The sequence below is a fragment of the Poecilia formosa genome, unplaced genomic scaffold (genome assembly GCF_000485575.1).
Source record: "Poecilia formosa unplaced genomic scaffold, Poecilia_formosa-5.1.2 Scaffold256, whole genome shotgun sequence".
Classification (NCBI taxonomy): Eukaryota; Metazoa; Chordata; class Actinopteri; order Cyprinodontiformes; family Poeciliidae; genus Poecilia; species Poecilia formosa.
This window is the reverse complement of record NW_006800195.1, coordinates 28,943-98,869: the sequence shown is the minus strand read 5'-3', so window position 1 is coordinate 98,869 and position 69,927 is coordinate 28,943. Positions and strand designations below refer to the sequence as shown.

Below are 69,927 nucleotides of genomic sequence, written 5' to 3'. Positions count from 1 at the left end.
TTTACAAGCTGGCATTCCTACTTCAGTGGACTTTGTTAATTCTGACTGGGAATATAAATAACTATCTTGAGTACAAACAAAACATAGCAGCAATCGTTGTGATGCTAACCACCATTAAAATACACACCTTCTAACATCTTTAACAACGTTGATGCTTTCCTCAATAATCTACTGTATCAAGTTAAAAATTCGTCTGTACATTAATAAAATAAAAAGTGGTCTCAATTGAGATTTTGTGAATTTCTTGATTTAGTTTGTACTTTAAATACTAAAATAAACAATTACATTTTTATTTTTTTATTTATATTTTGACAAGAATGACTTTTAAATGTCTGTTAGCTGTTTTTGTATATAATTTATCGATGTGGCTGCGTCGAAACCCCGTGGACACCATGTTTTGTTTATGACGTTAAAGAGCCGTGAGGTGCCCTTACTCTTACTGTAGGGAGTCCCAGCAGTTCCGTGTAGGAGGAGACTGTCACCGGCCAACAGGGCGTCGTGAGAAGCCTCCACATCAGGTGAGCTGCTGGGGCAAAAATGGGGACATGGGTCGGGTAAACTCTGTAAGTTGACGAGCGGCGTCCTTCGTGAGTCGGGGCGAAATGTAAACGTTTACAATGTACTGTTGCTAGCTGATGTTAGCCGTGCGGCTAATAAAACGTCTGGAGGTGATGTCCGCTGTATGACATAACTTTCCGTCCGTGTGAAACACTTGGACATGTTCGGACATTTCGGCTTACGGTTTTAGGAGTTTATCTGTATTCATTTAAACCGGCTAATTCAGCCTGTACTGCCAAAGTTTATGAACCTTTAACCGGCTCTTGTAACCTCAAACAATAGCTTAAAGTGGAATTGTTCCAATTAATTCTCTCATCATTTACACACGGCAAACAAGGGAAATAATGAAGAAAAGAAAAAAACCCAAAAACGATTGACAGTTGAAATAGTCTAACATAGTTCGCAGCACAGCTGATTTGCGACATTAACTGCTGTGAACGCTTAGATGTGATTTTCTGCTGCGTTACGTAACGTAACGTCCCACTGCGTAAAGGAGTAAAAACGGCAGTTGACACTACTTACGCCACACTTGAATATGAACGATATTTACTTACATACCTGTGTGTAAGTAGTTAACAAAATATTCAAGAGAATATTTAAGTGTCATACACTTAAATAGTGTATGACACTTAAATAGTCATACACTATTTAAGTGTTAAATAGTTAAATAGTCTCTTCTTTTTAAAAAATGCATTTTTTTATTTGTATCATCTTCAGTCTTTCACAGAACTTTTACCGTTCAAAATGCAATGATAAAACCAAACAAAGAATAAAATATACATTATTATTCTTTGTTTATAGTACATAAATATTGGAAAGCAAATGCGTCCAATATAAAGAAATAGAAACAACAAGGAAATATAAACATCAAACAGAAAAGCAGTTTACAGAAAATGCAAGATTTTGCAGTTTTGTTGTCTTGAAATACTGCTATTTCAATCACTTTCCTTTCTGTGGTGTTGTTGGGGTTTGCCATGTTGTATTTACTTCCTGAGAAAGAGTCTGCTTTTATTTTTCATGTCCCTAAAAAATAAATTTGAGAGGATTTAAAGTGCAACTTTTACTGCATTTTGTGAGAAAAATTAATTTCACATCAATTTTTTTTAACTTTTGCATCAAATTCGTCTTTAAGCTGTATGCTGTAGACTTTCTCTTATTTTTTGGCAGATTTCTCTTATTAACACTACAAATACAGTTCACAATTTATCACTAGAAATCCAAGTTAGTTTTGGCTGTGAAACTTGAGATGGTCTACAAGATGGTAAAGGAAGAGACCTGCTGAAATCAATTATTCATGCGAGTACGAGGGCTGAACGAGCGAGTTTCTCTGAGGGATGTGTGCGGAGCAGAACGACGTGATAGTAGCAGCCTATTCAGGGGAGAGGAGAAGGAGGAAGGGTGAATAGTTTAATTCTTTATACGCCATACAGCAATGTCATGTGTTGGTCTGTGGTGCAGGGAGGTGGAAAATATCGGTTATGTATTCAGCAACGACAAAAAGCTCTTTTGTTATTATTTTATTTTTTTGTTCTGTCAAGCCTTGCGTGTTCAGTTTAAAGAGTCGACAAGCGTGAACACGTTCAGAGAGAAGCAGCGGATGCACCGGGGGAATTATGTGATGTAAGATTATCTGTTCCACCCAGATGACTTCTTGGCAAATATTCATGTGAACCCTTTTTTTTTTTAATCTTGTAGAATTTAGTCAGTAAATAAATATAAGTATAAAATTGTTTTAAGATTAATATTCTACTTAGAGTGCAGATATTTAAATAGTCAAATCTTGTTTAAAAAATTCAAAATGGCTGGGTAAAGATTTGCTCTGTTTGTCGCTGTTTGGAGTAACGTGAAGGGTCACCTTGGCCCAGAACAATAACAGATCTCTTATTTCAGCAGGTACCACGTCTCTTTATCTATTTATCTAAATTTCTGACGGAGGTGAAACAGTCTGTTGAAAATAAAAGTCTGCTAAACTTTGTAAGTTGTCTTAAAGTACTTCACAGGAGAAACAATAAAGTTAAATCAGAGAGTCAAGGAGATGGAATTCTGTACAACAGATCAGTGTGAAAAAACATAAAATGGATAAAAACATGGGTATAATCTTGACAGCAGTTCAACATGTTGAGAAATTACGGCAGACAGCAGGGTGAGGGTGTGCTGGTTCTCTTCCTGGTGGTTCGGTATGTTCGTGGAGCTCTGTTCCTATTCGGTATACGGTCTGCTCAGCCCAACAAAGCCCCGTTGTGAATAAGGAACAATAGGAACAAGAGCCCGTTTTAGCAGCTTGCCCTCCTACCAGTGCCTATTCTTCTCCAGCTGCTATGAAAGTAGACACATACTTCAAAAACCTCAAACTTTTCAACTAGGTTTTACATTTTGTGCAACCCTGCTGATGTTCCTCCTTGTTCTTCTTCTCCAGGCGGTGGAAGTTTTCATCTCCAACCCACAGCTGGCTCCAGGGATGAACCCGACACTTCCATGAACTCCTTCGGTTTTGCGGTTCGAGGCCTCCCCCTGGCCTTGGCGTCCATGACGCAGGCCACTGCCTCCGACCTGCGCTTCCATCCCAGATGGAGAGCAATAATCGTGACCGTCCTGCTGGCCATAGTGCTCATGCTGTACCTGCACCGGACCGTAGGGAGCACAGACACACCGACCAGAGGTAGTTTTCAAACTCGCAGAGAGGAGGATGTGAGATCACAAAGACTCTCTTGGTGTCTAAAGAGGAAAAAGCCCTACAATGACACATACCCGTTGAGTCCACCAGAGAGGACGCCGCACGGCGTTCGCTACCGTATAGGAGCGATTGCCGACCTGGACACGGCGTCCCAAAGCTCCAAAGGTCAGACGTGGTTCAGCTACATGAAAAGAGGCTACGTGACCGTTTCGGAGAGTGGGGACAGACTGGAGGTGGAGTGGGATGCAGACACAGTCACCTTGGAGAGCAGTCTGGCTGAGAAAGGACGAGGTACGTGGCTAAAAATCCTGTTTCTGCATACGGTTGTGCATGTTCATATTAATATGTGGTGCAACGCCGTGCCTGCAGGTATGGAGCTGTCAGAGCTGGTGGCCTTCAACGGTCACCTTTACAGTGTGGATGACCGCACAGGTGTGGTGTACAGGATTGAGGGGAGCAGAGCCGTTCCCTGGGTGATACTTCCTGATGGCGACGGCTCCGTGTCTAAAGGTCAGTGCCAAGGCTGATGAACCCCAAAGATTGACAGCAAATCCTTTTAAGAAAAACAAAAACCGAACGTTTAGTCGAGAACTTTAATACCTTCCAACTGTATTCATACCTCCTGAACTTCTTATGGACTGTTGTACACATGAATATGCCTCAATCTAAACCGTCCCACATTTTAGGGTTGTTGTCCTGTTGGAAGGCAAATCTCTGATCTATTCTTAAGTCTTGTTTTAGATCTTCTAACAGATTTTTTTCCAGGATTGTCATGCATTTAGCTCCATCCTTCTTCCCTTTAACTCTGAGCTCTGCCTGATCTCTGTCAAAGAAAAGTACCCTCACATTATTATGTGTTATTTTTTCTGTTTGTAAATGATGGTATGTAAGGTAGAAACATTTGATTAGGGTCAGCCAGATGTTGGTGGTCAAAAGAGTTGTTTGTGATCGCTGTGCTGTTGCGACTCAGGTTTGATAATGTTGAATATTAAGACGGCCTGTGGAACAGCAAATGCAGTCAGAGGTGAGAAATACATTTTTAAGCTTACAAGACAAACACCGCTGATGTTATTGGACTTTCATAAGTTTTCATTCATAACAGTGGCATTGGGTCAACTCCCCCCGTTGCCCACCTCAGTTGCTTCAAGCTCCCACACAGGGTGATGTATTGGTTTCCGTACACATAGAGCCATTTGGATGTTTTATTTAGAGGCACCAGAGTACAGAAAGCTGACTACAAATCCACAAAACATCACAGATTATTGTCTGTTTAAAACTTGAAAATCTCGGATTGTCCTCCTTCGCTTTTGACTTTGGCTCTCTAGTTTGGGTTGGTCTGTCACACAAAGCCCCAAAGCAGCATATTCAAGTCTGCTCTTGAAGCGATGAGTTGAAGAGCGAGGAGTACTTTCCCGAGGAATTGTTTGTGATTGTAGTTAATGCTTTCGTTTTCTGTGCAGGATTCAAGGCGGAGTGGCTGGCAGTGAAGGATGAGCACCTGTACGTCGGAGGTCTGGGGAAAGAGTGGACGACGACATCCGGGGAATTCGTCAACAACAACCCCGAGTGGGTGAAAGTGATCGACTACAAGGGCGGCGTGGAGCATGAAAACTGGGTGCCTTACTACGCCGCCCTGCGGAGAGCTGCAGGGATCAAACCACCAGGTGCACGTCTGCCGTCGATACCATCCGATGGTTGCGCGCAAAGACTAACCCTGAGCTTTGTGGAGCACCAGTTTAAATCATATCGCTTTGATGAAGTATTACCTACATTTACGAACAGAAGTTCTTGTTGGAATTCATGTTTTTCTCCTTAAGTCGTGTTTTATGTTTTACTACTTTAATACGGCATTTTGATATAAATAGGTCAGTTCCTCCTCGTCGTGCTTGGTAGAAGCTTAACAATGGTCCATTCATTGGATTTAGGTGTGCCGCAGCAGGAAAACATTTGAAGCATGCTGGGCAGGGGGTCACCAGGATCAAAGCTGTAAAACATTAGGAACAACTTTCTGATCAAAGCTGCTAGACCACAAGCCAGTTTATGTGTAAATTAAACATTTTATTAAAAATGTTCATTGTAGGAAACAGAAAGTATAAAGTTTTTTTTTTTTTGGACACTTCCATTGACTTTATCTGACACAAAATGAAAACATGTATTCAATAAGTCAACATAATGACTGAAATGTTGCTGTCTTAAGGATCTGAATCAAGTTACCGTATTTTCCGGACTATAGAGCCCACCTCACTATAAGCAGCACCTACAATAAAAAAAATTTAAAAAAAGCTTGGAAACCGGGCTGTAAGCCGCTGGTATCTCCGCCGCTCTCGGTTTTCCAATAAATCTGCTGGATTTATTAAGGACTCAGCCCTCCGTCTCCAACGCCGAACCGTGGTTTCGTTCACGCCGAGTTTACGTGCAGCGGCTCTATTTCCCTCCTGTACTGCCAGATCGATAACCTTCAACTTAAGAGCTGCATCATATGAGTTTGAAGTGATTTCTCTGTCGTGCCTGCTACTAGCATGTGTTTGTTCTAAATGAAAATTAGCACTTTCTTTCCAATGATTCACTTCCTGCTAAAGAACCCCCCCTGGTGGTTGAACAAAAATCCACAGAAAAGCCCCACCGGAGTATGGGGCCGCATGGTTCAAAGCGTGGGGCAAAGAGTATCGGCTTATAGTCCTAAAGATACGGTAATTCAGTTTTGTGACTGGAAACGATCGTCCCGCTCAACATATAACGTGGACAGGCGGCAAAGTTCGGTCAGCACCTGCAGTGGGGTGAAGTGTAAATGAAATCCTCTTGCTCTTCGCAGGTTACCTCATCCATGAATCGGCAGCTTGGAGCGAGCGCCTCCAGCGGTGGTTCTTCCTACCTCGCCGTGCCAGCCACGAGCACTACGAGGAGGCGGCCGACGAGCGTCGAGCCACCAACCTCCTCCTGTCCTGCCCCGCGGACTTCAGACACGTGACCACGCAGCGCGTCGGACCTTTTAACCCCACCCACGGCTTCTCCTCGTTCAAATTCGTTCCCGACACCGACGACCAGGTCGTCCTGGCTCTGAAGTCGGAGGAGGACGCAGGCAGGATCGCCACATACATCATTGCTTTCACACTGGACGGGCGGCTGCTGATGCCCGAGACCAAGATGGGAGATGTGAAGTACGAAGGGCTGGAGTTCATTTGAAACGTGGCGGGGTGAAAGTTTCATATCGCATTATGCTAGAGAGCATCGGGATAACAAGGGTAAAACTTTTTTCTGAAAGCACAGGTGAAAGGTCAACAGGACAACTGTGAAAAACGTACATCTGCTGCTGTCTCCCGTCAGCAAACACTATAGAGTCAAACCTACATCACATCAGTGCTGCTAGACGTTTTGTCTTTGTTTTTTCTTTATTTAATTTTGAGAAGAGACCCGATTGGAGTTGAATCTATAATAAAAAGGAAGAAAGTAAAATGCTTTTAAAGCAGTAATTAGGACTTAGACCAAACATTAAAGCAAAAATATTAAATTGGTTTTTGGAGATGTGTATATATATTTATATATAAACAGGTTGCAGTTGGTGACATGGGCAATTTTCTAGTATTATTTAAACCACGGGAAATGGTCGGCCTGTAAGGCAAAATGTGTTTTTCCCTTTTTATCAGGTGCTAAATATTTTCTGATGGTGGCATTCTTCATTACTGATCATGACAAGCACAACAGTCCTCTTCACCGTGGACGATTTAATGTTTTAAAAAAGAAAATCTAACTTATTACCACAGGTGATAGGTATTTTTCTGAACCTACATAAATCTCTAACAGGCGTTTCTGCTTCATATCAGTGCACATTTAAAGAGACGGCTGTCGGCGTTTCTTTATTTTTGCTTGTTTTATAACATCTTTGGCTTTCATCATCGAACTGGATTTATACCGAGAAGGCTTCAGGAAATGTTTTTGATCTCATGTAGGGTTTTCAAGTTTAAATATTTAACTTAAATACACTAGATAAAAAAAATTTAACCCCATGAGCGGAGATTTGTTCTTTCGAAAGGTTTGATATTCACCAGAGTCGTGACACTCCCCACACAAAGTAAGGCTTAGTCGTATCATTCCACTGTCAGTCATTTCGCAAATGTATCTTTTCATTACTTTTTATGGCCACATGTAGTTCTTATCAGAAGTTTACATACACTTATCTTGAGCAGAAATGTCATAAAATGGGGGCATTTTATACTGGATGTGAACTTTAGTTCATTCAAATTGTTTGATTTATTTGCACTGATTGTAGACTTGATTGGGTCGAGGTCAGAACCGTTCCAGAAGTTCGTCTCCTTTCGCTCTAAATCCTGTTCTGATGTGTGCGTGGATTCGTCTCCTGTTCGAACCCAAATGTGTCCAAGTTTCAACCGTTGTAGATTTGAGGTCAAGATAAAGAATTAGGTGGCAGTCTTCTGTTATTGTGTGCAGTGCAACAGAATGGCCACACAGCACACTGCTGCCACCACCATGCTTGACTGTTGCTATGGTGTTCTTTGGTTTGCACAAAGCCTCGTCCAGAACCTGTTTGAGCCTGTATGACCATCCTGTGTGGATTAAAGGTAATCCAGTGTAATTTTAGACGTTCACACCCATTAAAAAAAAATAAAAAATCAAATATGTTTGTATAATCGCTCCACACTGAACAAACAGCTCAACTGAATAATTTGTTGGTGCGGCATTCCTACTTAGAACGACTATACAAGCTTTTGACAGGAATTTTATTTTTTTACATTCCATTTTCAGTGTTTGATATGTATAAATTTGCCTTTAAATCACACATTATGAGCATATTACACTTGTTTCACTCAAAATATCTACAGCAGTGTAGCTTCTTTTTTTTTTTTTAAACGGGGTTTTCATGTTCAGACGCAGTAGACGCACGTCTCTGTGCGGCGTCTCTCAGCTGGTCACTCAGGGTTCAACCAAAGAAGAAAAGTGTCCTTAACCTTAAATCCAGTCCCGTTTGTGTTTTACTGCTGAGAAACGCTGAGCTTCGTCATGTTGTCATGTGTAGAGCAGACGTTTTTGGCTCCATGAAGCACGGTTACTTTGAGGCAGGACGTTTGTCGCTGCTGATCTTTGTTCATCTTTATTTTCTTGTCCAAAGTTAAACTTTTTTTTTTATGCTTCTAAAGCGAGAGAACAAATAATAATAAAGCTATTTAATCAAAGATTAATTCTTAATACATTAAGAGTAATTGTATTGTCTAAATGACAAATAAAATGCATTCTTTGTTTAATTGTCTTGGTGTGTGTGTGTCTCAATGTGTCGCCTTGATGAATTTCCCTCTAAACTTAGAAACGCTAACGATTCACTGTGGATGTTTCCAATTTATTGAAAAAATATCCTCACAGAGATAACATTGACAAAATGTTAAAAGACAAGGCCAAAGACTTGATTCAAACCGATGAGCGTCGTTTACCGACATCCTAAATGCTTTGGCGTTACTGGAACTTTGTTGCCATGATGACGGCATCCTGAGCCAGACTCCCGTCCACGGGAACGTGTTCGAAGGAGCCGAGTTTAGAGTAAAAGTCGAGCATCCTCCGGTCGCTCTGCCTCAGCTCGCAGAAAACTCCTCTGGAGCCTGAAGGTCAAACAGAACAATCTTTGATCAAATACACCGGGAGTAAATTAAAAAATAATTTAATTTCAAGAGTGGACGTTCCAATTAAGGTGAAGACGATCAGAGGCAGTAGCAGAACGACAACATGCTTTTACTGAAGTAAAAGTAAAAAGCAGCCATCCAAGAAATTACTCAAGAGTAAAACAGTATTTGGTAAAAAAAAAAAAAAAAAAAAAAAAAGACTATTCAAGTACTGTGTAACTGATTAAAACATCAATCATTTAATATCAAAAAATGACCTAAAATGAACCAAAATATAATGGTATGTTGAAATTCTAGTGTTTTAAAGGACCAAAATGAAAATCTAAAGCAAATGTACAAAAAAACAAAATAATTTTTTTTTCCCAAAACGATCTAATTCAATATAAAAGTTTAACAAAAAACTGCAGGTGTATGTCTGCTGACTTTTAAAGTTAAAACAAGCCAATTCTCCATTCAGCGAAGTTACCCGCAGTGAGACAGGAAGGAGAAGCGATTCTTCATACTGAAATTACTCAAGTAAAAAGTACAGCGTAATAATACTCCGACAAGTACATTTTTTTCCAGAAAGTTACTCCAGCGAACGCAACTAGTTACTACCCAACTCTGATCATGACTGATGTAAAGTAAAGCTGCAGGAACGGAGCTGGGCAGTTCCCCCCTGGGGTAAACCTTTTGTTTGAGTCTTACTGATCAGAGCTTTGAGTCGGGGCCACTTACCGCTGCTCCTGATGGAGGACAGCAGCTGAGCGACCATACGCCTGGCCGGGGATGGATCAGTGACCCGAGGCAGCACTTGGACCACAACCAGGGAGGGGTAATCCTTTAACAAGGTGTCGCTTCCTGGCCTCTGGAACCACAAGGCAACAGTCGGTCAAGACACACTTTGTTTATTTCCAAACAACTGTTGCAGAAACTAAAACAGGGATCTTAAGTTTTGACCACCTGCTCTGTGGCTGCAGCTTGTTTGGCATCGGTGAGTCCCAGGGCATATCCACAGACCCCGATGTCGTCCTCCACAACAAGAGCGCACTGCGGAGAGGGGGCGACGTCCCCCGAGGACAGGCTGTGGACGGCCAGCAGAGCACGTTAAGACACAGGTCGCAGGACAAGAGACATCTACAGCACAAACACTCATCACTGACGGCTAGTTGGCAACTCCACGCTGCTTTGTTTGTGGATATTTTATGATTTCAGACCTGGGGATGAATGGCTATCAAAATATCAGCCTGAAATGAAAAGCTAACAAAGAAAAAAAACAAAAAAACAATAAAACTGGGTAAAATGAAGAATGGAAGTATCCTTATGCAGAGAAGTACAAAGAAAAGGAGTGTTATTAATTCATCTATCTTCTCAAACATGAGCACTTCTTCATAAAAGGGAGAGAAAAGATTTTGTCCTAAATTCACATCTTTCAAAGTAAAGCTGGTACAGATTTAGGAAAACAAAATATAAAACTCCAATAAAAACAAAAATATCTGGGTTGGCTATTTTTTTTTTCCTAGTTTTTTTTAAAATGATCAAATCTTAAACTGAACTATATTTTATATCTAGTTTGAGAATATTTAGTCCTATTTCCCCCAAACCCTTCTCATTGATCTTACCAACCTTTTTACCCACAGGAAGTTTCCAACAGAGGAAACAAAAACACATATTTTTATTTGTTTTTGGTCTTTTTCTTACCTGTCACTGATGAGTTTAGGGCTTTGTTCCTCTCTTCTCTGCAACTCCTTAAAGATCTTCTGCACCTCAGCCTAACACAGAACAGTTTCCATGTTGGGTCACATTTTAAACAAAACCCAATCGGTGCCTCAGTGACGGACCTCACCTTGTCGCCGCTGCAGTAAGGACGCACGCAGTAGACTGCGGTCATGGGAGGCCGTTTAAACAGATCCCTGTTTCCATGTCCTGGGAGCATCCTCTGCAAATTCAAACTCGAACATTTTTACTTTGACTTTCTCCAACTTCAGTTCCCCTCATTTCCTGCAGGTGTTGAGTCATTACCAAATATTATTCTGGAAGAAGTCGCTACCCTGGTTTGGTTACCTGGAACTCTCCAGAGAGGCCTCCTCTGAAGCCCCACGGCTCCGGATCGTCGGTCAGCGTCTGAGCGGAGGGCTGATCCTGACCTCCTGTGGAAATAAACACACAATATGAACAACACGCTTCTCTTTAACAAACAGCAACTCGCCAGCTAACGTACGTTATTTTTATTTATTTATTTTTTATAATTTTGGTTAATTTTGATGACAGTGACTCACAGTTATTGAAAATAAAACAGCTTCCTTAAAACAGGTTTTATGCTATAGCCTATAATTATCATGGGGGAACTTGCAGAGTGAGCCATAAACAGCCACTGCTAAAACAGGCTGCCATTTCACAGTTTGGTGTCCAAGCAAAGTAATGAAATAAAGTTAAGTGAAAGGAAAACATTTGGTAACAAACACCCAGTACCTGCATTTAATCATATTTTCAAATTTACTGACACTCTTATTGAACAAATAGAGGATCAAATAGTGAAGCTAACAATCCAGTTTTGGGCGGTTTTAAGCATAATTGGATAAATCTAAATTCTCATCGTGATTTATCACAATAAATGATAAACGATACGATAAATGCCCAGCCCAATTTAAGCAGTATAAATATAAACATTTTAATCAACACAAATAAAAACTTGAATTATAATAATGTAATAAAAAAATATATGAAATATACGAGTGAGGTTTTTTAAAAAAAACAATAAAATAAACTTCTAATGACGTGAAACTTTTATAAATTTTGATCATTCTCATTATGCATCCTCGAACAGATAAAAGTTTTCCCACCGAGAGTCTTGACGTAGGCTCGAGCCAGTCCGACGCCGCTCTTGATGTCGCAGATGTAGTTGTAGAGGTCGTACAAAACACTGCGGTTCGGGGCGTTGGACAGACGGTTGAACATCTGCACCACCGCGTCGCACATGCTGTCGAACTTTCCTGCTCGGCCGCGCCACTGAAATCAAAAAGCAGTGATTTCATGAAGAGAACTAGGATGATCCAGGAAGTGTTTAATAGAAAACAACAACAACAAAAAAAAACCCTACCCTACCTCTTCCGTCTGCGCTGCGGCAGCCTCGCGGTGGGTCCTGAGCCAGTCCAGCTCCTCCAGCATGGTCCTGGCCGTGGCCCCGTGCTCGTACGGCAGGTAGAAGAGGTCCGACAGCAGGTTCAGGTCGTCCAGAGTCAGCGGCTCGGCCGTGTACAGCGGGTTCTCTCCCGGCCCGGGAACGTAGAGGCTCTCGGCCGCGTCCGTCTGCATGGGCTCCTCGTCCGGCTGAGGCGCTTTCCTGAGGCGAGCCGACCGACAAGCACCTGCAGGCATGAGTGGATCGGATTCCCGCCTCGTTGGTTTTTCTGAATTTTGAGTTAACGGAGGCCAACTCCGGCTGTGCTCTACCTCCCGGCTGATTGGCGCTCATCAACTCCTGCAGCCAGTCTGAGAGGGCCAGAGTCAGGGCTCCCTGAGGGCTGTAGCCTGGAGGCAGAAACAGACAAGGTCGCTCTCAGGGTCAAACCACGCTCCGTTATTTAACTGACGCACAGATGAAGCTCATTCAGATGATTAGATTAGAGACCAATCCAGACTTTTGTGGGGGTTTTTTTTCCACATTTATAACTTTCTTAAAAAGTTATGGATCTTAAAAGTGTCACTCTGAGCACAGTCACTCTACTTCCTCTTCTTCTGCAGACATTGCATGTACTAAAGAAGCCCCACAGGACCATAGTACCACTACCATGTTTTAATAAAGCATAAACCATAACTGCTGCCTGTTCTCCAAGGACAGTTTGTATCTCTATGTTTTTTGTGTGCAAATAGAAAAAGGGGGAGAGGGGGAAGCGCTTAGCTGCTCTGCTTGGAACGCCCTGAGAGCTGAACTAAAAATGTCAAAACGTGTTTCACTGAACGCTTTCCACGAAATTTTAAAACACCAACAGCAGTGACCGGTGTGTTTCAAATCTTGAATTGCCTCTACTTTTAAATTATTGTTGTCACAACTACTGCGCTTTATTGTGAAATTGTTCACTTTTATGTATTTTTAATGTCTATGTTTGACTACTTGTCTTGTCCACCATAACATTTGTTGGCAGATCATTCTTGCAAAAGAGGTTTGGAGCTCAATTGGCTTTTATCTGGTTAAATAAATGTTTTTTTTTTTTAAAAAAAGAGCAGTTTTAAAGTTAGACATTTAGCCCAGACAGCAAGACTCTCTCCGTTTCTGTACTCTTATTGGGCTGCAGGAGAATCTAATGAAAGCCTGAAGCTTCCTTCTCCCAAAAAAAAACAAAAAAACAAAAAACACATTTTATGAATACCTCAGTATTCAATCTTCCTTAAAAGAAAGGTGGTTCAGTCAAACCTCAACACTCGTCTCTAGTTTAGTATTTGGACACTACAACGAATAGTGCAAAATGTTAAGTTTTTTCCCTATAATTTTTCTACTCCTTAGTGGTTTTAATGAAGAAAAAGCTGATTATTTTTAAGGGTAACCAGAAACATCCCCCTCCTTTCGACACCGTAAACCAGGAGTATCCAGTTTTACCTTTAGATGCGACCCCCGTGCCCCTGCGTCTCACCCAAATACGAGACAAACAGCAGAACTCACCCATCTCCACATCACTTCCTCCTCCGGTAGCTGAAGATCTGCACCATGTTGCCAAAGTGTGGATGGCCACGAAGTTTAGGTAAAACTCACAGTTGGGGTTTGTGAGCACGCCTCTCAGTTTAGGAATCAGCTCAGTGGGTCGATCCTTCATGAAGACGGAGTAAAGCCCATCGTTAGCGAGCTCATACATTTACAGCAGAGCTGATTCTGCTGATGAACACCTTATATGGTCCCAGGAAGAGCCGCTGAGGATCATAGTCATTGGCGTGAATGTTGTCCCAGATGACCGGTGGCCTCTTCAGGACCGCCGTCACCTCCTCTATGGATTCAACTGAGATCTTGTTGGACACCACTTTCGGACCTGAGAAACGGCAACAAAACAAAAACTGAATAGATGGACCTGATCTCTGAAAACACGGAAGCAAACTGACTAGAGCCTCACCAGTCCACAGTATGTCGATCCCCGGCAGGAGTTTTTCCCCCACGGTCTGCAGATATGAGGACTGAGGCACGTTGGGGTTGCAGAAAGCAGCGCAGTAGTCTGGAGAGCCACAGCGAGTCAGGAGCAGGGGATAAAAACATCACATTTAAGCCTCGCTTGCTGCTTCAGAGCAACCTGACCTGTTGGGCAGAAGAGGAAGGTCTTGGCGTCTCTCAAGTGCTGGTACACCTCGTTGGTGACGGCCACCTGGGCGTGGGCGAAGGAGCTGAAGGCCTGCTTGTCCGCCGGACACATCTCGGTCTCGATGTCGTCAAAGAGCAAAGAGAAGGACCTGCAGCCGAACGCCTTCACCTGGAACGCAACATGATGGTTTAAACACGACCAGCAGGATGACCTCACCAAATCTGAACGACTTGTTGCCAATCACAAAAACAGGAGCTGCTGCACTGTGAATTTACCGACTGCACTTGTTTACAGTCTGATTAAATAAAAACTCGTTTTTTGCTTTTAAGCAGACGGTTGCAGAAATATATGTTGTTGATCTGCATACGGCCAGAGGATTGTGAACATAATTAGCTATTTAGTCTGCAAATTTGTAAAACTAAACAACTTCAACCAAGTAGATCAGGGGTGTCCAAATTTTTTTTGTCACACGGGCCAAAACTGTAGAGTCAAAAGTAGCTGTGGGCCGATAAGAAAAAAACATAAATAAATAAAAACCACAAACTGAAATCAAGGAATAAAAGTAGTTTTGTTTCCCTACAAAATGATTATTCATTGTAAATCCACTACAGCACCTTTTAAAAGTATTCACACCCCTTCATTGTCAAATTTTCTATTCCACCGTCAATATATTGTAGGTCTGCCTTTGGCCTCAGCTCCAGTGTATTTTTAAGGTTTGTCTTTGGAAGCTTTGCACATCTAGGGATTGAGGTTTTTGCTTGCTTTTCATTACAAATACCTTGAGCTGTGCAGACTGCCTGCAACCATTGTTTTTTTTTGTTGTTTTTTTCTCAAGCGTTACACCTTGAGATATTGGGACATTTTAACACAAATATGCTTCGATCTGAACCAGCTCAGTTCTCTGCCTTCAGGGTTGTCGACCTGCTGGAGGCGAAGCTAAAAACTCCAACTGGGTTTTCTTCCGTTGCCGACATGTTTTCAGCTCCGTCCTCCATGTTTGTGGTTGCAATATGAGAAACAAAAAAAACAAACTTTGAGCTGGAAGGACGTTTTAGGCACTGCGACTCAAAAGGCATAACGGCTGAAGGTTTTTACACCCACTCGTAAAGTAAATCCTCCGGGAACCATAAAGCTCGATACAGTCAGCAGTTTCATCTAGCCTGCTCCGCCATGCTGCGCCTCGGCTGTCAAAGTCCTACCTGGTCCAGCTTCCTCTTCAGAGCTGCCACCTCCCCGGGGTTGGAGAAGGTGATGTCCAGACCCGGAGAGATGGCGTAGATGAACTCAACCCGATTCTTTTCGGCTGCTGAAATCAGGGCCACCAGTTGCTCTAGGAGAAAGGGAAAAGGTGGAGGCGGGGTCGCTGATTTGTCTCGACAGTTTCCAACACAGATTGACTTTAACACACTTCCTGATAATGTCCAAAGGCGACAAGAGGCGTTTTTGTAAGAATAACGAGGCAGTAAAAACCTGAAGGATTATCCTGAGATTAGACGATAGATTCAGAGGGTTAAACATCAAACTTTAGTCTGAAACATCCTTGATAACAAGCAGCGATGCGCCAAGTTTAGCGTTTAAACATCGTCTCCACAGAGATAAAGGGACTTTGAATCAGGCCTGCAGCTGACCCTTGAAGATGGCTGCTTTCTATGTCTGGTAAATAATTTTTGTGTTGATGTGGCCATACATTTAGGGTCACTATCCTGCTGAAAGATCAAGTTGGTGCTCCATTTACAGCTAACTATCAGTAAAAGAGAAATAGGCCCGCAGCATCACAGGTCCTCCGCTGTACATTACACTGGGCATGAGGTGTTTTTCACAACCTCATTCTTGAAGATCAAAGCTGAGCTTTCAGGCAGCTGCAGCCCACCTGAAGTATTCATTGTGAGAAAGTTTAATCTGATCCTCTTGGTGTAAAGATTTAAAACTTTAAATAAAATAAAAGTTAAGCAAGCAGCCATTTTCTTGTAAAGACCAACACACTAATGAACCTTTTTCTTGTCTTGTCTTTCCCATTTTGAAGAGAAATTATGCATCTTCTGTAAGAGAAAGATGTGGATTTATAATTTAGAGTTTCTTGATATAAAAGCCTGCGATAAAGATGCTAAGTGTAGCATGAGTGAATTGAGAAATTTATAGAAAAACAAAAAATGTGTCAAGATGGGATTTTTCAGAATCGTCAGTTATTCTACTGCAATAGCAGCTTTGTTTAGGGGTTTTCACACACTTTTACCAGTTTCTCTAAATTGCCCTTAGTTATGAGGGCGTGTATCTGTGTCATACTAGTGACCAGTCCAGGGTGCACACCACCAGACCTCAATGGTAAGTGGGTACAGACAGTGGATGAATGCATGAGACTGACCTGCCTCCTCAGGAGAGTATAGTTCTCTCCAGTACATCCGGTGTTTGTAGTCGTCCTTGGGAGCGTACAGGTAGGTGTTCAGACCCCACTGGTGCTCCCTTTGGAAAACAAACATGATTAAATTACAGATTGCTCCGCAGATATGATGAGGTATGCATGGCTGACTCAGTGACACAAAATAATTACATCTTGCATTAAATGCAGTTTTAAATTTAATTATATGATAGAACAATGCATCATTATCCCTCAGCTGGGTCAGACATTAGAAAAGGGCTTATAGGGGCAATAGCCCAGGGCCACAATATCTAAGGAGACAACAAAGATGACTTTTTTAATTTAATTTGAAAATCATAAAAGTACAGTCAAATTTCTTTGGAAACAACATAAAGTTATTGGCTGGACTTGTACAGTACTAGCTCTTAATGTACTGTAATTTAATCTGGAAAATAAGTTTTCCTTAGTGAATCGGGGACCAAACAGCTCCAGCCCAGGGCCCACATCCTTGTAAATCCCGGCCCTGTCCCTCAGGATGAAAACTCTCCCTCCCCCAGCAGTGCTGTTTTAGTACACTCACCTTTTAAAGAGCTCTGTTCTCTGCTCCATAGTCCATGGCCGCCCATAAAACCCTGCATACAGCAAATCTAAGCTTTAATTCACCAGGATCAGGTGACCAGGAGGTAAATCTATGTTGACTTATTAGTCCGATAAATCTACGAGAGGAGTCTAATAAATACCAGGCTTGATCAATTATCTCACCTTCCACCACCCCACTGATGAAGGGTCTCTCGTCCCTGCCAGGTGTGGACATGTCCTCGGTGTAACACACAGCCGTCTCGCCTCTTGTTCAGATGGAGCTTAAGACGAAAATGGCATAGCTCTGCTCCCTAACCTTTGCTTTTATACACTGATTTATGACACCGTCTTATCGCAGCATGAATTAACAGACCTGCTTCACCCAGCTGTACGGTTGCTGTGCAACTTCACACTCTAAAGTCTAAACCCGTCAACATCCGGTCTGAACGATAAACTCTCCTCTGCTCTTCCTTCTGCTCTTCCTTGACTCATAGCGACAGGTAACACTATGGCAAGCCGTTTTAACATAAATTCGGTTTCGTCTGACTATCCGAAATTACATTCCAGATATCTAGAAATGCATTTTGACTATACAAAACTACATTTTGACTATCCGGAATGGTAATTTAAGATATTTGTATTTACATTCTGACTAGCAAAAATAATAATTCAAGATATCTTCAATTACATTTTGACTAGTCAAAATTCCTTTCAAGATATCTCAAATGACGTCACTGGATCTGTCATTTGACGGGAGACATATGCGTAATTACGATTTAAGATATCTTCTACACAATTATGACTAGTCAAAATTACAATTTTAGATATCTGAATTAAGAATGACGTGGAAGCCCCTTTGTGGTGTCCAAACAGTTGCCTGCAGAATTTTACGTTTCCTGCACAAAATTGTCAGTAAATGCCACAAATTAGAAAGAGCTCGACAATGTTGGAAATGCGGACATAGTAAAACTTAATAAACTATAAGACTCCTTCTGATATCTGCAAAGAATTTCCTGTTTATTCATTTCCGACGCACTTAAAAACTGCTTTCAAAAGCTAAATGTTTTGCTTTCATTTTTATTTGATAGTACATAGCACTACATTGAGTAACTTTACTCCACATAATCTGCACCCCATTATTAATATATGGCTAAATATGAGGATTTTTAAAAACAGAAACAACAAAAAACAGGTACTCATAATGTTCCTGTTGCCTAGAATATATTGAAAATGATTTACAGATACTTTCTGCTTAGAAATCAGGCTATATATTTAATTAGGATTTAGTTTGCTATTACAATAGAATTGCTTTTGCATTTTTTCATGACAAAAGAAATACAATTTTTATGACCCAAAAATACTTGCCTTCAGTTTGGACACCCTTGGGCTGCAGTGTGAAGGAGCGTATTATATGTCTGAAGGGAACGATTGAAGCTGTAACAGTCTTACTGTGGCAAATAGACTGGATCATTCTGTCCTAGAAATCAGAAAGGAATTCAGATTTGGAGAGATGTCAACAACAATTATTAAACTGCTGTAAACACCCATACATCCAGATGTTGAAATGTCCCAGCTGTGGACGATTCCAGGAAACTTTGATAGTTTCCTGATAGAATCTATCAGGAGACTGATAGAATTTCAGCCAAAGACGAGCCAAGAGATCTGTGTCAACCAAAGAAGGAACTGGACTGGTTGAGAATCCCACATACACATACATGGACACATTTTAGTAGAAATACACCCTGCTCTCAGAGAGAGTTGGGGGTTTCTGTGAGAATGTTGAGAATATGATTTGTGTAATGCAGGAGAACCCAAAACCCTCCAACTCTGGCCCAAATAAAGCAGACATAAACAGAGTCCAGTGTGATGATTTGTTTTGTTAATAGCCACTTTTAACTCTCCAATATATTTCAAATATATGGAGGACTCATCAAGCCAAAATTGGATATAACTATAGAAAACATAACAGATTGATAAAGTAATTAATGTCCCAAATATTGCATCCAAAAGATTAAGAAGTTTCTCACATTATTTTATTTTACAGTGTGAAAAACGTTTATACATTTTTAATCATGTCCAACACCAATGATTAAACATTACCACTATTGTGTATTTTTCCATTTAACTTCCAATCTCATTGTTTTATTTTCATTTTTTATTTCCCCTTCAGAGCATTAACTTTTTCAGGAAAGCCAAAAACCGTCTCAAGTGAGTGTCAATTTTTTCTTCTGAAATAGAGAAAGTTATTTCCATCATCCATTTCTGATTCTTCAAAATGTGGCCAAAAGCACATTTCTGCACACAGATATCCCCACAGATGTCACCTGTCATTGATTGCATGACTTAGTACGATAGTATAATTTAAGTAATTGTATTTTATAATGTATTATTTCATATCTTCATTTAAATTTAAAATATCTTTGATATTTTTAGATACAGTCAAATATAACATGATGGTGAATGAGGATAAAAGAAGACTGGGAATTTTTTGTTTTGTTTTGTTTGACAAATTTTTTATTTTAAAAGACTATGTTTTTCCAACATTTATTTGTATTTGTTGGTACAACTTCTCCAGCTGTAGAAAACAGCCGGTCACATGGTACAGATGATGCTGGAGTGCAAAGAAATTGTAAGGAAAGGTGGAAGAGTTTTGATAGATGGTCATTTGGTTGTTCCAGTATCTCAGAGGATCCTGGAATCTGGCAGTATTGCCTTCCAGCAGCCAGGTATCTCTGCACCTCCTGGACGTCATCAAATGTGACTCTTTTCCAGATAGCATGCAATGGTAATTCAATGTTGAATTATACTCAGAATGGTTGATTTTTGGTTGAGGTTGACAACTGACGGTGGATCAACCATCAAACAATCATCCAATTCTAGCCAATTAACCAATGTTGAAGAGATGTCATTGAATCAATGTTGTTTTGTGGTTGAAATCTACTGAATAAAACGCCTATGTCTGATCAACATCTGATCAATGTTGAATCAGTGTATGCTGTTTTGTCACACCCATTTTAATCTTCTCCTCCTCCTCTTCTGAGCTCTGGGTGAGAGCATTTTATTATTGAATGGGGGGGTAATAACATTTTAAAATAAGTACTTGCATGAGTGGGATGTCCCAACCTCACAGCCACTTGCTGTTGGCTTGTTTGCAAAAGATGTTAATTCAATGTTGAATTATGATCACAAAGGTTGAATTTATGGTTAAGGTTGGTGACAGATGGTGGATAAACCATCCAATTCTAGCCCATTAACTAATGATGAAAATATGTCATTGAACCAATTTTGTTTTGTTGTTGAAATCTAAGAAATGCCAACATCTAATCCAGTGTTTTTCAGCACTGGTCCTCCAGTGCTGAAAGTTTTCCCCACAAGTTTTATGTATCCCCCTAATTCAGCACATATGATTTTAATTGGTGGCTGACTAACAGGGTTTGTCAGCCAAACACTAACTGTATTTGGATATAATACAGAATATATCCATGCAGTTATCTGCACAGAATTATGCTTTAGTTTTGAATGTCAATAAATGAATACATAGTCTTTAAATGCTCAGACATGCACATTGAAAACAATGTTAAGCTCTCTTACACATTATTATTTCTCTGGCCTGGAGTACATTTTTTGTCAACAGTGTAAAGTCTATTTAATTCTATTTTTATATATTTATGTTTATGGGAATTTGCTGTAATTCATCTACTGCTGCACAGAAGTTTCCCAATAGTTTCTCCAGTGTTGGATGACGTTTCTTTGTTATATTTCATGTTATTTTGTGTGAGCCCATTTACTGTTATATTCTGTCATTTTGAGATTGTTAAACAATAAATGATTTTTGTATTAAACTTTTGTATTAAATGACATTTGGATGGTCATTTTTCCTAACCATCCAAATTAGAGCAGTGGTTCTGGAAATAAAACAACATAAAAGGTTGTAATTATATTGAAAACTGCAATATGGAAAACTAACACCTTTTGTTTCACATCTTGTATTTTTTCTCATGTAAAATCTAAAAATTAATGTTCATGTTCAATATATAAATTATTCCGTTTGTAAAGACTAAACTGGAAGTGAAATTGCAGTTCTTACTTTGTTCAGTCACCACAAAGTTGCGCTATATCCTAACCAGTAAATTTCTTGTTGCATTAATGATGTGCAAACAAAAGACAGCATGAAGAGGATTAAATTAAAAAAACTTTAAATAAAAACCTACAATAGAAACAATAAAGCATCTTTATTTTGATATAGAAAACTTTAAACATGTAACTTTGTGTGTTGGAATGTGACAAACATGCAATAAAACATATTCACTGTCAGAGCGCTACATAATGATGCTGTTCAACATTCCACCTGAAAAACTGTACAGTCAGTGCTGTACTGTCACGTACAAATCAATAAATGCAAACGTGTTCAGCTTATTCATTCAAACCTGAAAACACCCAAAATAAAAGTAATAAAACAAACAAAAAAAGACTTTGCTACATTATTGTGAGATTGATGCTCTGGGCTCCAGAAAGTCTCTGGATGATCTTCGTCCTGGTGCTGCACTCGGCTCTGCTACCTCTTCAGTCCTCTCTGGGCCTGTTTCAGCAGCGAGTCAAAGTCCAAATCTTCAAACCGACTCCTGGGGGGCGGCGGCTCTGCCTCTCTGTTAGCGTCTGAACAACAAGGTCAATTCAGGTTAAATTCATTTAAAATTACCATTTGATCCCAAATGTACAAAAGATGTTTGTTTTGCCTTTTAAGCTGCAGTATGTAACTTAAAAAAGTGTATATGTATTTTCACATATTTGTTGAAATTGTCAGCATGTTGTGAAGCAGTCAGAACGAGGCGGAGGGTCTTGGAGATGTCAATCAGGCTTGTGCATGTGCTGCTCACCGATCCCCTATTTTCTCTGCTACAGCCACTGATAACAGTGGATAAACAGTTTTCCTGTAATGCTAAGTTGTCCCTCCTTTAACACATTGAGTAGAGTGTACATGAGGTTGATAGACAGCACTAAGACCCTCCCCCTGGCTCCGATTGGTTCTGAGTGGAGCATTTCTTCAGACGGTAATAGCAGCTCAGGTGGAGGAGCTCGATTTCTTCAGATTATCTGTCTCATACTACACTGTCACAACATAACGTTTTAACGAAAATGTAAAAAAATATATATATATTTTTAAAATTACATATCCCAGCTTTAATGCTGGGAATTAAGCTAAAAGAAATGACAGTGAGGGTTTTTTTCCAGAAGGAAACATTTCTCACCCAGATCAGCGTAGACAGAATTACAAAACTGCCTCCGACCACCGAAGCAGAGGTCAAAGGGCAGCTCATTGGGTTGTCTCAGCTTCCCGCCGTTATCGATGGCTGCGAACGCGTCCTCTGTGTTGTAGAACGTCACGAAGCCGTAGTGGTCGCTGTGGGGACCAACAACGGTTTCACATTAATGTGGTTCAACGGGTGAAAGAAACGAGGCAGAGTGACTCTGAGAACCGACCTGCCGTCTCTGAAGTGAAGCGACACGCACTCGACCTCTCCGAACTGAGAGAAGCGCTCCCTCAGCTCGTCATGAGTCATCGTTCTGCGGATCCGGCCGACGTACACCACCCTGCGCTCGTCCTGGGTCACACAAGTTAACATACATTCAGCCCGCTGCACAAAAACATAACGGTATGATATGGAAGAAAATGTACCCACTATGGCTTTGAGTTTCTGAATCCTCATCTCCCGCTCTCTGCTGCGCCGCCTGGACTCCCTGCTGCTGCAGCGAGAACAAAACAAAACTTCAAACATGAAGCCCACTGTGATTGTTAACATACATTTAGAACGACATAAAGGTTTTCAACCACACACTGTTTAACACCTCACTTCAAAGCAGCCATGCTTCCTTGAACCTATTAAAATAGGAGATCACTAAAATAAAACTTGGAGAATTTTTTACATCAAGTCTGCCTGCACTGAGGACGACCCAAGACTTTTACACATTACTGTGTGACGAGGACTCATCAAAAAAAGTAACTCACGCAGACACATCCCTCCAGCGCCTGTGGTATATTTGAGGAGAAGACGATCGGGATCTGGACCGAGACCAGGACCTGGATTTGGACCTTGATCGGGCCGCGCAGTGACGCTGAGGAGGCGAGGCGCAGGAGGAAGGGGAAGACGAGCAGGAGCTGCTCTCTGAACACCGGCGCCGGATCCTGTGAGGAGCAACAACGTGAGGTCAGAGAAGGTGGCAGTGCTTACACCTGAGGACGACGAGAGACGAGGAGCACCTGGGTCGTTTTGGCGAGCAGGAGCAGGACGAGGAGGTGGAGCCGGAGTCTGAGCGAGGAGATCTTACCCGGTACCTCCTCCTGCTCCGTCCTCTCCCAGGAGGAGTGGGTGGAGGCGTAGGGAGGCCGCACAGCGCCGCCCTGCTGTCGTCTCGGCCGCCCCTGTCTGCAGCCTTTCTGGGTGAAAACCGCAGAGCCTCGTCTGTACTCGTGTCCGTCTCCGAACCCGTCCTGGTTTGAGCCGATCGAGGGTTCCCTGAAACGTGATCTGCCGTCCGCTCCGGTTCTGTGGCGGCTTCAGCCGGCTGCTGGGCTTGTGGAGGACATCGCTCAGCAGAACCGCAGTAATCATGATCGCAGCACAAGTACGCGTAGATCTGAGCCGAACTGTGAGCCGCAGGCGGCTCTGATTGGCTCGGCCGAACCTTCCTGGTCGGAAGCGGGCGCGGTTCGATGATCTGAACGAGCTTCAGAGACAGACTTCTGCATCTAGTGGGCGGGTTCCTCTGGGTGCTCAGGACGACCTCGGTGTGCAGAGCCTCAGGGACGTCCAACAACCGGACGTCTTTCAGACCGTCTTCAGGGCTCGGTGGTCCCAGCGGCCCCACAGGGGGCTTCAGTGGTGATGCAGAGGTCAGCTCTGGTCCTGCAGGCTCAGGTCTGTCCAGGCCCACCTGACACTTCGTTTCGATGGACAAGGACGAAGCAGCAGGAACTGGTTTGGGCCCGTTGCTACAAATGCCGTCGTCTATAGCTGAAAGGAAAAAAAAAACAAAAAAAAAAAAAGAAAAATGAAAAAATGAGAAGATGGTTTAACACTAACAAAGCAAACAGAAATACTCAAATTCTTGAAGAATCTTGAAGAATTTGAGTTACCACAACATTTCCCTTTGGGATCAATAAAGTATTTTTTTTATTGCATTTTAACATAAAACACAAGACAACATTTAATGGAAAACACTATAAACACTAAATAGAGAGTTATAATGCTGTACAATTAATCTAATTGGTTTGAGCATCTAACTGGTAAGGATTTATAGCAGGATTGAGTTATAAAAACAATGTCAGTAGCTCTGTGAGAAGCAGCCATGAGTCCAAATGAGTTGCTCTGAGGGAGCAACAGAGATCAACAGCTCAGGTGGAAGAGTCTCCTGGCAGAAAAACACTCGGTGACTCTCTTACAGGAAAAGGCCATAGAAGTCACGTTTACATTTGACATAAGAGTTAAAATCTTAAGGAAAAGCAAAAGCTTGTTACCTTTTAAACCAGTAAGTATTTCAGTACGCTGGGACTTCGCCACACAGGAGATCAAAACTGTCACATTTCTGGCAACAGAAGTCAGCCAATGGAAAAAACGAACGACATCCAGCCAACTAAAATGAATGTCCTCCAGCCTACTGGCGATTATTTTTCACTAACCTATGATAAGCGGGGGAAAAAAACTAGCTAGCTAGCAAGCAGGGGTATATTAGCAGCTAGTTAGCGGTAGCCTGCCTGAAGTCTCAGGACACAATGGAGACGTCTGCCCACTACTCAAACAGAAAAGTCTCAAGAAAAAAAACTACATACAATATACAAGATTAAATAGTCCTGCCACAACAAAATTTAAGATCCGTGATTAACATATTTAAGGACAACTTCCATTTGTAAATAAATTGAAGACATTTTAAAGCCGTAACACTGTAACTACATTCTCAGCCCACCTTGTGTTTCCTCAAACTGCTCCAGCAGGCTGGTCAAGTCAGCAGCTTCAATACCTGGAAGAACAAACCGAGACGAAAGGATTTATTTTGTCCTGTTCTTGAAAACATCATTACATTTAGTTTAAGATGAAATTTCCCTTGATTAGCTTCAGAGAAGCTGTCAGTGAGGAAAACTGTTCCCTTGTGAGAAGTCTATAAAATAAAATCTTTTGTTTAAATTAAATCAATCCAGAAACTCGACCTACTCTTGTTTTCTCTGTCTCAGATGAAGCGACCCGTCCTCAAGAGGCTTTACCTGATTGATCAGCAGCACTGTTCTCTCTGCAGTCGTTCTGAGGCGGTTCTGGTTCCGTAGTGTCTGTAAACTCCTCCTGTGGCATCATGTGACCCTCTGTGGGAGGCCGATGGAGGCGTGGTGCGATGGCAGTAAACCCAACGTCTGGACTCGACGGCCGCTCTGCTCGGCCCAGATCCTGAGGAGATTCAGGGTCAACACGTGGCGGCATCTCGGTCAGCTTGGTACTGAGCTTTGGTTCTGAAGATCTCTCATAAAGTGCTGGGGATTCATTCTGGATCTGCTGTGGATGCTTGTTGCTGTGCAGTCTAACGAGGACTGGGTTTGGAGGGTCGCTACTGACGAGCTTTGGCTTCTTCGCTGGACTTCTCCTGTTGTCTGGTTTCCTGCCGCTGGGTGTGGCTGAGTGGTCAGACTGTGGGTTGGCAGAGGAGGTTCTGGGTTCAGGTTTTGAGCTCTTTAGCCTCTTGTGATGTAGATGGTTGTGAAGTTTAGCCTCCTTTAACTTAACATGTTGGGTGAAAGTGCTGAACTCAGCTGCTGTGTTTGGTCTACGCAGGGGCAGGATGGGGGGCAGCTCTTTGGGCAGCTCAGACACAGAAGGCCACCCGGTGTTGTAGTTCCTATGTTCCTCCACCGGGGGTCGTCTATTCAGCCGGAGCTGCCTGTACTCTTGCAGGCTCAGTGGTTTGGTTCTTGTCTCGCCTTTCTTCTTCTCTTGTTCTCCGTTGTTTCCTTCTGGGGGCTGGTCCGAAGGTTGAAGTGCTGAACCCGATGGCTCTTCGAGCGTTTCCCTGCTTTTCTCCTCAATTTCTTCCTCCTCCGATTCATCAAACGACGCCACGTGAACGGGACCAAAGCTCACACTCTTCTTTTCTCTGGAGGTCTTTCCATTTAGCAGTACACTCTTCAGGAGTGGGCCATCCCCTCTATTTCCACCCTCTTCCTCCTCCTCTGTCTGTTTTGAAGGTGCCTCATCTTCAGACACGACGTTTATCTCTTCGTCGCTGTCTTCGGAGGGCCGTTCGTACCGCAACACCTCTTCCTGAGAAAACAGGGACTTGTTTTTCCTCGGATCGTCCTCCTTCTCCACATGCAGCTTCAAGCAATAGGAGTGCATGAGTTTCACCAAACTGACGAGGGACGTTGAGGTGAAAACCTCCACTTCCGCCTTCGCCCTCCTGTTTTTGGAAGAGAACAGCCTCTGGTTTTGTTTCTTTAACATCTGGGAGCGACCGGTCCTCTCTACTTTCTGCTCTCCGTCTGAACGGGTTCTCGAGGTTTCGTTTGGTGGCTTGGGTCTCGGTCGAAGTCTGAAAGAAGGCGAGGGTTCCTGAAGAGCAGGAAGACAGAGGTTGAGGGTCAGAAATAGTTTCTCGGACAAGAAAAAAAAAAGATTATAGAGAAACAACACCCCATCAACAGCAGAATGTCAAAGAAATGTGCATTTATGCCAGCTTTTTTAGTCTGCTTTCATCAAAGTCTGATCCATTTGCCTAGAAAGTCTGGTTCGTTTGGGGAGGTAAGAACGCGCAATCAAACTCTGATGCAGACCAAATAAGGGAGCTATGGTCCGCCTCAAAACCTAGGTATTGGTTTGTTTGAAGTGAACTCTGGTGCATTTTAAAAGTCCAGCTAACCCAAGACTGCTCCAAAAGCAGGAAGTGAACTACGGTGCATGGCATTCTGGGTAAATATGAATAAAAAAAAAAATAAAAAAAAAACATTTTTATGATGTAAAGCACTTTGAACTGCCTTGGTGCTGAAATGTGCTAAACGGGCAAAGAAAGGAAACGAGCGTGTCCAGCACTAGAGAGAGGAACGGATGGTGGCCTTTTACCAAAGACAAAACAGAAATCATACAACTGGTAAAATCTGACAGCACTCCTTTTTGTTTACATTCTGTGAAGAAGGAGGTTGGACTTATGTCTTCTTTGGAGGTTTTAGTGTCTTTTCCTTCAGTGATTCTTAGTGCAGCGCCACCACAGGCGAGGGCGTGAACAAGTTTTTCAAATAGTTTGGATAATTTGACACAATGCAGTGTGAAAGTCAACCGGACCAGCTGAAAATGTTACAATTGTTGCAATCTTGGTCCCCAATCAGAGTCTACCAGACAATCAGATATGAAACACGTCCTTAGACACAGAATTGCTTGTCTAAAAATGGCGGGTTTCCAGGGACAGATTTAGCTTTTCAGCTGAGAGGGTGTTTTGATATTTTCCTCTCAACTTCCTATTTTACATCAGCCCTTTCCTGAGTGAATTTCCACAGTGGAACATTGATGTTTCTGCATGTTACATCTACAGACGATAAGCATCTGCTTCCTCCTGCTGCAGGAATGTCGACTTCAGTCTTGTTCGGCTGATTTGTGACATAAACTTCATCATGCCGTCACAGCAGTAACCCTTTATCACCTACATAAAGTCACTACAAAGTCCACGGGAAGATGCCAGTGTAAAAACTTTAAAGTCTCTGCACTCTGCTCCGGTCCGGATTGAAATCTCGTGTTCCACAGCAAGAAATGTGCAACCTTGTGAAACTGAACTATGATCACTTCAAAGTCTGTTAAAATTTCCAGAGCACTTATGACTGTTTTTTTTTTTTTTTTGTTGCCTCGGGACGATTACGTTGAGAAACAATTTACTTTAAATGGGTTGCTAAAAATAACTTTGAGAAGAAACTTATAATTTAACACACTTCAATAATTCATTGAAGCCGTTTGTTGTGTCAATGTTTCACCTCAGATAAAGAAATGTCGATATTAGTTATTAAAAGCCCAAACTGAATATGACATCGATGCCCATGGTTACTCCAGCTGTCATTCAGCTTCTCCCCACCTGAAGGCGCGGCTCGTCTGTGCGCTGCTGCGCTCGGTGCAGCAGCTCAGTGTTTGGCAGGACGTCAAAGGGTGAGAAGATCCCATTGTCGTCATCGTCCTGCCCCACTCGGTCCAGCATCTCAGTCAGGGCGCACAGCAGGCTCTCATTTGCTTCCTCTGCACCGTTATGACTCTGAAAGAAAAAAAACAACATTTACCCGTCTAGTCATGTTGGTGTGATGGGGAGAACAACTTGGTAGGATAATAAACATCAAGGATCGTGAGTGCAGATTCTGCATGCCGACGTAAAGTTTCACCTCATGAAAAATGGCAGAAACATCTGAGCCAATTGTAATATTACTATAAGATAATAACACATTACTTGTTTTGCTGATTGCCTGCTGTCCATCATTAAAAAGATCCATAAAAATAAGTTATGAAGGAAAGACATTCTGGGTTACATTATTGACATGGATCTCTTCAGACATGGCAAACTTTTATGAATTACTTTAATTCCTTGAGGAAAATTACATCAGACTACATAAGTATTGTCATTTCTTTTTGTTTGTTTTGTCCCATCCTTATTTGGGTAGGGATTAGTTATAAGCTGTTTCAAATGGATTGCTTGAATTGGACTGACTTGCATATTTATTTATTTTTTTATACCATTTGTATCTGTTGAACCATATGTCAAACTGCAGGTCAAAATTAATAAATAAAGATGAAAAGAAGAAATTAAAACAGCAAAAAATGGAAATTGTAAAAAAAAAATAAAATAAAATAAAAAAGAATTTCACTGAAAATTCACAAAATTAGCAGCGGGTCAAATACTTTCAACAAGCTTCAACACTGACCTCTGGTGAAGCAGCTGAGTCTTCAAAGATGGCTAAAATGGAGTGGTCCACATCTTGACTTCTGCTCAGGACCAGCTGGAGGCACAGGAAGGGAAGAAGGGCTCCACAATTACACAGCCAGCAGACAACACACTCCTTTCCTTCAGGTGTTGAGGGAAGCCCTAACAGTAAAAACTGCCTCTTCTCAGGAAGTTTTAAGACAAAACTTCCTGATGTGGCTACATTTTCAGGGTGTTTTTCACCTGTAGTCAGAAATTTGTGTTGCAGTAAACAGTTACTTACTGAAAGCTTCTGTTCAATAGACTATTTTCTAAGAAATACATTCATAATGATAGAGAGGACCCCCTAATGAAGCAGAGGAGGAGGAGGAGGAGTCAGCTGTAAATGAAGGAGCTCAGTAGTACTGCAATTACACAAATACAAGATAATAGGCATTTCTGGACACTGTTTAAATTTGTAAATAAACATAGGAAGAGTTTATTTCCCTTTGTAGTAGAAAAATCTGCACATTCTTTTTGTGGCGTTTGTGAACCGTCAGTACGACTATCGACCGGAAAGACATTTAAAACCACACCGACTGCTCCAGAGAAGAGTTCAGCCTGTCCTCAGGAACATCCTGTCCTCCTGACGTACAAACGTGTCTCCCACTTTTAATACTCACTCAGTCAAAAACACAAAGGTGCCATGGGGCCAAATAAATGTCGGCAGAGTTAAATAAACTACTATTTGGGTGTTAAAGCCAGGTTACCTGATCCACTTTAGCCATCTTCCTGAGCTCTACCTCAGTAGTACTACAGCCACGTGTCGCTATGCGCGCATGTGGCCTCGCGAACCGGCGGAAACCGCCTCACGACAGCGACAAAAAACGCCCTTGTGCCACTAATTTGATGCCGGGTTATGTGCGGCGGGGGAACAGGTACCTCATTAAGGGTGTTGCGGGACGGAAATTCGCTGTTGCCGGTAGTTAAATCGCTCTCTTCGCCCCTCTTCCGCGCCGCCATGTTGCTCCGCCACATGGTCCGCTGGCAGGCCGGACGGAGAGACACGAGGTCCCCACTGGCGGGAAGCGAGCAGCCAGAGCTGATCTCAGATCAGGTTGTAACCACCGCGTTCATTGTGAAGAGCGAGGCGGCGTGTCGGAGTCTGACTCTGGGTCAGCTGTTCGGCTTCTTCCGCACTGCTTCGGTTTTATCTGCTAAAGTTGAAACACATTTCCCCCCACCTACACAAGACGAAAGACCGAACATCTGATCATTAAAGAGGTCATTAAAAACAACCAAAAGTCATCAAAGTCAGGGGTGAATGTATTTAAGAGTTTTATAAAAAAAAAAAAAAAAGAAAGAAAGAAATACAAGAAAGACATGATAGCATTGTTTTGCCTGTTTTTTGATACAAATTGCGACCTCTGGTGTCAAAATCGTCATGACAATTCTTTTAACACTACATTTGATCATTCAATTTTAATTTTATCTTAATACATGACGCATTATTTATATTTTTTGCCCTGTTTTAGCATTTTTTTTCTTGTGTTTTAAACGGGGCCTTATTCAAATGTTCATTATTTATTGTCTACAAAAGGGCAAGTATTTCAAGTACACAAGAATTTACACACTTAGAGTAAAGACAATGAACTCCACCATCCTGTTCAATGGATAAATGGATTAATTGAAGGAATAATACAATGAAACATGCCAAGTATACAGCTCACACAAAAAGGGACAAAGAACATTACCAGTTACACTTCATACATATAAAATGTTATAATCCTTTCAGAAATCTTGCAAGAAAAATGTAAATGAAAATCAAAGATAATTTAGTTCCAAAGTTTATCTGGAGGGAAAGCTTAGATACTGACCCCGTATGTGTCAACTATCATGTACATACAATGTCTACACGGTTAAAAGACGGGTCTTTATTTTTCAGGATTAACCACCTGCGATAATCAAAAATGTTTATAAACCTAATTCGGACATGTCTTTTGTAAAAATACTATGTATTCTAGAAAGCTTTTTATTATTATTATTTTTTATTTCCCCTATGTTATGTTTTAAGTGTTTACACATTGATAGCAAAGTCAAATTCCTTGTTTGTGAGCTCAAATCTGACCAAAACAGATTCTGACGAGTTGCTCAGGTTCTGCTTTAGGTTTCTTTTCATATTAACAGGATTAGTTTGTTTTCGAAAGAACATTTCTTCTGAATCGGTGGTACAGCTCAGCTGCTTAGTTGAATGGGAATTGAAGTGAATTGAATAGAAAATCGCAACAAACTTGTGAAACAGCTTGCTGTTCACTTTCACCACTAGATGGCGGCATTGCACAACAATGTTGCATGTTTTCCGTTGACCACACAAGTTGTACATAACTTTATATCACGAAACCGTGATTGATACGTCCCTCCTGACGCTACACAGCTCCACCTGATGAAGGTCAGTTTTTAAATCAAACGCATGTTCACACCGTTTGTGTCAGCTGGTGATTTTTTTTTTCCTGCCTCAGCTGGGAGCTGTGATTGTGTCCAACCTGTTGTCTTCTTGAGCATACTCTGAAGAGCTGACCTTTTTTGCTAAGAGCCATGGTGGGGTCAATGGCTGCATTAGACTAGCAGGGAAGAAAATATGAGCCACAGGCTCATATTTCAAGAGGTCAAAAGGTGCCTTTTTATTTTGAGCCGCTGCGTTTTGAGGTGTTTCGAGCATTCCCACTCCATGATATGTTAGTCTGTGTGAGTTTTCTTCCCACATCAGTCTTCATCCCACAAACCACCTCCTGTCTTTTGGCGCACATTACTGTCTGAAACAGGGCCAAAACATCCTTCAGCGGGTGAGGTGCTGTGGTGTGTTCAGGAGTGAGCATCTGAGTGTGTACATAAACCTGGGGGTGGTGTGTATACGTGTATGTGTGTGTGTGTGTGTGTGTGGGGGGGGGGATCAGTGTAAGTAGGTTACCTTACTGCAGCATCCAGCACTCAACCACCATGTCAGTACATGGCCCCCTGCATGCACAAAATGCATTTAACTGACTCTGCAGTCACTGTCCCATTTTTCCACTGTGTTTTTTTTTTCCACAGGAAATGTAAAAATTCACCCACTCAGTGCCATTAGGCTCCAGAAAGCAGAGTGCCATCTTGGTCTGTGGTGAGGGAGGAGGAGGAGGAGGAAGCTTAAAACAAAGCTAAATCATTCCTCTCCTTTCTCCTGTGTGGCTCATCCCTTTTTCTCCCTCTTGACCCGTGGAAGGACTCCTACGGCNAGCAGAGTGCCATAGGAGGAGGAGGAGGAGGAGGAGGAGGAGAAGGAAGCTTAAAACAAAGCTAAATCATTCCTCTCCTTTCTCCTGTGTGGCTCATCCCTTTTTCTCCCTCTTGACCCGTGGAAGGACTCCTACGGCGCTCTTTTGGCACGTCTGAATTTTTTAAGAACCCTTGAGCTCCGAGGGGTGAGGTTTATGTTTTCATCTCCCAGTCTCACTCACACTTGGCTGCATTTGTGAGTTTTTTTGTGTGTTTTTTTTTTTCCCTTTTCTCCGTGCCTTCTAGTCATCTTGGCTGCTCAGTCATGCAATGTTTTGTGCGTGCACTTATGTGACCTTTCTAATATTGTGGGAGCCATGTGTTTAATAAAAAAATAAAAAAGGCAAAAGCACTCTGATCTTTAACTCCACACCAGGGGAAATAAACCCACAACTCGTGGGGCTTATACTACTTCAAGTCATCTAAGTGAGCTGCCTTAGTGGATGTTTGATTTTTCTTTACTTCAAGTGGCCTGTCTGCTTCTTCTGTGGCAAAGAGGAGGAATATCCTCCCAGAAGGCTGAGAGGACAGCTGTTAGCGAGAAGTGACAGCCTGAGAGCGAACAAGAGGGACGTTTTGTCATGTTACAACCACAAACATCGTCTTGATTTAATGGGATGCGTCAACTTGATATGTAACAGAGAAGGGGAAGGAAAATGAATCATAGTTTTAAAACATTTGAAGCATTTTTGTGCACAAAAATCTGAAAAGTGTAGCATAAATATGTTTTGATTGATTTATTTACTCTGGGGTTTTTTTTTTATTGGCCTGTTGCAATTTTCAAATTTTAAATGCCACATTTTCATCAGCTGTCAGCAAAAAATCATCACGATTGAGACAAATAAAGGTATTAAAACATCAGACTTGGTCTAATTAGTAAATGATGTGTTTCACTTGGTGATGGAGTTACCCAAATAAATTCAATTTTCAATAACATTCTAATTTAATAAAGGGGTCTATAGATCTGTACTTTGACTGGGCCATGTTAGCACATGAATATGTGACAGATCATAAGAAATTTTTATTATTGGTAATATTAAACTCGAAAGTTATACAAAAACAAATATGCTGAACTCACGAAAGAAGTCAAAGAAACAAAATTTAAAAAAGAAACCCAACAAGTCATGAACTTAACACACCAACTGACAGAGTAAATAAATGCAACAATCACTAACTAAAAGAAAACAAAACGGTACCGTTAAGTTTGTTAACAAACAAAAACAACTAACGAAGGAAGTCAAAACCAGAGAATTCCCGCTCTCCAGTGGGAGTTGGTGGTGCAGGACCATTAACCCTTCATGTGCTTAGATGTGCTGAGTTCTGGTCACCATCTCTTTTCTGTAAACTCCGGGGTCAGGGGTCGCCAGGGGATGCAGAGCAGAGAGAAAATCAGTCGAGACCAGAGCCGAGAGAGCTGAAATGGTAGGAGGCAGTGACTTACAGGTGTGCAGACGCTCCTGCACACACGCGCTGAGCCACTCAGTGTGGTAACAGAAACCGACATCAATAATGTAGCTGAGAGAAACAGGATGCAGATTCAGCCTGAACACAGGAGTTAACAGACCAGCCGTGAAGAGCCCGTCAGTCTGGGTTCTGCCCTCAGGCCGGATGCACGCCTGAGCATTTCTTAAGCTAATTAGCCAAACAGAAACACTTGGGCTAAAAAAACTTGCTAGAAAAAAAAAACAGCAAAAAATTTTAGTGCCAAATTGAAAACCGTTTTCTAAAACTGACAAATAAAAATTATTTACATAATATAGGTAATTGCATAAATATTCACCACACCTGTTTAGAGACTGTCTACAACAGCTGCTGCCCAGGCTCTTCATCTGTCAAAGGCAATGAGAAAAACACTGTTGAAGAAAACTCATCAATGCTGCACTAGAGTTTGCCCAAAGGCATCTGGGAGGCGGCGTTGGTAGAGAAGAAAGTCTTTTTGACCATCAGACAAGGCGCTGTGTTTGGCAGACAACAAACACTCGGAGGTCTTCTTGGATCACTTTGCTGCTGTATGTTTTCAAGTAGAAGCTGGAAGTTCATGTTTCTTTTGATCATGAACAGGCTTTGATTTCCTGCTAACAAGTTGTCTTGTACTTGGAAGAAGCGTAGCAGCCACAAACTGTGAAGTTCATTTTATAAAATGTTCAGTTAGTTTCTACAAGACCCCACAAAAAAACAACAACAAAAAAAAAAACACGTACAAAATTTCAACTTTATCTCATAAGTCCACTGAATACGTCACCGAAAGACTTGACTCTCCAAGTGCATAGATGAAACTGATGCATTATTGTGTGACCTCCTGTAAGAGTTGTTGAGGTAATTTTGGCAGGACTGTCACCATTGGGAAAGTTCAACACTGTCCCATGTTTTCTCCGTTTATGGATTAAGCATCTCGGTGTGGTTCGCTGGGGTCACGAACCCTGATAGACTGACAGATGTCAATCTGACAGTACATTTCTCTTGGTTGGGGCTTTTCAAGATGCTTCACGTTATCAGACAGGTACAAGTAACAAGTGGGGACGGGGGAGGAAAATGTTAAAATAGCTCTCTCAAGTTTTTTCTACCTATCATGACCACATATCCAAGGCCAGAAGATCTACTTCATATTGACTAAAGCAACATCCACCGCAGCTCTAAGACAGAAAACTGCTGACTACAGTCATTTATTATACGCCTTAATGGTCGCCACATGGCAAGAATCAATACGCAAAGCATAAACATGCCCATGACTTAAAATGAAAATCATATTTAATGTGAGTCTAAAATTTATATACTGCAAACTTTCTGTAGCAGCTGGTAGTGCTACGTAGCTAAGGCTAGCTTGTGAACGGAAAGCTTCCTCTTTGAATCAGTCAGTTTGACTGTGTTTACAGGCTCTGATTTCCTGCTAACTGACTGCTCAGATGTGTGTCTATGCGTGTGTGCTTGTAAATCAATAATTATGGTAAGGTGTTAGACAGCTTGCAGTGTATGCACACATTAATCTGAAAGTATGAAGTTGTTTCTATGAAACTGCTAATGTAGGCACATGTATGTGTGAACCACAGCTTTCATGTATTAAAAAAAAAATGTGAGTGTGAGTTGAAGCTCATCATGCTTGTGCTATCCTTTTTCTGCCACATTGCCATGGTGACAGTGCCCTCCCGGGGTAATGGGGACGAGTGCGCCAGAGCTATTTATTCTCTCGTTCTCCCTCTTTCCTTCCATCGTTCTTTCCATCCACCCATGGCCCTCTCTTTCTCTCTCTCTCTTTCTCTCCCTCTCTTCATTTTCTGCCACCTCTCTCCATCTTCCTTTGCCCTCTTCCTCCTGCAGCCTCACCGTCTTTCCATCTCCCTCCTTTCTTCCTTCCTCGGCTCTTTCTTCCTCTCTGTGATTGGCTTAACACTCTCCTCCTCAAAATGAGATAGTGCTTAATGAGACAGAGGGTGAGGAAGAAGAGGAGGGGGGTGACAAAGAGCAAGTGTTTTTCTTTTTTCATATAAAAAAAAGAGGGAAGGGAAAATTTCTGGAGGAGGAGATTAATGCAAATTTGTGTTTCTTGTTTGGTGTAAAAAGAGAACATGGATGCACACCTTGTTCTTGTGTATTTTTACATTTGGATATTTAGCCTTTTTCTGTCTTATTGCAGGACTTTTGATTCTGAACGTCTGAGTGGGAAGGGTGAAGTAAGTTTTTCTTTACTTCCTCTAAAAGTCATTCAGAATATCAGATATTTATTCATCAACACTCTCAGGGTTTTTAGCTCAGACCATTCGCAGGTCCTGAATTGGTCACAAATGTTGACACGCTAACTTTTTTTCATGGCTTTTTATGTCAAAGCCACAAAATGTTATGTATTTTTTAAGAGCTTAAGTGGTAGACAAACATAAAGTAGTTTGTAATTGTGAAGTTGAGTGAAAATTAAGGACTTTTTACAAATTAAAATTGGACTGCACATTTTGTATTTCCAACCCCTTTGCTATGAAACCACTAAATAAAATCCATTGCACCCATCAGAGTCCACTTGTGTGTAGTTTAATCCAGTATGAATGCAGCTGGTCTTTGTTGACCTCTGAGGTTTGTTAGAGAACATAAATGTACAAAGATGAAATCGTTAAGCTATAAAACAACATCTCAATCTGGGAAAATCACACAGAGATCTGTTCAATTCTTATTTAAAAAAAAATAATCAAATTTGGTGAATTTGAAACAAAAATACCGACACATACCTACCTATATCTGCCGTCAGTGGACACATGAAGCAACCTGTCCAGTGGGGTGCAGGGACTTGACCACCATGAAAAAACAATCAACTCAAAACAAAGATTCATTTTAGGTGCATATTATTATAAAAGTCTTGGGATTAATAAAAGAACACAATTATTACAGATTGATGAAAAGGTAAAATATGGACTTTACAACCTCCTTTAAGCTGAACGGTTGTCATGACGATCTAGAAACATCAGGGCTTCCAGCCACCCTGAGCCACACACAATACAATGTAAATAAAAATTCAAAAGGGCACCTTTTTTCACCAGAGGAAAAACGTGCAGGTGCTCTAGCACCACCTAGTGTCTGTCTGTGCACATCTCTGTCAAAAAAAAAAAAAAAGATAGTTGAAACATTTTTGACATATTTTAAACAATAAAAAGGCCTCGCATCCTTTAATCTCACCAACTCTCTCTCTCTCTCTTTCACATGAACAAACTCCAGCATTTAACCAGGGAGGGACAAATGAGACGGTGATGGAGGAAAAATTAGACGGGAGATGGAGACGGTAGGAGGTTAAGGTGGAGCGGAAGAAAGAGTAATAAGCGAGGGAGGGAGAGGGGGAGGAGAAGGTGGGAGCGGAGATAAATGGTTGAGGAGACGGTGAGATGAGTGAAGTCAGAGCGCAACACTGTGTGACACACTGCAGACGGGAAGACTAACGGAGCGAGAGGAGCGGAGGGGTGAGGAGGGGTGAGGAAGAGGAGGCACGTCAGACCCCACCTCACCCCCTCCCTCGCTCTATTTTCTCCCCCTGCCTCCCCCGCTGGGTAGCAGACCTTTGCTGGATGGTAACAAGTCACTCGGACGGCTGCAGGACACACATACATACATTCTCTCTCTCTCTCTCTCTCTCTCTCTCTCTCTCTCTCACACACACACACACACACGCGCATAAAAGACAGATTTCCTGAAGATTATGTCATGCATGGACCTCTATGTGTGTTGAATAACATTCTCTACATATTTTAAAGGTAAAAGAAAAAAAGGTTGTTCTCTGAAATCAGCCTTGGGTCACTTTGACAGTTCTCTCTCTCTCTCTCTCTCTCTCTCTCTCTCTCTCTCTCTCTGTCTCTCTCTCTCTCTCTCTCTCTCCTCCCACCTGAGCTGTAATTTGCAGGGCTGATGAGGGTGAGGGCAGAGCAGAGGCAGGAGCAAAATTCGCCAGACACACTAACACACACACACACACACACTCTCTCTCTCTCTCTCTCTCTCTCACAGACAGACGGCTGTGCAGCTGCGCCGTTTACAGCTACAAACTGTGGGAGAATCTGATCCTTTTGTGCGAGTGTCTGTTTGCTCTTTCCTAACCTCGTCTTTCCCCCTCTTTTCGCTCTCTCTCTCTCTCTCTCTCTCTCTCTCTCGCCCTATCGCTCTCTCTCTCTCTTTCTCTCCACGTCCCCTCCTCTCTCCGTGCTCCCTGTTGGTGTATCGGTGTGTGTTTGTGTGTGTGAAACGTGGGGATAACAGACGCTTATGTGAGCAGCCTCAGTGGCTGGCTGGCTGGCGAGAGAGAGGGAAGGAGAGGAAAGGGATAACAGAAGCCACCGCCATCATTCTGATCGGATTCACACCAGACATGTGAGAAGATGTCCGTGGGCGGCTGCGCGTGTCCCGGTGAGTACACCGCTGCTGACTTTAACCGCTTGGTTGTTGTTGTTGTTGTGGTTTTGGTCAGCGAGTGAAGCTGGGAAGAAAGAAAAAAGAACAAAAAAAAAAAAAGAACAAAAAATGAGGAAAAAGGATGCCCCTTCGGGGGGCCCTGAGGTCCTGCTTGCAAAGACTCATGGGAGGTTGACCTCTCTTAAAAAGTAGAATCGATGGAGGTGCAACATGTTGTCTAGTTTCAGAGTGTGAAAATGAAAGGAGATGGAGATCTTTGTTGGCCTGCCCACATCTGAGCGTGAAGTTGCTGCTGTTGCTATGGAGCCACAAATGCAACTTCTTCCTCCACTTGTTTGCGTTTCTTTGGCAGGTAAAAAGTTGGCACTCCTCCTCCGGTTTGTGGCAGAGGAGAAAGATCAGAGTGTGACATTTGCAGGGCAAAGCTCAGTGGCACGGATCAGAGGCGTGCATGATTGATTGTTGGACCTTTCCCTCCCCACCGCCACCACCACTAAGGAGCTATTAATGAATGTTTCATGTCTCACGACTCACATGGGAGTTTGTCATTTAGGATCCAGAAAGAGGCTGATGAGCAGTTAGAGATCGGAAAAGCAGATCGGATTAGAGAAAGTGTCTGACATGAGAAGCTCTGATGCATTTGTTTGTCCGTCATCGTTACCAGCTTTAGCATCTGTAACGATGATGGATTTACTGTGACTTTAAAATGCGTTGACACAACTTTGGTTTCCCACATTTTGTCCTTTTACAGCCAAACGCTTCAATGCTTTTCACTGGTACTTCATGTGACAGACCGGCAGAAAGTACAGCATAACTGAAAAGTGAAAGGAAAATGATGTTTTACCAATAAAAACCTCGAGGTCAGTTATTTTCAGAGCCACGTTTAACTTTGTTTGCAGTCTGAAAATGGAGTTTCAGACTGTAAATGAAACTTCATTTGCTGGTTTTTACTTATTTAGTTTTGCATAATTGGTCAGTATCAGAGGAGCATCAAAGAATATACATTTTCCAACTGTCCCACAAATTTTAAATTGGATTTAATTTTGGACTCTGATCCAAAACCCACGTGTCTGCAGCGCTGCTTCTTCCTGCTGGAATTTGAACATCCACCTCAGTCTAAAGACTGTTATTTTTATTTCTTTCTTTGACTGTCTTTGTTTTAGCTCTGCCCATTTTCTCATCCAATTAAATCATCTTCCCTGTCCCACAGCATGATTATGCTACAATAATATTTAATATTTTACCGATATTTTAGTTTTCTGTCATTCATAAAGTTTTGCATGTGTGTCAGGAAGTTCGGTTTTGGTTTTATCTGACCAGAACTTGTGGCAAACTTTAAACAGGACGGGGTATTTTTTCTACTATGCTGTTCTTCTTGACACTTTCCATAAAGTCCAGATTTGTGGAATGCGCATCTAAAGGTTTCTCTGTCACCAGATTTCACTACCTGAGCTGTGGCTCTTTGCAGCTCCCCCAGAGTTGCAGCAGGCCTCTCTTTGATTAATTCACTCCTTGCCCAGCCAGTCACTTTAGGTGGGCATCCATTTTTTGGTTGGTTGGCCGTTGTGTCACTTTCTTCTCCTGAGCTCTAAGAGATGTTTAAAGTTTGGGGTATTGATTTAGAGCCTAACCCTGCTTCAAACCTCTCCACAACTTTCTCCCTGATTTACAAACACTGATATTTATACTGGATTTTATTTAGGGAAACCAGAGCAAATTCACAACTATGCACTCCTTTGTCACAGAAACTCCCAATAAAACACCATTCAGTTTGTGTTTGTGCTATAAAAAGACGTTTAAAAGTTACATTTGTATGAATACAGTGTAATTCTTGCTGCATTTCCACGGACCGTATAATTGCGCAAATTGGAATTAAGAAAATAAATTCTCTTAATGGAAACGGGTCAATTTAGAAAAAAAACAACAACATTTTTTGATAGCTTTTGAATATGGAAATTTGTGTATTTTGCAAAACTGCAATGGAAACATTTTTTCACTTCACACGAGTCATGTGACGAACAGCCAGATGTTACTACTGCCGGAAAAGACGAAGAAGACGACAGGAAGTGGTAGGAGGATGACTGCGCTGTGTGTTTTTAAATGCTTTAAGTCATTCGCATGTGATTTTGATTGCATTTCTTTTTAAACGGAAACACCACAATTGCAAAATTGTGTTTCCTCAACGTCAGCAAGATATAAAAAAAAAGTTTTGTGCACATTTGTTATGGAAATGCAGCTACCGTTTACCGTCCACTTTAAATTTCTTAAAGCACAAAGTATTATACATGTTACAGTTACTCCTATCGGTACTTGCTGCCTGGGTTCTCTGCCTTCTTGTGAACCATTCGTTGGTTCTTCTATGTTCCCAAATTACAAGAGGATTAATCTGTAGTCCAGCCAGTGCTGCCACAGGGAGCTGAGAGGAACCTATCCATCACATCTCACCAAACTGATAGAGGAATGACTTCCGAGGAGCAAAAGTTGTGTTTGGGTGACAGCAAACAGATGATCCTTCTCATTGCATTAACTTTAATCAGTCTGAGGAGAACAGAAACAAGAAGAATTGAGGTCTAGAAATAAACCCCACCGCTGCTGGGCCGGAGGCGGTCTATTATTAAGTGTTACAGCGATTTATGTAGCACCCCTGATAGGAGGTGCAGGATGTTGAAATATAATCCTGACACTGAAAATCTATTCATAATCATGACAGATGTGCCTTCATTTCTACAGTACGGTGTAATATTTAGCAGCGGGAGGGGAGAAAGTAAAGCACTGTGGAAGTTGTGTGGAGGTGGCCTCGTCTCTTTCCCCCCTCCATGCAGGACCACAGCAGCCGCAGCGGTCAAACCTCAAACAGCCGGGCTTGTGGATGAGGGAATTTACCCGACCGCTCATCTGGGATCACGTTTCCCGACTTTAAAAAAGACGTAACCCTAAACCGGTTCCATGTTCTTGAGGTTCTGGAAACTCTTTAGCTGGCGGATTATTTCAAAATGGAAAGTTAAGAGGGAGCAAAGCTGAGAAGCAGTGCCAGATTTCTCTTCTGGGAGACTGATGTTAAAGGCTGGGCGATGCAGGGAAGTGTCGACGCTGCGATCAAATCAGACAAGGATGCGTTCTTCAGAGATACACACACACACACACACACACACAGCTGCATGGAGGGGGGGAACGTATACCTTGCATCAGAGTAAGCTGCATGCACACAGCAGCCTTCGTGCAGACGTGTGTTTCCAATCTGTGTGCAGCGCCCCGTGCTACGAAGGCAAACGCTGCCACCTCAGCCGTTAAACGAGCCTGCGCAGCAGAGGCAGGAGCGTTTGTTTAGAACCGAGCCTCCTCGGCTATCTTGCGGTCGGATTGCATACTTAATCAACATGGTCATGGAAATTTCCAAAAAAAGACGTATGACTGCACTAATTCTCGCACTCCGATTGTTCGGTCTGGTGTTCCCTCTTTGTTTTGTTGCTTCAGCTTCTCTGCTTTTGCTTTTTCACCAGGCTTGTGGTTTAATTTCAGAAAGAAAAGGAGTTGTTTTTTTTTAACTCACAAATACAAGAACTTTAATTTGGAAGACAAAAGTAGGGTTTTCATTTCAGGAGTGACATGCTGGGAAACAAGGTGTTTGGATTTATAAAAAAAGAAAACCTCACCTGCACTCACTCACACACACCGAGGTAACTGAAAACCAATGTAAACACGACTTCCAAATACGGAACAATCATCTCCATTCATTCATGTCAACTCCAGATGAACCCCCGGCTTGACCCAACGGAGGCGCTGGTTTAATTTGCACATTTACAGCCACGTCAGTGCTCCCTCTCTGCTTTTATAACACCGAAAATGAATCAAAGAACTTATGGAGCTGCTTCTACATTCAGTCACTCTACAACTGCAAACTTCAAAGTATTTTATAGGGACAGATGTGGTAGAGCAACACACTTCAGATTTGGTATGCGAAAGAAAATGCACATGTAACATGAAACTCTAAAAGGGGTGCCATGCGTTTGATTCAGCACTTTGTAGGACCACTTCTTGTTGAGTTTCCAGCTTGAAGTGTTTTGTGGTTTGTCTCTACCTGCTTTGCACATGTAGAGACTGAAGCTTTTGCCCATTTTTCTTGGACTTTCTTTGACTTCCAACGCATGAATATGTTTCGATCTAAACCGTCCCATTACAACTCTGACTGTAAGCTTAGGGTCGTTATCCTGCTGGAAGTTGAACTTTTACATCAGTCTCGACTTCGATTGGGTTCTCTTCCTGGATCGCACTCAAATTAGCTTCATCCATCAACTATTCCACCTGAAGAAAAGCATCCCCACAGTACTGCCACCACCATGTTTTGTGTGTGCAGCGTTGAGGCTCTCCCAAACTTCATGCAAAGCCGAGCAGTCGATGTTCGTATTCACACACCTTCCATAAACGGCGCAGGCCAGCTGGGTGACACCCCTCCTGCTTCAGTATACGTCACGCCCCTATAGCATGTAGGGAAACGGTCAAGGACAGAGCGCCACACCTTCCTGCAAACAGCCTCTTCCAGGGACAATGACTTGGCAATATCCATTAAGGAATTTTTAGACACTTGACAATCTTTGTAGGCTTTTTGTGAAGAATTGCACGAATGTTCGTAATGCCCCATTGCGTTGGCTAAGAACTATTTGTGTCTCCTGCAGAATCAGATAGGGGAGAAATTGGAAACAGACTAGTTGAAGTGAAAAATATTAATTTCTGTCCGAGTGCATTTCTGCATAAATCACGTCCGCAAACTTCTGACCAATCACACAACACTTCACAAAGAGTTTTTTGCAAAATAGTTTGACCCGGACCTGTTGTCGAGATGGAGGATGCTTCCCTGCAAACAAAATGACACAATTTTCATCACGTGTCTCCGTCTATGAGAGTCGATTTTGATGCTTCAGAAATCAGCTCTCATATGGGAGAGCCATTACTTTTCTGCTCCACAATATGTGTCTCGTTCGTCGGCCAAAGAGTTCAGTTACGGTCTCGTCTGGCTACAGTGCGTTACCCACATCACGACAAACTACAAACAGAACTTTGTTCAATTATGTCTTTCTTCTTCTATAAAAGCAATTTTTTTTGGACAATACACCAAAAAATAAAAATAAAAATTGGTTTATTTTTGTCAAGAAATTCTTCCACCTGAGTTGTGGATCCCTGGCCACTGCCTGGTCTGTCAGATGAGGTGGACGGCCTCGTCCTGGTAGGTCTGCAGTTGTAAACCAACCCAACTTTAAACTTGTCCGCAACTTTCTCCATGACCTGTCTGCTGTGTTTCTTGGTCTTTGTGGTGATGTTTGTTCATTAACAAACCTCCGAGGCCTTCACAGAACACATAGTTTAAGGGTTCGTTCACACCCTGTTTAGTCAGCGTTAAACAAATGCATAATCTGATTCTGATGCGAATGAGAACAGTGAACTCTGGCACAGTTTGAATGCATAAGTGAGTCTGAAGACGTTCCAAAAACCGGAAGCGAATCACGGCGTAAGGCATTCTGGGTCAGTAGAACCAAAACAAACATGCTAGCCCAGCGCTAGCAGGAGGAATGTCTCGTGGTCTTTTAACCAACAACAAAAGAGAAATGCTACAAGAGCTAAATTCTGATGTGACTCTAATTTTATTCACATTTTCTGAAGAAAGACATTGCACTCATGTCCTCTTCAGAGGTTTTCGTGTCGTTTCAGTCGTTCATGGTGCAGAGCCACCACAGGTGAGGGTGTGAACGGATTCTTAAAAGGGTTTGGATCATTTGACACTGTGCAGTGTACTAGTTACCCTGGAAACCATGTAGTGGTGTCAGAATAAGCTGGTCCAGATACAAAAGTGCACCCCACTTTTCAGATCTTTATTTGGAAAACGGGGTCAAATCATGCATCTCTAACAATTGTACTCTATGTTGTGTAGGTCTATTACACCATAAAATCCCAATAAAGTCCACTGACGTTTGTGGTTTAATGTGGCAAAATGTGGAAAAAAATTAATAGACATAACGGCTTTTACTGGGCACTATTGGAGAAGAGAAGAATATGACAAGGAACAATGCATACAAAATGATAAAACCCGTCTTGAGTCGCTCTTGTTCCTCCTCTTGTTTACATTCCTGAGCGGTGTTCGACACAGAAGGATCCTCCCCCTTCTTGTGTGGGCTCAGAGGGGTTTGTGTGTGTGTGTGTGTGTGTGTGTGTGTGTATGCACACGCAGCATGTGCCCCAACATGTGGGTGATATAAACAGAGGCGAGAGTGTGGGAATAACTCCAGTGAATAGTGTGATTGTACAGTCAAGTCCACGTTGCTGCAGATGTTTCGTCAATCTGACTCTTGGTTGACCTTCTAGGACCCTCCTCCATCCACCCCCGGCCCCCCAGACCTTTCCAGCACGGCCCACCTTGTCCTCTGCAGTGTGCGTCCACCTCCATCTTTCCTTCCACTCGCTCCCTCTTTCTTACTCCTTTGACTTCTCCTGATTGCTAGCGTATGTTGGCTGGATGGACTGACTGGCTGGCTGGATGGGGGAGGAGGGAAGAGGCTGTGTGTGCCCTCTCATGCAGAGAGTCACATGGTGTCCCTGATTGGAGGAAAATGAGTAAAGACTGCAGCTCTGGCTGAAATGGCAACAGACAAAAACGCACAAAGGCTGAGCTGTTTAAAAACGGTTGCACAACAAGAGAGCCTGAAGAGGAGGAGGAGGGTGTGACAGAGGGGAGGAGAGCAGGAGAGAGCAGACACCGAGGAAAAGATGTGGATTAAGAGAGGAAGAGGAGGGGAGGGGAGAGGGGGAGGAAAGGTGACGGAGGAGGGAGAGAAAGGCAGCGAGCGGAAGAGACAAGTGGGAGATGAGCACTGTAGGAGCGCGGGAGGAGTGGGTGAGACGGGGAGTGAGGAAGAGATCAGACTGTGTTTCTATGTTTTCTGCAAGGCTGAGCGCTGACGTGATTGGCTGAAGGAGGGTGGGGGTGGGTAGGGGGGGGTAATGTGTGGAGGGGGAGAGAGAGCAGACCTGACTCTGAGATCAGAGACAGACAAAATGGCTCCCAGAGAACAGAGAAGGCAGCATCAGGGCACTGTCATCTCCACTCACACAGCTGTCAGCTGACGCCGCGCTCACATCTGGCACACCGACACAGGAAAGAGGCTGAGATGATGGGGAATAATCCTGATCGCCGGCTTCCTGCAGCACTTTTTCTGTTTTATTGTTGTTAGCATTCATTATCACAGAGATAAAAAAAACACACACACACACACACTTTAATGCCACGCCGCCTCACAGCTGACCCTTGTTCTAATTTAACCCCTCCGCCCTCCCCTTGGTGGTGCGGCCTGTTGTAACATGTGACGCACTCGAAGCTGAAGTTCCCCCTGCTGCAGAGCCTCTGTGTTCGCCTGCCAAAGAAAACCCTGGACAGGGAATTCACCCAGTGGGAGCGGGGAAATAATATACTGTGGGGCAGGATGAAAATGACAACACGCCGACTCTCTGCGGCCACAAGAGGGCGCTGTTGTCAAAGGACAACATGAGGTTGGAGGTCAGCTGGAGTTTTTCCTTCTGAGGATGTGCCGTCAGCGACGATGAGCCTCTTTTTTATTTCTGTTTAAATTGAGTTGCTTTATTAGGCCGTGCACAAATCCACAATCCCAGCATTTGTAATTTTTATGGCTGCAGCTAACAATTATTTTAATAGGTGATTATTCTATCAAATTTTCTGACGATTAATCGGAGAAACAATTGGCACATTCTACAGATTTTAATACAATATTAGAAACACATTAAAGGATGCAAATAAACAAATAATTCAATCAATTTTTTTTAAATAAGAAAATTACTATTTCATGGCCTGAAATGCAAAAACATATTATAGCTTTAGTGAGCTTGAACCGGGTGAAGGTAAAACAGCCAGTCACTATTTTTTGAGTCTGTTCACTCAATTAATGGATTACAAAATTAGTTGACTATTATTTCAATAATACATTCATCTTCACAGTTGATCAGAGTAATCATTTCAGGCCTTATAATTTTAAAAACAAAATATGCAATATGAACAGGATGGAAAATGGCCTACCCCAAGTTTCTCCGCTGTCCAAAAATATGCATCTAAGGATAATTGGTTTATCTAAATAGATTCTTCTAGCATTTTATTGGCATCTATTGGGACTTACGGTGATCACTAATGCTGTTGGAGCAGCATTAAAACCATATACAGAGTTTACATTAGATGGAAAAAGTTTTTCAATTCAAAGCTCTAAACTTTAAACTCACATGTTTGAACTTTGATAACAACACAGTTATCCACTGTCTTGAAAAGTTTGGATTAAGTCCTGGCTGAAGACTAAACTGAACATGGAAAAACAAAATTTGGGGGTTTCATTTAAGTAACGAAAAGTGTGATTATTATATTTATAATTTTGTTTTATTTCTTTAAAAAAGGACAGAAAAAAATCATCTCAACTTTTGCTGACCTCTGAACTCTCGTGTTTAAACTGGGGTTCTCTAACTCTGTTAAATTTAGATTGGCAGCAAAGTCTCTTTTTATGTTTTTAAAAACAACAAAAGAAAAGGTGCTCCAAGGCATTTGTGTATAATATAGAGTATTCTAATCCAATTTAAAATTTCTATATCTTTACCACATTGGTCAAATGACCTCTTCACTGTGTTGGTTGTTTTCACGAACATCCAAACTGTAAACCTGAACTATGTCAACGTTTTGTTCTCAAATATTCAAATTGTTATAAATTTGAATATATACAACAAAAAAATCTGAAATTTTAAGCTGGGAAAGGATTTGAATTTGAAATTTGTAAAAACGTTTTAAATATATGAGACTAACATGAAAAAAAAAATCCATGGATAAACAACATTTGTAGCGTGATTCTGAACGTCATACTAAAATAAATCCTTGATTTTAACGGGTTTTTAAAGCTTTAGGTTTGATGTGCTATGTTCTCAAAGTTGCTGAAGTTTAGCAACCAGAATAAATGACCAGTTTTCTTTACATCCTGATGCGTTTGTTTTTTTTAAACATTTTTCCTTTTTTTTTCCTTTGGGTTTTTTGAATAAATATAATTACACAGCTCACTCAGGCTCATTATGGAGTAAAGAGAGTCGACTTATTGGTTCAGTGCATTAACGGTAATGGAACAGAGCAGCCAGACATTAACAGGAGCAAAACCACAGAAACAACAGCACTGCAAAAATATCTGTACATTAGCCTATAATATATTTCAGCCACTTATTCAAGCACACCAGATTTGACCTTTTGCTGACTTTAACTGTTCCCACCATGACCTTTGAAAATGATCTTGTTGAACTTTTAGAGTTAGTCACAGCAACGTTTCATCCAATGGCATCCAAAGCCTTCAAAATATCAGTATTTTTATAAATCTTAAGTATCTAAAGCATCTCAAAGTTTCTTTCTACATTTTCAAAGAATTATTACTTTCAAAATTACATCACAGACTCAGACTCGAGCTTGAAAGATGTTATTGAAATGCTAATACATTTCAATTTTCTCATTGCCTACAAACCACAACATGGCTTCTCTCTGATTGGTTGATCAAGTTCTCGTGACGACTCCTTCCCCAGACGGTGCCGAGGTGAGCTGCGGTCTAATCGCCCTTTTGTGATACGGTTATTTATTTTTTTTGCTTCAAACGCTTTCTCACTTTTGTCTAATTTTTGAGTGAAGTTCAGAGTTTTGATTTTCCTCCTCTATTTTCTTTGAGAGCGTTCTTTCTTTATGTTCAGCTCTGCTCCTGATTCATAGTGAGGAAATCATCAAGCCAGATGATGAACCAGAACCGCGGGTGCTTTTGGGTGATGTTGGTGAACTCATTGGCCCAGTGTGGCTTTCCATAGAGGTAGATGATGAGAAAGTTGGACATGTCTTTATCTGCCTTCTGACGCTCCAAAGACTGCAGGAAGACCGCAGACCGATTGAAACCCAGAGTCACGATCAGTAGAAGTTGCTCTGCAACAGAACTTTCTAATCAGACAAAGTTCTGACCTGGTTTTAGAGCAAATCCTGAAGAGATTTTACCATCAGCCGAGCTGAAACACTGTGAGACCGATTCCGGACGAGTTGATGAAAAAGTGGCGTTTGATAACAACATTTTTGTTTCCTCTGCTCAATGGTTTCTGAACTCAGAGTTATGAGCCAAGAAATCTCTTTCCTTAAACACCTGAAGCTTGTAACGCTTGGATAAAAGTTAAGCGTTTAATTATTTTGGACAATGATTTTCTGACATCTAAAATTCCCCGTTTCCTCTCCTGTCTGTGCTCTTGAGGTTTTGTTTGTTTTGTGTTTCTTTACTTAATTTAACTATTATGAAAAAGATCTTAGTATAACTATTCATTTATTGCATGTTTACATTGGTAAATGGTAAAAAAAAAAAAACCTCAGAAATATTCAGAATTTATTTTACCTCATGCAGTAAAAATAAATCAAATGGAGAGTAAAGTAATAAATACAAAAACTCATCAAGATGTTGCTACGACAATTTCATTTGCTTTGAATTTTGATAGAATGTTTCTAATATTACGCTAATGTTACATAAATGAATTAAGAAATCTGCAAGCCCAAATTGAGTACCACGTTTCACAGTCTGATCACAGTTTGATTGCTTTCACCCTGAAAGTGTTTACTCTACTCATCAGCGACAAATTTCACACGAGTGCTTTTGTTTCTGCATCTTATTTAGTAAAAGTGAAGAACTTAAGCCGCCGAATGTTTAACTTCTGACACCCGCTGGCCAGCAAAAGAAGATTACCAGGGAAGATATCTGTCGTGCGGAGCAGCGGGATAATCTGAGAACTTGAGGGGAGAAACGTCCTGTTTGACCACCAGCAACTCGTTTTTCCATTTCTGTCTCTGGGAGGAAGAAACGGAAAAAACAGCAGTTAGCAGAAGTGGGCTCGGATCAGATTAATCAGGACGGTCTCCTGCAGTCAGAAACGACACGAGGCTGTCCTCGGATCCCAGCTGAGGGGAGGGCGACGGGGACGGTTGTTATCAGAAGTTGGGCAGATGCATGTGGCGCTCAGTTTCCTGTTGACGAGCAAGTGGAAGTGGCAAGCTGCACACATTTGCACATGTGCACGTGGCTGCACGCACGCGCACGCACCAACACCCAGTGGCACACGCACACATAGACGCTGCAGGCACCCCCCGCTCCCCCCTTGATGTGCCCCTGAGCCTGACAGTCTGGACATGGGAGATATCAGAGAGTGGGAGAGGCATGAAAACACAGCGTCTGAGTCAGATCTGGGTATAGCTGTGAAAGTGCATTTGTAGGTGGCAAAATGGCGATGTCAGAGCAGCTCGAGTCCGAAGGAGGTAAGGGTTTTGTTTGTTTGTTTGTTTTTTTTTCCTTCCTTCCTTATTCTAGTCCTTCTCGTTCCTGATTTGGAAGCAAAAAACACCTGAAACACATCAGATGGATTTAACTTTAGTTTGTCTTATCAACTAGAGCAGTAGAGGGAAAAAAAAGTTCAGCCCATTCCAGCACGGTTATTTGATTATTCCTGGTTATTCAGCACCAACTTGTGCCAGCTTTAATCACTTCACAGACATGGATTTATGGCTTTAGGTGTGACTGTGCAGCTAGAAGTGTAGCTGGTGAAATGAAGGTTAGGCGTCAGCGTGTGTGTGTGTGCGTGCCTCGCTGCTTGGGGTGCTGGCTGAAGATAAGGCCGACCCTATGCCTGAGAACGAAAGAGACGGTGTGTGTAAGCCCTTCAAGCCTTATCCCGGCACACCTCCCACCCCCACCTCCTCTCCATCACTCCGCTGCACACACGTCCACATACACACACACACACATCCACACGCAGCGGGGATTAACCCCGTCATGTACCATTTCAATGGGGAAGCTTTTGGAGACACACACACTCACACACAGACTCACACAGGATTAACTCTTGTGTGTCCATTTCCATGGGTTTCTTAGCCGCTCTCCGGTTGTGTCGGTGTGGACTGCTCGAGTTTCCATGGTGACAGGGGCCAGTGAATGTAAGATAGGCAAATCCACATAAGTCACCCGCAACAGACACTCCGAGCTACTATTGACTACAGCTCCCCTGGTGCTAGACTCACAAAGATGCTGCCAACAGACTGACAGGAGGCTTGTGAGCTGTGAAGCGCTCATGAAACAAGCTTACTTTGGTCAGAAGCAACAAACATAAAGTCAGTTGGAGCTTCTGCTGCTGCTGGTCGGGTGAGAGACGAGGCTTCGAGCAGATTATCCTCTGTAAATGAGTAACACCGCAACTTATATATTTGTTTCATACAGAAGAGACTGCGAAGGTAGAATTGTATACTGTGCTCAGGTCAAATATAACCTGTTTTTTAAGGTTAGGTAACGTTTGCTTGTCTCTGCTGGAACAGAAACAATTATTTCAACGCCACAAAATAAAACGTACACACACCCACACGTGTACATGTTATTTTTTTAAATGTTTAATACATGGTTTGATTTTTAATTTGCACCTGCTATTCTGAAGGAAAAAAAAACAACAAAAAAAACAAGAGACTAGGGCCTTTTGCCTTTTTCTAATATAAATGCACATGGATCAGTTTTTACCAGTTTTAACTTATCAATATCAATGTTTGCAGGTGTGCTTTAACATTAGTTTATTTGACGCTGAAAATATTTATATCCTCATTACAGAAATCACAATCATATGCTGCTAGTGTCAAAACTTTTGCCACCTGGGTCAAGATCTTCACGAGGAAGGTATATGTGCACCAAAAAATGTCAAATGTTTGTGTTGCTTAAAAGGCAAACACTTTATTGTTACTCTCTTTTACTAATTAACAAGAAACATGCTAAATCTTAATGGAACATTTATTTTTTTTTTTTTAGAAAAAGGGGCTCTCATAGATCTGACAAACAACTAGATACAAAATAAAGAGGGTCTGGCACAATTCCCTTATTAAAACTAAGTCATTTGGTCTCCAAAGTGTTGAGGATAAATTGTTTTCTGTTTCTAGGATTAGTGAAAATGTACTGCGTATGCTGCAAAACAGGTTTCAATGTGATTTATGTATTTATCCGCAGGCAAGGCTAGCATCTTTGCTAACGACTCCTTAAAATAAACGGAGCAAAAGCAGAACAAAAGAGAAATCTGGAGAGCAAAATTATAAAGACAAGTTAAACCAGCAGCAATAAAAACCAGCAGCAATAAAAATGCATTTTTGTTTGTTTATTCTTGAACCACATTTTTTGTTGTTGTTTTACGCAACTGTAACTCATTGCTACATTAGTCGATTACAGCAGTGGTCATCCTAGATGTGTCATCGTCTGAAAGTGATTGTTCAGCATTATTTATAACCACGCTTATTCAGTTGGACAACACAAGTGGTGAAAGCCAGACCACACAGTGACGCTCTCCACAGAGATTTAATTGCATGCTCAGTATGAGTGATTGCAGCAAATTTAACGCTTGCATTGACTGTCGCCGGTGTGAGGGACAGTCAACGCAGCATGCTCGTCCACGAGAAGTGATAGCTGCAAGTCAATGACTCAGTGCAGCCTACAGGGCTTCCTTTGGAGAAAAAAACAACTTTTTAACAAATTTGAATAATAAGCTGAACTACATTGTTTGATAGGATCAATTGGAAAGGAGGCGCTTGGCTTGGAATATGTCAGATTGGAATTAATTTTCTTTTTCATTACTGCAGAAGAGCCTTGAGACGACGTGTTGTGAACTGGCACTTTATAAATAAACTGAATTTAATTGAATTAGTAAATGGATAAAAAAAATAAATAAATAAAAAATCAGATTCCAGCAGCTTCTTCTAGTAGAGGAAAATCGTTTGGTCAGTAAAAGCAATGAGATCTTTTCAAACATGAAATTAATCATCATCAGTTTTCTGTTTTAAACCATGCCTCCCAAAGAGTTTTTATAATCTTTTAAAGTTGTTGTCTTTTGCTTAAGTTTTATTTTTAGTCTGGTCTCCATACCTAAGTATTTTCTTTATTAAGCCACCCAGCTCTCGTCTATTAATTTATGCAAGATAGTTACGGAAGCGCAACTGATGAGCCAGTTTTATAATTTTTTCAGCACTTTTTATGCTTTTATTTTAACAACAATCTGTCTAGTTTTCTGTTTTTGTTTGCATACACGAAGAATGTCAAAGATGAACCAGGAGACAGACATTAATTGTCTATTATCTGTAGTCTGTATTATGTTGTTAAGAAAAGGAAAAAAGTCGAGGTCAAAATGCCGGGGGCCAGGACTGAAACGCCATCGGAGTTCCTAGTTGTTATGTTATGTTATGTTATGTCGATGGACGTCAGAAAGGAAAAAAGCTCCTTCAAAAATGTGACACCTGACCTGGAAACTGATGCATCAATTATTTGTCAGGACCTCATCAGAAAGAGTCTCAGGAGGATGGTGACCTAATTATGCAACAATTAGATGTAAAACCTTTAGCAACCCTGTCATATGGGCTGAAGAACACGAGTCTGATTCAAATTATTGTTGATGTGTATAAAATAGTGAGCAGTGTGTAAAACATGGTGGAGGATGTGTCGTGGTATAAGGACGACTTGTTTTGATAGAAAATAAATGCAGAAAGAAATGTTTGATTATGTATCCTGCGTATTGAAACAGCTTAGTGATCCAAGACATTTTATAAAGGAATCAAAGAATTCAAACAAACATTTCTTTTAAGTTCTACTTCAGAAAATCTAAGAGAAAAGTTCCCTCAAGCCAGAAATTTCTCACCAACTCCAGCTTTAAAATCCCATACAAACAGCTTCATTAAAAGGCTGTTTATTTATACCACTAGTAGCTTGTATTTTAATGAATACGTTGTCAGTCTTAAAGCTATACAACCTATAATCGTGTAGATGAAGGGGCCAAAGGCTCATACAACAATTAGCAAATTCCCATGTGTTCACAGATTTTCAGCAGGAACATGGTTGGTGTTATTCCTAGATCTAACTCCCAACTTATAAGGTAAATTAAACTGAATATCTTAAGCTGGAGCTAAACATTTTTGAAGCAGTGTGGATCTAACCTGGCCATTGCCTTTTTATGCAATTACGCTTGATTTTCATTTCCCTGGTAGAATTTCAAGCGGGCCGATCAGCGAACAGAAGGTGAAGTTGTGAACGATAATGTTGATTTTCTTTAGAATTGAATTGTGCCTGTAGTTTTAGCAATGGCAACGGAGGAAGTAGTGAACGAAGCCATTCAGTCCTTGATGACCATGTTTCTAAATATTGAATTAACTTTAACAGACGTCCCAGTGACAGACGGTTGTTTACAGCTTAGGTTTCGTAGCAGCTTTCATTACGCTTTACATGCGTCACTTTAGTAATCGGGTAAAATTTAAAACTTCAACAGACTCCACACCTCCAGCAAAAAAATCGTTGATCACCAGCCAAGAGACCAGACCCTCTAAATGAAGTAAAGAGTAGAACAAGGGGCTGGTTTTTACCAGGCTAGTGTAGATAACACTGACAGGAAAAATAGACCCAAAACAAAAGAAATTATTCAGGGTTCTCCTTCAGAAAAAAGCCATCAGTGTAAAAAAACAAAACAAAAAACAAAACATTATTAAAATTACTTTTTTGAAAAATTATTTTTCAAGGCTATCTGCTAATAGTATAACCAAAGCAGGACCTGTGTCGGCACAAAGTTGAGCTTGTTTTCGATGTGGCTTCCCTTCATCACTGGTCCTGTTTGGAGCATCCACTGGCAGGATCTTAAGCGGTAGTCATGGAAAGTGTGTGGTTTGCAAACTTCAGGTTCTCATCTTTGCTTATTGCAGATGTTTTGGTTCTGATGGCTTCCTCAGGCCATGTGTCCTTCAGTTTTTAATGTATAGGCGTCTTAGCTAACAGAGCAGAGCCTGGAATGAGAGTCGGTTCCTCTAAACCGGAGTCCGTGGTTCTTCACTGGCAAAAAAAATTGTGGGCTACTTCATCCTGCCTCAAGTATCTCGGCGATTTGTTCACGAGCGACATATGATGGAGCTGGGAATGGATAGATGGACCGAGACCTCGTCTGTTGTAACACTGCAGCGCTCTGTTCTGTAGCGGTGAAGAGAGAGCTAAGACAAAGGGCAAAGCTGTTGAATTACCAGCCCTAAAATGGTTCATGACCGAAAGACTGAGAAGCAGCAGGGACGAGCTAACTCTGTGGCATGGCAGGGCTCAGCCTTAAGAGATCTACCTTTCATTTCTGTACCATTCACAGATCATCCTGTACTCAACAACTGGTAGCAGACAGCAGAAGTGTACTCCTACTATATAAATTACTAAATACATACATATATCTGTTACTTTGTGTACAGAACATTTTACAATTATTACACCCTCTCTCTCTTCAACCATGCATATGCTTGTAAATATGAAGGTGAATTCAGCATCGAGCCCTAAGCTCTTTCTGTCTGGTGGCAAAACTGGGAAATGTGGCTGACGGTGTTACTGTATGCACCTCTTCTTGCCCATCCAAAGAAGTCAGTAGAGGTGGTCCAGACATCTGATCAGGATGCCACCTGGAAGTTTTCTGGGTGCACCAACTTGAAGCAGACCCCAGGGCAGACCCAGAGCTCACTGTAGGGACTTTATACCAGGAAAAGCAGAGGAATTACCTAGAATGAGATGGAGAGTGCTGCTGAGGAGAGACAATCTCACTCTTGTGAATGGATCTAGGTGAGCAGAAGACAATGGATGAACGAACGGAAGGTCTTCCAATACGCTGCGCGTTTTCTTCTATATCTCCTTTTACAAACCTGTTTGATACAGAAATGAAAGGTGGCCCAAGACATTGGTGCTGCATTGCATCTGTAAAGATTAGGGGGCACAAAAATGTCAAAAATTGTTGGCTTTAGTCTGACCCTACTTGTTCTTTTTATATTTCAATCTTGGCCATATGGGTGGGATCTCGCTGGCTGTGATCTGAATATCTGATTATAAATTGAGGCGATTTAAGCCGATTTAGAAGCCTGTGGGATTCTCCTTTTGGCTTAGCATCTTTGTGTGTGTGTGCTCATTAGTGTGTGTGTGCGTGTGTGTGTGTGCATCCATGCGTGTGTGAGTGTGTCTGCAGTCTGAGCAGAAACTTGCAGAGAGAAAACTTACCCTGTTGATGGATCTGGCTTGTCCACCTTGGAGACAGTTCAGTGTACAAACTTTAAAACGCAATTAATTCAAACCGCTTCGGTCTCATACCTTCTGTGAAAGTTTAGAAGATCTTAATCTTCTTCAGACTGATCGTGTTGCTGCATCAGCAGTTCTTGCATCACACTGAATGAGCCCACTGTGTACAGCCAGGGCTCTCCGGCTGTCCCAGTTCGGCTGTTAGGAGCAAGCTGATGTGCACTAATTAGGCAAACATGAAAACCACTTTGCAGTCAACATGATCTTTGTTTCCACGCAAATTTCCAGTCAGCTGCATTAGGCCAATTCTCATCTGTGTCAGTTAGGAGGAAGAGATGGGATGCAGGGAGGAGGAAGGGGAAAAATGCTTACCAGACAACCTTTATGTGCAGTTGTGCATTAAAGGGGGAGGTGGTGGTGGTGGACAAGGAGGAGGAGAAGAAGAAGAAGAAGAGGAAGGGGAATAAAACGGGGGGAGAGGGTGGCTGACTGTGCTGGGCAGAGAAGAGAGGAGCAAATGCATTGCAGACGGAAAGGAGGAGGGCCTACAGCTATTGTTCATGTCCTCCCGTGAACAAAGGGCTCATCGGGGTCCGTATGTAAACCCACAGCAGGCTCCAGTCCACGGACAAGGCCTCATGCGGGACAAAACATAAAACTACCAACTCCCGCAATTTCGGCCTTATTCCGCTGTTGTCTCTCGTTTTGAGGAGATTTTTTTTTTATTGATTCTGTTGGGAAAGGACGTATTGTTGTGTGGGTACGTTGCGTCCAGCGGGCCTATCCGTTTTTACGCACGGAGCGTACACACGGTCTATCATCACGGATCTGTAAACATCAATTTTCTGATTGGACTTCTTCGCAGGTAAAAGGTCACTTTTCCGCCGAAAGACAGATTTTCTACTGTGAAACGCGACTCCTAATGCAATTAAATATGGTTAACGAGCACTCGCGCTGGAAATTTATCGCCATTTAATAGGAGATTTGCCATAGAGAAGGAATATAACGTCAAGGCGTTAGCCAAAAGGCTATCTGCTAACGGCTAAACTAGCCTGCCCGTCAAAGGCCTGCGAGGCAGTGTTGTAGTTGTGAAAGGTGTCAGGATTATTTCTCTTCTATACCTGGGTGTTTAAGCGAACCTTAGATTCGGCACAAAATATATAGGTTTTATGTTTTGCTGCAGATATTCCCAGTTTTCTTGCATGTAGGTCTTGTAGCGTAGCTTAGCTGGTGGCTACGTGCTAACATAATGCGATGGCTGCCTTTCTAATTGCCTTTGTAACCAATTCTTGTAACTTTACAGTGAAATGTTTCAGCAGCGTAAAGTTGAAGCATGCATTACAGATGCATAAAGTGTAACAAAAAGAAATATAAAAGTGTATGACTTGGGTAGTTTGCTTGGTTTCTCCTAAACAGCGCTAATAGAAACCACAGTGGCCGTCTGTGACGAAACCAATCCTAGAAAAATAAAAAGTGAGGAGTGATAGTAGTTAGTCTGGTGACAGGAGATCAATGCTATTAAATCCGAACTGTTGAAGGCTTCCACGCCTCTTTGGGGATAGGGTTTAGGTTGAAGTTTGACTACATAGTTTATGTAAAACACATGAACATGTACAGTATGTATACATAAACCGTACGTAATGTGTTGTTTGCTTGTAAAAGAGAGAGGAGCATGATTCCCAGTGGAGGAAGTGGAGTCCAGCTGATGCGATTGTGACTGACTGTCATTAACCGCTAACAGGAGAGGAGAGGAGCTAATGGAGCTTTCAACAACTAATGGACACATAACCATTGATTATTTATTTATTTCTTTATCTGGCGGTGCATCCAGCCTATAGCGTGGTGTTGCAATCCAAACTGCTTGTTGTTCCTTAAAGAGCAGACAGAGGTTCAGATGAGTGAGTGTTTTATTGCTTTTCTTCCTAGCTGAAGATGGGGAAACCTGTTTTAAAAAGCCTATTTGTTTACCTTTAGGTTTCTAACTTTTCCCACAGGCTCTCTGCAGTCTACAACACACATAGCGGGCATACTTGACTGTCATTACTCCTGCTTTAGATTCATGGGATTTTTATCTTTAATTGACAAACCTGAATGAATAGTTTAATGGAAAACTAATACACGTCCTTTTAAGCAACTCTTGAGAGTTTTACTGCTAACATAAACTAGGAAAGAAGTGTTGTTTTTTTTTTTGTTTAATTTGTTGTATGTACTTGAATTTCACATTAGTATCTTATTTATTTATTTTTTTTACAATTACTTATTCTACAGATGCACCAATGTATCAGTCGGTCAGATTTCCTATAATCAGATGTGATTGGTGTTTGGCAAATCAGATGCCAGAAAAATCTGCCAGTTTTTTTTTTCCCCTTTCTCAAGGGTATTTATTCTGTTATTTGTATTTTAGATGTACATTTAAACTGAGTATTGCTACCACTAGTTGGTTATTTCCAAAAGGTTTATATTGTGATTAAAAAATCCTTTTCTTGTTTTTAGGTTTTCATTTTTCTTCCAACACTATAACATGATGAAAAAACAAGAACTGGACTGTTAAATTAAAAAGTGCATCACCTGTTGGTTGAGTTCTTGGTTTTTACGAATACCACAAAAAAAAAACAAAAAAAAAAATCCTGGTCAGAACTGATTGAGGGGAAAATTGATTGATGTATGTCTGTTCAATAGTAACAAGACAGGGGGACATTAAGGAGGAGGGGCCTCACCATGGTGACGGTGGGGTCATGACACCTACGCCGCCATGCCTGGATGGTCTTTATGACAGAGCTGGGCAGTTATTGTAAAAGAAAAAAAGGATGGGAACTGTTTGTGTCTGGGAGAGACATCGGTCTGTTTTATGAGTGTTCGTGTCGAGGATGTATGGTCTGCTGGTATTTTTATATTTAGAGGTGTTTTCATGGAGATTAGATGGTGGCAAGGCGGAGGATTGGTTTATGTGCGAGGAAGGAGGATGCTCCTTCACCGTCTTTGTATCACTAAAACGGACACGTACCGGCTGCGTCGGGCTGACGTCCACCAGACGAACCCCATTAATCAACTTGTACTGAAGACATTGTTGTATCAAAGACTTGTGGAACAATTTAGCTTTTGTCTCCGAGCTTTGGGCGTTTACAGTTCCACGTATTCTCTGCCGTAGTCTGTCTAGTTCCCTTTTTATTGTCACAGATTTTTATGTTTTTCCTCTCTTGTGTGTCTCCATGTCATCCAGGCTGTTCCTCCAAGTCATTCAAGCTGTACTCCCCCAAGGAGCCCCCCAACGGTAGCACTTTCCCCCCTTTCCACCCCGGCACCATGCTGGACAGAGACGTGGGGTGAGTTTCCTGCCCCTTCTGTGCGTTTTAAACATCTAGTGCTGGTGTTTGTAGCGCTTTGTATTTACAAAGAGAGTACAACAGGGATTTAATCATGTAGCACTCGTATTTGTCTGATGTACATTAAATCTGTAGTTTCTGGTTTAGAAATGTTGTGACCTTTCTCATCATCACCATTTTTGTGTAAATGTCTGGTTTGTGTTAATATTTCTATAGAATGACGAAGAAAGCTGAGTCAGGTGTATAATTGTTTTGTTCTGGACTGTAGCTGAAGTCTTGGTGCAGCTCTGGTCATTTAGCTGGTGGGCTGATAACTCAACACCCGGAGCAACAACTGAAGTCAAACTGCAAATTAATTGGTGTTCAGAAAGTAGTCTAAATTTATTGGACTGTGGAACATAATATCTGGGGGCGGAGGGGTTTATTTAAAAAGGAAGTGATATGCTAATTTTGGAAGCTTATCTTTTTAAAAAGATAAACCAACTCCTGGTTAGACTTTTAAACGTCCAGATGCAGCTTTCAAAGTATTTGTGCCGTTTGTTGTGTCTGATGATCCATCAAAAATGATTCACATCGTAATGACAGAAAAAAAGCTTCTAAACTTTAATTTGTTTGGGACATTTATAACAGTTGTTATAGACGCTATAAAACTGTAGAAACTGAGTACAGAAGATATTTAGTTAAATAGTAATAAAAAAAACAGCTATTTTTTTTTTCCATTTGGTGAAACACAGGTTAAGATATTTGAGAAGTGCTGTTCGTTATATTTTCTTTGAATTCTGCTCGTATACTTTCTAAGACCAACAAGCATGTAGAAGAAGCTAAAGTTTAATGAAACAATCTTCTTGTTTTCCAGTCCCACTCCGATGTATCCGCCCTCATACATGGAGCCAGGAATAGGGTAAGGCAACACTGTTTCCTGTTCCCTTCAGCTAGTCTTAATGCAGTGTGTTAATGTGCTTTACCGTAGCTGTCAACTCCTCCCCTTTAAATTAAGATTTAGTCAGAGAAACGCTTGAATGTACAAGTGCTTTATTCTCATCGCTGCTTTCTTATTCATCTTGTGTTTCTGTGCTGTAACTCAGGAGGCACACACCATATGGTAACCAAACAGACTACAGAATATTTGAGCTCAACAAGCGGCTACAGAACTGGACAGAGGTTTGTGTCCAGCTGGATGCACAAAGGCACACCTGGAAATGGACACAAAAACAGTTGTGGTAATTCTCGTGTGCTGTGTTTTTCTTTAAATTATCCACTAGGAGTGCGACAACCTGTGGTGGGATGCTTTTACTACAGAATTCTTTGAAGATGATGCCATGTTGACCATTACTTTCTGTCTGGAAGACGGTCCCAAACGTTACAGTGAGTAACAAGCATTACTTGAGTTTTAGTCTGTGAATGAGCCCCTATTGTCGACCCTTAACGTTTTTCAGCGACAGCCTTTAGTTATCCACAATAACTACAGATTCAATTATATATTCATGATGATCTGTGCAATTATGGTCCATCATGGTACATGTCACACTGCGTGAGAGCATTAAACTCTGTTCTGCTACAATGTGGAGTGCAAAATACAGAGTTGCAAGTCTACTAATAACAGCAGACATAGGCTCAGCAGAGGATGCAACCACCGTTGTTGACGCACGTCTTATTAGAGGAGGAGGTGTTCTGGGAAATGTTCAGAGCAAAGACAATAAGATGTTTGTCACCGTAGCATTCACAATGCACATTTCTTTGCGATTTGTAAATTTTTTTCTTGATATTTTACCTCTGTCTGTTATTAGGCGTCAGCCGCTATGAGATTCTCGCAGTATGACGACGTGAATATTGCGATATCAGTATACGTATGCAAAAAAAAATTGTTACAATAAAAATGTGGCAAGTAGTTCTGATGATGTAGAATCAGCCACCTCTATAAAATTAAGAAAACACTAGCCTGATTAAAAACAAAAAACAGCCCTTTGTTCTGTGCTTTGTTCAGAACAAAGAGATCTGGACTCTTTGCTATTTGAGAAACGATTACATCTGGGAGGCTGGTGATTTGATTTTACCAAATCACCAGCATTTGGCCGTGACGCATATAATTTGCCAGCTACGCTATGAAGCTTACTGGAAACTTGCTAGGAAAACGCAGACCTGAATGCTTTTTCTTTGATTTTTTTTTTTTGTCTTCTGGTAAAACAGATATTCTGATAGGAGGTGTGTGGTACTTAGTTTCCACACCATGGCTTTCTGCGTTTAATTCCATATTTTTTTTTCAAACAACCAAATTACTGTTTCCCGTGAGGGTAAAAAAATGTAGTGGCGTTTTTCTGTCCGGCTGACCAGCAGTGTCAATTCAGTAGTTTTAAAACCTTGATAAATCTGGATGCTGACTTGTTTTCAGCTCTGCTGGACCGACTAACCAGAGGTCACTGGTTACAAATTTCAAATATTTTCTGATGGTTCTTTCACAACAACTTTTTCAGAGGCCTTTTTCAGAGGCCAAACACACCAAACCAGCCACTGGTTCTTTGGAAAATCTTAACAGCGCGGGGTTAAATTCCTCTCCTCGTGGGTCGGCCTCCTGCACCCTGAAGAGATAATGCAAGCATTTCAAACAGTTGTGTTGGAGCAGAGATTTATCTGCAGCGTGTTACTGACCAGCATGTCTGTTGTCTTTTTGTGTTGCTATGGCAAATAATGCACCGCCTTCGAGACCTACGATATTTTCTTACCTGATTTACTTCATTCCCTCTGTCTTGCGATAGAAAGGAGTCTGTTTTAAATGAGACTTAAGTAACAAAACAAACAAAAATGAAACTCTGTGTGTGAAATTTATTTTCTATACTTAGACATATCCCTAGTTTTGAGTGTCTGTCTTTCTTTAGAGGCACAGTGGTTGGTAGTGATGATACAATTCCAGTCAGAAATGGCACAACCTTTCTAACAGTGTTTGTCGTCAATAGTTTTCTGAAGTCATCCTATTAAACCCTGATTTCCTTCCTTTCAACTTCTTCAAAGCAAATAACCCATTCAACAAGAACTGAACCAACTAAGGAGAACCATATTATCTTGATTCAGTATCAACTGCATCGCTATGAAATTATGAAAAAGCACAACTCGGTTAATTTTTTTTTTTTTCTTGCTGTTTTCTGATTTCTTGTTTTTAGCCCAAGTGAGCACTGCACTGCCTTTCATCTCCAAAGTGTGACGCCTTCTTCTGTTGTTGTAAAAATAAAGCAAAAAGAGTGTCTAGACTTTTTGTTAAATAAGTTTAAAGCACTCACGACGAGCCACAGATTTATTTCTGGTCATCTTGCAATACGTCCTGAAATTTTATAACTTTAGCTGTTCAACGGTAAACTATGTAATATCTCAATAAAACAAACAAAAGTTGTCAAATTTTCTAACCTTTTTGTTGACTTTTATATTTTCTTGGTCTATATACATTTTTTTTTTGGGGTCATTCTCATGACGGGTCGCCTGTTTTTTAAAAACCTTTTATTCAGCCAAGTTCAACGAATAGCGGTTTCATCTTTGGAAAAAGTCACAAAGTGTGTGTAGTTCAATATAGAGGCAAAAAAAAAAGGCGTAAGAAAAGACAAGTTTTTAGTTTTATCAAACATTTTTTCATTTTGCGAAGAGTTTTAATTTCTGTATCCTTTTTTTTTGTTTTTTTTTTTGAAAGACCTCATTACTGTATGTGATCTATTCTCCACTAATCTGGAACAAACTTCCAGAAAACTACAAAACTGCTGAAACAGAGTCCATTTAAATCAAGGTTAAGAACCGGTTCAGAGTTGCTTTGATTCTGGAACATTGATCATGTATTTGATGTATATTTGCTTGGTGATTTTGATGATGGCATTTGACAAAATGTTTATTGCTTCACAATTGACTGTTTGATGTTTTTATGGTTTAAGGTACTTTGAACTTTCTTGTTGTTTCTATATTGTTACACAAACAAACTTGACTTAAATTTCACCAATTATTTTTTTTAAATTGTGTTTGTGGGCTAAATTTCTGCTATTCTAGAATAATTCCCCAGTGGCCGATATTTTATTTTTATTTTTTTTTTGTGAACCTTCCAGTTTGTTGCAGCTCTGTTTGTTTAATTCAGTCTATTTGAGGAGACGCCATAGGAGCCTTTTCTGCTCTTTGTCAATTAATTGCATTCGAGCGTTAAACAAACTGTTGCATAACAGCATCATTTAGACCAGCGCCTCCAATTGGACCTGCAAATATTAGTTTTTGCTGTTTTCTGGTCAACAGATGAGCCAAGAATGTTTTTCACATCTGTTTTTTTTCTCTCTCTCTCCAGCGATTGGTCGGACGTTAATTCCAAGGTACTTCCGGAGTATATTTGAGGGCGGGGCCACGGAGCTCTACTACGTGCTGAAACATCCCAAGGAATCCTTCCACAATAACTTTGTTTCCCTTGACTGTGATCAGTGCACTATGGTCACTCAAAACGGAAAGCCCATGTTCACACAGGTACGTCGGTAACGTTTTGTCAGGCGAGAGACTTCCTCCTTCACGGCCTCGCAGGCTGAATCCATCCTCTGAACCTCTGCAGGTGTGTGTAGAGGGCCGCTTGTACCTGGAGTTCATGTTTGACGACATGATGCGGATAAAGACATGGCACTTCAGCATCAGACAGCACCGTGAACTCATCCCCCGCAGTATACTGGCCATGCACGTAAGTGAGGGACTGGGTCACACGTGGATACGTACGATGGGCGTCGTTTAAAGTCGTTCTTTTTAATCTCGTTCCAGGCCCAAGACCCACAGATGCTTGACCAGCTGTCCAAAAACATAACAAGATGTGGCCTGTCGAACTCCACCCTCAACTACCTCCGGGTAAGGGGAGCCAGGGCACACTGTTTTTGTTTGTTTTTCGTTCGATTCGCACCACGAAGCTGACTTTTGTAGATGAAAATATCAGCAGGTTAATGCTGCAAAATCCTGTGTTTTCTGGATGCACTCTATAAAAGAAAGAACTTCAAGCTTTTGGCAACAGCTTTCCCCCCAGAAAGCACAAAGTAACAAGATAAAAAAGTATTTGTGTTTGCCTCCATTTGCTTTGGTGTGTCATCTTATAAAAGACGAAATACAGCCGTTCTTTTATTCCAAATAATACAGGATGTTTGCTCCTTTAATAATCAGTGTTGTGTGGTGATAGTAGGGCTTATTTCAGTTTTCTACCAACTATTGTGACGATTAATCTGACAAAAATAGGAGATTTTTCATTTAAGGCTTTTCTTTTTTACAATATTAGAAATGCATTTAAATATGCAAATAAACAAGTAACTTGTTTTTAAATTCGAAAACAAATATTTTATTGCATAAATGCAATGACATTTGTAGCAAAGCAATTATCTGCTACTAAAAATTTAAATAATACTTCTAGCAAGAGAAAGTCAGCCATTTCTGCTTGATTTAACATCAGTACAGTATTGGGATAATCTGTTTATTTTTTTAGATCAACTGATTATTGAATGGAAAAAAAATAATTTGAGCTGGGTGAAGCTAAAATTTTAGACTTTTTATTTTTCTGAAATACAAAATGTGTAAATTTTTTTTGTACAGTTTTGGCTTAATTACAGCTCTTAGAATGTTCTTTCATCAGTTAGTCTTTTTTGACTCTGTATGCTCAAATGATTCATCAATTACTAAATTAGTGGACAATAATTTCAATGATATTAGTCCAATTAATCGTTCCAGGCCTCCTTGATTATTGGTGTCTTCAGAATGAGCATCTTTGTTACGTTCTCGATTTGAAATGACAGATTCCTAGACCGAACCTGTTCCCGTTGGGATGTTCTTACTGGCTTAATGATGATATAAAGCTCAGTTTAGTTTAGTTATTTTTGGTTTACGATCAACGGTTTTGTCTTCGCCGGCACGTGATTCTGAGTTCATAGGTTTCAGCAGTTTCATAGAGCTGCGGCACACAGAGCGAGGCAGGGAGTTTTTAAGTCCAGTTTCCTGAAGGTGTACGATGTTCTGACGAACTCCTGCTGGGTGCTTCTTTGTGAGGCCGTCTTGACGCTTACTTTGCAGCTTTTTGTTTAAGAACAGAAGCTCCGTCTGTGTGTGTGAAGTCGGGTCACTGCGTCTGTGTGCGAGTCCTGCTGTCAGTGAGCAGAAATACAGACATTCAGCCGGATTTTTGTTGTTGTTTTTAAAAACATAATACCACTGCGCATTAAATAAAGCCGTGGATCATGGAAAAATCCTTAAAGCTGTTATGGAATTACTTCCTTCAAAACAAATAGGTAGTTTTCTATTACCAAAGACTTATCAGTATGCAACTAAATGACAGAGTTGCATGTTGGCTTTTATATAAGTAAGTATATGAAAACATTAGCAGCAGCAGTAGTGGATAATGGATTAATACAGCTCTTATATGAACCAGGGAAGCTATATATAGAGCAAAAGAGTTAAAATAACTAAATAAAAACTAAAACTGTTCTGAATTGGTATTAAAGTTGAAGTGCTACACACAGTGGCAGGAGACGTTTGATGAGGAAAATGGCCTTTAGAGGCCTGCAAAGTTGAATAAGATGTGCTGCTTGACGTTGATGTAGGAAGAACCCTGGCAGAAACTTTTGAGCATATTGAAGCTGCTGCTACTAGTCTACAAGTCAGATTACTTTAGCTATAGCAATATCTTGATTTAGACTTTATAATCTAAATGGATTATAACGTCATTCTGTCACTTTATAATCTATTTAGTTTGTTCTGAACCTTTCAACTAAAGCAGCATCATGATGAGTTCCTTAAGCTTCCTGCTATATTTTCCTTTAGCTCAATGTTTGGTGAATCCTTCAGACTAGAATCTGGGCTTCATGCTGGATTTAAACGATGCGCTAATGCTAATGCTAATGCTTCCTGCCTCATTTCTGGTTCCATGTGTTTTTTTTTTAGCCTATTAAAATGTAGAGATCATGTCAGTACCTTAATGAATAACATACAGAATAAGGAGATCGGACAAAATGATAAATAATACACCTAATAAATACAAGTCATATTTTTTGTTCAAACCCTTTTAGCTTATATGTTGAATGTCTAATAATGAATGAAATGACTTCTGTTTCTCTTAACTGGTTCAGTCTTGCATTTTAAATGCACTATTTTCTGAATATAAAGTTATTTTTAATACATATCGAGGGATTCATGTTAACATTTTGGTCATTCTGTCACTTTGTAATCTATTTCCCAATCAAATCAAGTGCCAAATTTAGCTGGTAAGAAGCAAACTCATGGAATTGTTTTGTAGTTAAATTGTTTATTCAGACAAACTGATTTTATATAATTGTTTGTGACAATAATATTTAAAGCTTTCTTCGAGGTTCACTTTGTACAATGCAGTTTCACTGCAGGGCTCTTATTGAAAAACTGGATTGTTTAAAAATGTGAATTTGATTCATTTATTCTGCAGCTAGATTATTGTTATAATAATAATGTAGCTTAAACTCTCTGTTTCAATAAGAAACATTTCTGTTCGTATTAAACGTCGCGTCACCCTTGGTCAACCCGTCGCCTTCTGTTCCCTCCTGCAGCTGTGTGTTATTCTGGAGCCCATGCAGGAGCTGATGTCCAGACACAAGACATACAGTCTCAGCCCCAGAGACTGCCTCAAGACCTGCCTCTTCCAGAAATGGCAGAGGATGGTGGCGCCGCCTGGTAAGCCGGACGGACCGTGCAGATTCATAAAATCAGCCTGACGTTTGCGTAACCGTCGCTCTCTCTCCCGACTCGACAGCCGAGCCGTCGAGACAGGCCCCCAACAAGAGGCGGAAGCGTAAGATGTCAGGCGGCAGCACCATCAGCGGCGGAGGCGGGGCCAACAACAACAACAACAACAAAAAGAAGAGCCCCGGCAGCGGCTTCCCTTTGTCCAGCCAAGTTCCGGTCAGTACATCGTTGCCACCTAGTGTCGGCGATTGGTTACTACAGGTTTTAAAAACATATTCATTTAGAGAGAGGGGGAAAAAAACAGACAAGGCCTGCACAATATCATTGTGGAATACAGCAATGGTGATATTGATTTGCACTTAAGCCCTATTTCCTCTACTTTCTTCCTGTTATTTTCCCCATCATCCAATGTTCTCATCGCTCTGTGAGGCCTGACGTCTCGGACGGTAAAATCTATATGCGTCTGTATTACGAGCCAGGAAAGCCCATTCAGCTCTAAAAACGTATTAGAACAAAAGCCTTAGACAGGGCTAGTGAGGGTGCTTGAAATCCTTAAAAATGCTTGAATTTTTTAGGTAGGTGTTCTCAAGGTTTAGAGAGTACTTAAAATTCAAACTGCACATTTAGGAATAAAGTGCAATCTAACGTTTGATTAAAGGCCTAAATTTGGAAAACGTTATCTATAGTTGAAACAAGATAGTTAGATAATGAAAAGACAATAAAAATTTTTTCTCTCTGTCCGAAGTTGAATCAGACCAAACTTGCTTAGATTTACCCAAATTATTTCTGTTTGCTAACGGTCAGGAAACTTAGCAAGAAGGTTTTCTTTAAGATATTTTTTTCTAGCTTTTTTGGTGTATAGGGTGTGTTCAGCTCTTAAAAGAAATACAAACACCACTTTTAATTTATTCTGCGTTTGTAGTTTCAATTTGAATTGCAAAAATTCAAAAGAGCACAAAGGAAAGCTCAAATCTCGCCGCTAACAAAGCCCTGTGTGTCATGACCGCAGGATGTGATGGTGGTGGGAGAGCCCACCCTGATGGGCGGGGAGTTCGGCGACGAGGACGAGCGTCTGATCACGAGGCTGGAGAACACACAGTTCGACGCGGCCAACGGCATCGACGACGAGGACAGCTTCAACAACTCTCCGGCGCTGGGCTCCAACTCGCCCTGGAACAACAAGGCCCCTTCCAGCCAGGAGAGCAAGAGCGACAACCCCACCTCGCAGGCGTCCCAGTAGAGCCCCGGGGCGGGACCCCCCATAACCTCTATACAGACCCCTTTGTCAGCCCCCCCACCCTACCTCTATAGCCATGACTGCAGCCAAATTGGTCCATAGTCTGATTTGCAAACCAAACACAGCTGTAGCGCTCAGATTCACACCGCAGGTAGCCTGAAGGAGCTCCGTCTGTCCTCTGACTGAGCCAGAGAAATGTTTAGGCACTGTGTCCCAGCACTGTTTCTCTCTCTGTCTCTCTCTCTCTCCATCTCTCCCTCTCCCTCCATCTCTCTTTCTCTCTCCTCCTCCAACTTTTTACACAAAACGCCCCCGTCTGCTGTTGCTCGTTTTCATTTCCGGATGGGGATAGGGGTTGACACGACCGAGAAGTAGCAGGAATTTATTCCACACAAGAACCAAGTACACTAACCTATCGGAGACCGAACGCTCGCTCGCACGGAGGGGTGGGTGGGCGGGGCCGGTGGGGGCGGGGCTTCACGGCGGTGACGAGTCGCTACCCGTCATCTAAACACGACTCCGGATCGTGGCCTGCTCTGCCGATGCATAAGCCACCCTGCGTGCGTGTGTGTGTGTGAGCGAAAGTGTGAGTGTGTGTGTGAGAAGAGAAAACCTGAAGTGTTTATCTGTGGCTTTGCTGAAGCAGACGGGTCAGAACCGAGCGTCGGTTTTCAGAACTAACACACTAGTATGAAGGCTATTTTGAGGCACTAGGGCAATAACACACATGTACATTCTCACCCATGCAAACACACATGATAGTAAAGGTCATGATTGAAGGATTCTGAGTGCCCCCAGTGCCCCAACCATCTCTGATTAGACTACAGTGACTGCAGTCTTTCAAATGGAAAGCATTTACAACACACACAAACACACACACAGCTACACATTTTAAGAGTTTTTATACAGTATATATATTTCCCTAGAATGTTTTTTTTTTAATTTGTATTAAACGCCTTCATTTCAATTACTTTTATTTTTAATTTTCTACCAATACTGAAAAGCTACAGACCAAGGAGCAACGCAGGACTTTTATCCTCCTCTCCCCCCTCAAAAATATATTGTTTTTTTTATTTTTTATTTTTTATCTTTTATGTTTATAAAAGAGAAATAATTTAGTGTGGATGTTTTTATTTTGTCTTTTTGTTGTTTTTTTGGGGATTTTTTGTGTATTTGTGCTTGTATATTTAAGGTAGTAGCAAAGTTCTGTCTGACTGTAATAAAATGTATTCTTACTTAGATTTACCTAAAGCCATCCCGATCTAATGTAAAGAAACAAAAATAGGAAAAAGGAGAAAAAACACTCATGAACCTGTTCCCTCCTCCCCCCCTGCTGTCTTTCCTCCTTCCTCTTTTTTTTAAATAAAACTTGTGTAAATTAAATTACAAACCCCTGGGGGTACAATGGCACCATGGAAAGATGATTTTACTTAGTTTTTTTTTTTTCTTTTCTATTTATTTTTAAAAATTCACGCTTGTATTTTTGATTAATCACAGCATCCCTGACAATTTTTCTGTATCTCATCTTGATGTCGAAGTGAATGTGCTCAATGGCTTTTAGTTTCCCTGTAACTTTCCTGTTTCATCACTGGCTAAGAAACAATCTTTTGTTTTTGATCTGTTTGTTTTCTTAATGAGTTTTATGTTAAAATTCTCTTCTTTGTACAGTCTTGTTTATAACCAGCAGTGTCGCTAGCCATTTTAACATTAAGTACAGTCTGCATATTTTGGTAACAGTGCTGAGTCTGTAAAGTCCAATAGAGAACAGCTCTGTTATTGGTTTGTACATTTGTTTTTTGGGGGGAATTGATTCCAGCTGCATTTCTGATTGACTTTGAATGGTGACTTGTACCTTCTCCAAACCCTGTAGAGAAATCTTTGTTTGATATATATTTTTTTGATTTGCTTAGTTTCTGCCCTTAATAATTAATGTATGGTACCAATAAAAAGATACATTTTCACTTTAAAACTGGTGGATGAGGGATTTTTATAAGTAACACGGATGCTGGACCCATAGCAACATAAGGATCATCTCGTTTATGAGGTTTTACTTTTATCGCTCATGCTAACTTTTAATTAGTAATTTATGTTTCTTGTTTAAATATTGGTGTGAAAGGGCAGCTCATTTGTCATTGCTACCCTTAAAAGTGGGAAAGGGAAGCAAACATGTTTCAGATAGGCAGATATGTTGATTTTTTTATAAGTGAGGAAGAAGCTAAAAGGTTTCTCACCTAACACATCCGCGCTATGAACAGATGTGTTTTAAAACAATGAAGTGAGACGGATGAAATGTCAGAAAACTGCAGCAAATAGCAAGACTTAATAGTGATTTATTCTGTTGCGTTGGTAGACTTCCTCACCAAAGATGGTGATAAAATTGGAAGAAACTGGATATTTTATT

General features: G+C 41.3%; 4 protein-coding genes across 12 annotated transcripts; 2 read left to right on the top strand and 2 right to left on the bottom strand.

Moving 5' to 3' along the window:
- The first annotated feature begins 399 nt into the window (after positions 1-399).
- Positions 400-8,490, top strand: cant1b (calcium activated nucleotidase 1b). Of its 4 annotated transcripts, XR_001664502.1 has the most exons (6): positions 400-518; positions 2,975-3,523; positions 3,602-3,742; positions 4,693-4,896; positions 6,045-6,993; positions 7,034-8,490. XR_001664502.1 is itself a non-coding variant. In XM_007570146.2 (5 exons), the coding sequence occupies exons 2-5, from the start codon at positions 3,034-3,036 to the stop codon at positions 6,413-6,415; spliced, it is 1,206 nt and encodes a 401-aa protein (XP_007570208.1). In that variant the 5' UTR covers positions 400-518; positions 2,975-3,033; the 3' UTR covers positions 6,416-8,490. The 4 variants fall into 4 exon arrangements, 3 of the variants coding, with proteins under 3 accessions (XP_007570208.1, XP_016536244.1, XP_016536243.1); XM_007570146.2 differs by having other exon boundaries at positions 6,045-8,490; XM_016680758.1 differs by lacking the exon at positions 400-518 and adding an exon at positions 2,014-2,178 and having other exon boundaries at positions 6,045-8,490.
- An 80-nt stretch (positions 8,491-8,570) lies between these two features.
- ogal (O-GlcNAcase like) lies at positions 8,571-17,535 on the bottom strand. The gene is made up of 17 exons (XM_007570145.2): positions 17,242-17,535; positions 17,060-17,111; positions 16,486-16,583; positions 15,323-15,453; positions 14,120-14,291; positions 13,941-14,039; positions 13,720-13,859; positions 13,499-13,643; positions 12,292-12,369; positions 11,944-12,206; positions 11,682-11,847; positions 10,903-10,988; positions 10,685-10,777; positions 10,540-10,610; positions 9,802-9,922; positions 9,577-9,706; positions 8,571-8,838 (listed from the first exon to the last, which is right to left on the bottom strand). The coding sequence occupies exons 1-17, from the start codon at positions 17,291-17,293 to the stop codon at positions 8,696-8,698; spliced, it is 2,040 nt and encodes a 679-aa protein (XP_007570207.1). The 5' UTR covers positions 17,294-17,535; the 3' UTR covers positions 8,571-8,695.
- A 3,755-nt stretch (positions 17,536-21,290) lies between these two features.
- On the bottom strand, positions 21,291-30,164 carry LOC103150494 (peroxisome proliferator-activated receptor gamma coactivator-related protein 1). Of its 4 annotated transcripts, none has more exons than XM_007570142.2 (11): positions 29,908-30,164; positions 28,988-29,062; positions 28,153-28,326; positions 25,316-26,648; positions 25,021-25,074; positions 23,318-24,071; positions 23,066-23,242; positions 22,740-22,803; positions 22,540-22,661; positions 22,308-22,459; positions 21,291-21,714 (listed from the first exon to the last, which is right to left on the bottom strand). In XM_007570142.2, exons 1-11 carry the CDS (start codon positions 30,001-30,003, stop codon positions 21,614-21,616), a joined length of 3,102 nt encoding a protein of 1,033 aa, XP_007570204.1. In that variant the 5' UTR covers positions 30,004-30,164; the 3' UTR covers positions 21,291-21,613. The 4 variants fall into 4 exon arrangements, with proteins under 4 accessions (XP_007570204.1, XP_007570205.1, XP_016536291.1 ...); XM_007570143.2 differs by having other exon boundaries at positions 22,740-22,800; XM_016680805.1 differs by having other exon boundaries at positions 23,318-24,065.
- Positions 30,165-37,665: 7,501 nt separating this feature from the next.
- Positions 37,666-69,495, top strand: ldb1b (LIM-domain binding 1b). Of its 3 annotated transcripts, none has more exons than XM_007570140.2 (11): positions 37,666-38,148; positions 58,501-58,603; positions 59,460-59,504; positions 59,689-59,764; positions 59,866-59,968; positions 62,910-63,082; positions 63,165-63,287; positions 63,365-63,448; positions 66,154-66,277; positions 66,357-66,505; positions 67,299-69,495. In XM_007570140.2, the coding sequence occupies exons 1-11, from the start codon at positions 38,121-38,123 to the stop codon at positions 67,527-67,529; spliced, it is 1,239 nt and encodes a 412-aa protein (XP_007570202.1). In that variant the 5' UTR covers positions 37,666-38,120; the 3' UTR covers positions 67,530-69,495. The 3 variants fall into 3 exon arrangements, with proteins under 3 accessions (XP_007570202.1, XP_007570201.1, XP_007570203.1); XM_007570139.2 differs by lacking the exon at positions 37,666-38,148 and adding an exon at positions 49,421-49,501; XM_007570141.2 differs by lacking the exon at positions 37,666-38,148 and adding an exon at positions 55,745-56,145.
- Positions 69,496-69,927: the final 432 nt, after the last annotated feature.

Coding starts and splice junctions, on each gene's coding strand:
- LOC103150494 (XM_007570142.2), bottom strand. CDS start 30,003: ATGTGGCGGAGCAACATGGCGGCGCGGAAGAGGGGCGAAGAGAGCGAT. Junction 28,327..28,987: donor ACTCAGCTGCTTCACCAGAG/GTCAGTGTTGAA, acceptor TTTTTCTTTCAG/AGTCATAACGGTGCAGAGGA. Junction 24,072..25,020: donor GCAGTTTGAGGAAACACAAG/GTGGGCTGAGAA, acceptor TTTTCCTTTCAG/CTATAGACGACGGCATTTGT.
- cant1b (XM_007570146.2), top strand. CDS start 3,034: ATGAACTCCTTCGGTTTTGCGGTTCGAGGCCTCCCCCTGGCCTTGGCG. Junction 3,524..3,601: donor TCTGGCTGAGAAAGGACGAG/GTACGTGGCTAA, acceptor CCGTGCCTGCAG/GTATGGAGCTGTCAGAGCTG. Junction 3,743..4,692: donor CGACGGCTCCGTGTCTAAAG/GTCAGTGCCAAG, acceptor TTTTCTGTGCAG/GATTCAAGGCGGAGTGGCTG.
- ldb1b (XM_007570139.2), top strand. CDS start 49,468: ATGGCGATGTCAGAGCAGCTCGAGTCCGAAGGAG. Junction 59,505..59,688: donor TACATGGAGCCAGGAATAGG/GTAAGGCAACAC, acceptor GCTGTAACTCAG/GAGGCACACACCATATGGTA. Junction 63,449..66,153: donor CCACCCTCAACTACCTCCGG/GTAAGGGGAGCC, acceptor TCCCTCCTGCAG/CTGTGTGTTATTCTGGAGCC.
- ogal (XM_007570145.2), bottom strand. CDS start 17,293: ATGTCCACACCTGGCAGGGACGAGAGACCCTTCATCAGTGGGGTGGTG. Junction 12,370..13,498: donor AGGAAGTGATGTGGAGATGG/GTGAGTTCTGCT, acceptor TTCTGCCTCCAG/GCTACAGCCCTCAGGGAGCC. Junction 9,707..9,801: donor AAGCTGCAGCCACAGAGCAG/GTGGTCAAAACT, acceptor TTGTGGTTCCAG/AGGCCAGGAAGCGACACCTT.